The sequence below is a fragment of the Marmota monax genome, unplaced genomic scaffold (genome assembly GCF_021218885.2).
Source record: "Marmota monax isolate L192 unplaced genomic scaffold, Marmota_monax_Labrador192_F-V1.1 WCK01_AAM20220418_F8-fsc00284, whole genome shotgun sequence".
Classification (NCBI taxonomy): Eukaryota; Metazoa; Chordata; class Mammalia; order Rodentia; family Sciuridae; genus Marmota; species Marmota monax.
The window spans coordinates 454167-521478 of record NW_026694275.1 but is presented as its reverse complement, the minus strand read 5'-3'; the positions used below and the strand labels follow the sequence as shown (position 1 = coordinate 521478).

General features: G+C 47.8%; 4 protein-coding genes across 21 annotated transcripts in view; 2 read left to right on the top strand and 2 right to left on the bottom strand.

Moving 5' to 3' along the window:
* The window catches only part of CUNHXorf65 (chromosome unknown CXorf65 homolog), a 2336-nt gene extending 1491 nt beyond the window's left edge, over positions 1-845 (bottom strand). For 2 of the 5 annotated variants that reach the window (XM_046467096.2, XM_046467098.2), the window contains exons 1-3: positions 416-845; positions 209-295; positions 1-6 (exon numbers count right to left, since the gene is read on the bottom strand). The exon at positions 1-6 is cut by the window's left edge and continues 129 nt beyond it. In XM_046467096.2, the coding sequence (XP_046323052.1) occupies positions 1-6; positions 209-295; positions 416-440 (118 nt within the window). In that variant the 5' untranslated portion in view covers positions 441-845. Of the gene's footprint in view, positions 38-208 lie in introns of all 5 variants that reach the window. The other 3 variants (XM_058586293.1, XM_058586294.1, XM_046467095.2) reach the window with 2 other exon arrangements.
* A 130-nt stretch (positions 846-975) lies between these two features.
* Il2rg (interleukin 2 receptor subunit gamma) lies at positions 976-4620 on the bottom strand. Its single transcript, XM_046467094.2, has 8 exons — positions 4424-4620; positions 4074-4227; positions 3670-3854; positions 3316-3455; positions 2693-2855; positions 2121-2217; positions 1813-1882; positions 976-1462 (listed from the first exon to the last, which is right to left on the bottom strand). The coding sequence occupies exons 1-8, from the start codon at positions 4557-4559 to the stop codon at positions 1268-1270; spliced, it is 1140 nt and encodes a 379-aa protein (XP_046323050.1). The 5' UTR covers positions 4560-4620; the 3' UTR covers positions 976-1267.
* Positions 4621-8681: 4061 nt separating this feature from the next.
* On the top strand, positions 8682-32257 carry Med12 (mediator complex subunit 12). Of its 12 annotated transcripts, none has more exons than XM_058586291.1 (46): positions 8682-8924; positions 9428-9532; positions 9737-9928; positions 10063-10219; positions 11023-11204; positions 11394-11504; positions 11621-11875; positions 12230-12376; positions 12525-12624; positions 12763-12899; positions 14064-14195; positions 14773-14899; positions 15188-15417; positions 15963-16043; positions 16171-16341; positions 16544-16688; positions 16855-16905; positions 17217-17335; positions 17527-17670; positions 18104-18267; positions 18495-18626; positions 18966-19235; positions 19411-19555; positions 19725-19845; positions 20331-20432; positions 20519-20644; positions 20890-21065; positions 21247-21426; positions 22792-22863; positions 23320-23453; positions 23623-23784; positions 24206-24317; positions 24483-24572; positions 25471-25580; positions 25827-25962; positions 26323-26484; positions 27461-27835; positions 28057-28207; positions 28346-28551; positions 28707-28784; positions 28874-28928; positions 29004-29091; positions 30741-30969; positions 31332-31481; positions 31682-31763; positions 31979-32257. In XM_058586291.1, exons 1-46 carry the CDS (start codon positions 8826-8828, stop codon positions 32020-32022), a joined length of 6537 nt encoding a protein of 2178 aa, XP_058442274.1. In that variant the 5' UTR covers positions 8682-8825; the 3' UTR covers positions 32023-32257. The 12 variants fall into 12 exon arrangements, with proteins under 12 accessions (XP_058442274.1, XP_058442267.1, XP_058442266.1 ...); XM_058586292.1 differs by having other exon boundaries at positions 8683-8924; positions 19008-19235; positions 20531-20644; positions 31338-31481; XM_058586284.1 differs by having other exon boundaries at positions 28346-28542; positions 28874-29091.
* Positions 32258-34106: 1849 nt separating this feature from the next.
* On the top strand, positions 34107-60773 carry Nlgn3 (neuroligin 3). Of its 3 annotated transcripts, XM_046467046.2 has the most exons (8): positions 34107-34243; positions 36784-37438; positions 38080-38139; positions 41982-42041; positions 43692-43841; positions 50332-50517; positions 52939-53728; positions 54755-60773. In XM_046467046.2, the coding sequence occupies exons 2-8, from the start codon at positions 36982-36984 to the stop codon at positions 55596-55598; spliced, it is 2547 nt and encodes an 848-aa protein (XP_046323002.1). In that variant the 5' UTR covers positions 34107-34243; positions 36784-36981; the 3' UTR covers positions 55599-60773. The 3 variants fall into 3 exon arrangements, with proteins under 3 accessions (XP_046323002.1, XP_046323000.1, XP_046323001.1); XM_046467044.2 differs by lacking the exon at positions 38080-38139; XM_046467045.2 differs by lacking the exons at positions 38080-38139; positions 41982-42041.
* The last annotated feature ends 6539 nt before the right edge of the window (positions 60774-67312 follow it).

The following is a 67312-nucleotide window of genomic DNA, read 5'->3' as shown; positions in this document are numbered from 1 at the left end:
TGGTGTCTGGAGGGAGGCCACAGAGTAATCGGGACAGCTAAGGACAGAAGGTGGAAGCAAAAGGGGCCAGTGATCCTACACAGAATGAGTTGGAGGAAGCTGTAGGGATATGAGGAAACCCCTTCTTATCAGAATGAGGATTTAGGGGCTACAGATACTCCTACTGCTTCTGACCCTTGGCCCTTAGTCCCCTCCCGAATCTCCTCACCTGTTTTACGCAACCCCACTTTACTGCGAGTGTATTGTAGCAACGGGAAAACAGAGCAATTGGTATTGACCAGAAACTGCTGATTATCTGAGAAGAAATGGGATGGGGCATGCGGGCTCTTCTTTAGTTATACAATCTCTGTGATCTCCACTGCTTTCAACCCTACCCACGCCCATACCCAGATTCCAGCTTTGTGTGACCCCTCACCTCCATGTTTGATGAAGATGAACATGCTTTCAAGGTCATCTCATTCTTCAGAGAATACCCTGATGAGTCATGCAGAACGAGAGTGTTCTAGAGGCCCTGGGGGGCCAAGTGGGCCCATAGGGTTGGGGGACCAGAGGGACAGATGGACCTCATAGGCTGAGGAGGCCCAGGCTGGGCAGACTCTGGAGAGAGAACTATTGGCAGATGTGGATAGTCAGTATCCCTAGGGGTGGGGCCTGAGGCTGTAGTTGAGGGATTATGAGGTCAGAAACAGAAGGTAGAGTAGGTGTGAAGAGAGAATTTAGGTGGGTCTATAAAAGATTTGTGGGGAATGGGAGCAACATGACAAATCTAACTCTAAACTAGACTCTGGAATGAGTGCCAAAACTAAATGGAGAAAAATAAGTGTTCAGAACAGCACTCCTTTTTAGTAAATTAGTAGCACTACCACTTGCCCAACTTGACTCAACTATTCCTTTTTCCTAATCCGGCACCATGCCTCCCACATTCCTTGTATCCCGTGTTTCCCCTGCTCCCCACCCCCATGACAGACTTCTTGATGATTGTCAACAGAAACTTTATTTCTCATTGATTCAGAAACAATAGAAGGGTAGGTGGAAAAGGGGAGGGAATGGACAAAGGGATGGAGAGAAGGAGAAAGTGTCCTATAAAAAGGAAGGGCCAGATGGGGGAGATAAGAAACACTTACAGAATAAGGGGGCAATTCAAAAGTAGGGGATAGTGAGTGAAGGGACAGTTAAGTTACATGAGGAACAGAATTCAAAATTAGCCACAGGAAGTGGTAGTGAACATTGTTAGTATCATTTGAGGCTACAGGACCTTGGGGTTCTGTCAGGGCATTGGGGCTTCAGGCTTCAGGGTATAACATGGGGGTGCCCAATAAGGGCTATGCTGGCTGGCTGGGGAGCCCCCAGGTCCCTCTCCTAAGGCCCCTCCTTTTGGGGGAATCTCACTGACGAGGCAGAGTCGTTCACTGTAATCTGGCTGCAGACTCTCAGCCAGTCCCTTAGACACACCACTCCAGGCCTAGAGACAAATATTTCCAGGTCAGAGGTCAGTTAGGGTCAGGAAGCAAAAGACCCAGGCCCTGTGCCAAAAGGAGCTCTCATGATGTCTGAAATCACTATGATTTACAGAAGGGGCACCCAGACTCCTGAGCCCCCAATACCACTGTTTCCATCTGTCTCGCACACACCATAATCTATTCTTCAGTGTGTCTCTCTCTGTTTAGCCCATCCCCCATTTGGTCGGCCACATCCTGACAGTTAGTGCAGGTTCCCCTTCCCCTTCACTCTGTCCAACCCCACCACCACCCATCTTGCTGGCAGGCAGTTGGCAGTTGACAGACTACAGTATGTTTATGACAGCATTCTCACCGAGAAGTTCCCGTGGTACTCAGTGACCAGATCCTCTAGGTTCTTAAGGGTGGGAATTCGAGGCATTGTCCTGAGTGGGAAAGCAAGCCAGAATAAGAACGCATAGGTTAATTCTCTTTCGTTACCCTTTTCCCAGTTGTCCTATACGGATGGAAGGGATTTCATGTTTTTTGTGCCTGTAGCTTCCTCCCATCACCATGCCCTCTTGGGTGATCTCTCATTCCTTACTATCCTGTTCTGTACTCCTGAAGACCCTGAAATAACCTTTTCTACTACTCCCAGTTATCCCCATCTTCCTGAAATCTCACCGTTCCAGCCAGCAATACACACAGAGGAGGCTAATAATCAACCCCATGGAGCCAATGGGGATAAGCACAGCCTCCAATGCAAACGATGAAGGATTCCCTAAGAAAAAAAGAAAGGAAAATGGACCTTACATTTGTGGCACCTCGATGATGTGGGTGCCAGGCACTGTGCTAAACACACTCCCTGAACTTAATCTCACAACAGCCCCTAAGAGGGAGAAACAATCGCTATCTGTATTTTACAGATGAGGAAACAGAATCAAAGGGATCAGTCTGGTTCCAAGGCCATCTTCACCATGCAGGCTCTCTGGAATGCTGTAGGGAAATCCTACACATTCCATGTCCCCCTTGAGCACCCTTTGGCCTCCTTCTCAATCCACTCCCCTACTCTGGTGATACATTGACCCAACCCTACACAGAAAAAAAAAACTTGCTTCCTAGGGGTTGAGGTTGAACAGTGAGGGGAGGAGGGGCATCAAGTTGGGGGCTTAGGAATAAGAAGCATAAGACAGTCGTGCTAGAAAGACTAGGGTGCCAGGCTCATGTATTGAGGTCATGTATTGGGCCCATTTTACCCTTTGAAGTATTGCTCCCCCAGTGGATTGGATGGCTCCATTCACTCCATTGCTGAGCACTTCCACAGAGTGGGTTAAAGCGGCTTCGAACCCGGAATGTGTACAGTTTCTGCCCATCCACACTAGGCAGGGAGAAGCTGTTTCTGTGATATACTGGTTGTTCCTTGGAAAGAAAGAGAGTGAGGGAAAGGTGAAGTGAGAATCAAAATAAAATTCTACCTGCAATTCAGTGTCATCTTCTGGTTCTTCCAAGTTCTGGTTCTTCCCCGTTCTAAAGAAACCCTGATCTGGTTCTTCCCAGTTCTACTTCTTTCCTCCTCTCTTGACTATTCAAGCCCCATTGCTTCCTTTACTGACCTAAATCTAATGCCTCCCCTCCAGATCCCCTGAATGGCTTCCTTTTGTTTACTTGTCTATCCAGTATTAGGAAGCCTACAGGTAGTAGAACCTGAATGAAAACTCACTGGTGACGATAGGGAAAGCAGTCCAAGGGGGTGGTAGGCAGAGAAGCTGGGAGGCAAAGAACAGGAGCTTGATATTAGGGGCTCCTATTTGGCTGATTGAATCCTTAATCCCATACTTGCTTGACCTTAGCTGTTGCATTCATGTCCCCAGTCACTCACAGTCCAGCTGCGATCCCGGTTACTTCGGTACTGCACCAAATGCTCCAAACAGTGGTCCAAGTAGCTGCTGTTCCAGTTCAATTCTAGCTGGGATTCACTCAGGTTCTGAAGTGTTAGATTCTCTGGAGCCCAGGGGATCACTGGAGATATGTGTGCATGTGTGGTCATTCCCCTGGCCTAGACAAGTCAGGATCTTGAAGATAGTGCCCCTTATCCCTCCTCCTAGCCCCATCCCTATTCCCTCCCTACCTCTTCCTTCCTGCCCATGTACGACAATGGGGGAAAGAACACCACTCCACATACTCCAATGTCCAATAGTACCCGTGGCCCCTTGACCACTTCTTTCCAAATTACCCAGATTCTGCAGTTTTAGCTTCCACTCAGTCTGCCTCTTGGGTTCCCTGGGGTCCTGAAGCTGGACAACAAATGTTTGATAGAGATGGATCTCCTCTTTTTGAAACCAACAGCCTGAAGTGATCTCTTCTGAGAATATATAGTGACCACACTCCTGGACTTTATTATTATCAGAGTTCTTGTACCTAGAGAAAGGTTGGAAGGAAGAGGAATGGTGGGGCAAATTTAGGTGCTGCAGTTGACTGCAGCCTACCCTCACCTAGTCTGAACTGACTTAAATTCCATGAGAAAATAGTGGGCTGTCTGGGAGACTGGCTACCCTCTTTCTAGGTCCCCATGCAGTCCTTCTCATCCAACCCGCCTCCTCTTTCTCCCCTGTTAAACCCCCTCTTCCCTTCTCATACCAATAGTGCAGAGTCAGGTTAGTAGGCCAGGGCTCAGAGCTGCTGTTCCAAGTGCAATTCATGTACTCGACATTAAACACAAAGCACTGAATCTCTGGTAAGGGCAGGGAGGTAACATTAAGGGACCTGGGGTTCATAGAGGCCAGGAAGAGATCTAGGTGGGGGAGAAAAGGGAGTAGGGGAGGGAAAGAGAAGAAATGATGGTTAGAAGAAGGAGTAGTGTAAGGTGGAGTACCCTTCCCTTGCCCTCCCCACTCCACTCTTCAATGCTGCCCACATTGTTGTAAAAGCCACTGGTCAGGTTCCAGATTTCTGTGTGGCCCCTTCCCATAACCCCCTTCTCCACCAACCTCCTCTAGTCCCAGATTTCCCACCAGCTGTGGTGTCTTCATTCCCACTGGGTGTGAGAACCGGGTTCAGCCCCACCCCCAGCAGAAGCAGCTGCAGGAATAAGAAGGATCTGAGTGGCAATGATGGCTTCAACATGGTGCTTGCTCTTCGTTTCCCGGGTGTAGTCTGTGTCGGGAACCTGGGCCCTTCACCGGCTACCCCTCCCCACCCACACATTTCCTTCTATCATGGCTTCCGGTGGAAAGAACCTTAGAAACCAGGGCTTTTCAGAGGGTGTGGCAAATGTGTTCAGTGACAAGGCTAAGTCTTCTGGGAGGTCAGGTGCTGCTATAAAAGGTGGTGACTAAGGCTGGGTGTCACAGACTCAGTATTCTCAGATCATCTAATCCTGGGAAGGATCTGTTCACCCCACTGCCACTGTTCCCAGCCACCTTTCTTCTAATTTTCTTTTATAGTGGAGGGTCTGAACTGCCCCCCCATCATCATATGCTACAGTCCTTTCTTGGTTTAGTTGCCCCTAAATCTCTATCAAAGCTCTACTGTCTTGCGAGGATGGAAAATACTGTCTTGGCTCCCGCGGGCACATATATAGCTGTCTTTCCTCTGACCTAATCTGAACCAGAATACCCACCCTTAGCTGCTGCCTGAGCTGGGTCCCTGTGGAGACTGGTGAGCAGGTCTGACTTTAGAAATAGAGAATCAACAACACTAGCTTCAGACTCCCCATCTTCCTCCAAATCTGCTTCTCTTCCTGTCTTCCCTCTGAGTTAACAATACCATCACCCTCTCAGTCACCCAGACTTAAAACCTCAGGATCCTCTTCAACTCCCCCCACCCGACCCTGAGAATCCAATCAGCCCTGCTTCTGTGGTGTTTCTCCCAGCAGTTTCCTCCTTTCCATTACCACAGCCACTGTGCTAAATCAGCCTTTCATTACCTCTAGTCATGATTATTACTGGAACCCACTAGCTGGTCTTCCTTTCTAAAGGCTCTCTGCTTTCTAATCCATTCTCTATTCTGTGGCCAGATTTACCTTCCTCACAAACAGAGCTGAGTGGAGAAGCTATTTACAGAAATTGTTTATCCGGCAACCATTTATTGAGTCTTTAATATGTGCCAGGCACAGTGCTTATATTCTGAGAATATACGGACAAAAAAACATCCTCATCATCCTAGAAGCACATAGATAAGCAGAAAGGACATAAACAACACAATATAGCATAATAAGTTCAATAACATAGATGTGCATTTACTCCAAAGTATGTGAGCACAGAAGAGGAAGTAACTAAATTTACCAAGATGGAGGGGGAGGGGGAGTTCAGGAAAGCTCTGCTCAAGAGGTGTTCTTTGAGTAGAACCTGAAAGAATGAGTGTGATTTTACCAGATAGAAAAGGGGGTAGGACATCAGGTGGAAGAAAAGAGCACTTGACTGGGTGTCTCAAGAAAACTGGATTATATGGTCCAGGATATATTAGTTCGCTAAGGCTTCCATAGCAAATTACCCCAAACTGGGTAGCTTAAAACAACTGAAATTTACTTTCTCACAATCGGGGGGCCAGAAGTCTAAAATCAAAGCATTTTGAGAATTTGTCCTTCTGGAGGCTCTGAGGAAGAATAGGTTTCATGCCCCTCTTTTAGCTTCTGGTGGTTGCTGGCAAATTTTAGCATTGTTTGGTTTGTAGACACATTACTCAAATCTCCTTTGTCTTCACATAACCTCTTCTCCCCTATATCCCCTTTACCCTTCTCTTCTCTTTTAAGGATACTTGTCTTTGGATTTAGGGTCCACCTTAATCCAGGATGTTCTCATCTGGATCCTTACCTTAATTACCTTTTGTCAAAGAAGGTCACATTCACAGGTTCTGAGTGGACAATATCTTTTCGGAGGTTGCCATTCAACCCACTACAGAGGGCATTATCCAGCTCAAAAGACTTCAATAGCTACTCATGGCTGGGCATGGTGGTGCACACCTGTAATCCCAGCTACTTGGGAGGCTGAGGCAGAAGGATCACAAGTTCAAGTCCAGCCTCAACAACTAAGCGAGACCCTGTTTCAAAAGTAAAACAGGACTGGGTATGTAGCTCAGCAGTAGAGTTCTTGCCTAGCATACACAAGGTTCAGTCCCCAGTACTGCAAAAACAAACAAACAAACAAATTAAAAATTACTCATGGCCTTCAGGATAAAGTGCAAGCTGCTATCACCTCCAGTCACACTGGATATACCTCATTATGCATTTACTCTCTGCTGGGTCTGACTGGGTTTAACCTCCTAAGTTTCTGTGAGTTAAAATCCTGCATACTTATTAGAATGGTAAAAATCCAGAATACTGGCAACACCAAAGCTAGCAAGGATGTGGAGCAACAGGAACTCTCATTCATTGCTATGGAAATGGAAATGGAAAGACTCTGGATTCATCCCAAGCAGACAAAAAAAAAAAATCCAGGCTTTTGGTGATAATGCTGTGTCAATGTAAGTTCATCACTTGTTACAAATGCACCACATGCACCACTCTAGGGCAGGGATGTTGATAATGGGGGAGATTATGCATAGGGGGAGGTGTAGGGGAATTCTCTGAACTTCTGCTCAATATTGCTGTGAACCTAAAACTGGTCTAAATTAATTCTTTTTTTAAATCCTTCAGAGTTAGGTCAAATGTTGCCACCTCCAATATATTTTCCTCTTCCCAGTCAGATTAACATTTCTCCCCACCGTGATTCAATAGTATTTTGTTATTGCTATTTTTTACTTTTACTATGGTACCCTAGCTGTCTTTTCTGTAAAAGATAATGCCATCGCTGGTTGGGGTGGTGCACACCTATAATCCCAGCAGCTGGGAAGGCTGAGGCAGGAGGCTAGCAAGTTCAAAGTCAGCCTCAGCAACAGCAAGACACTAAGCGACTCAGTGAGACCCTGTCTCTAAATAAGATACAAAATAGGTCTGGGGATGTGGCTCAGTGGTTGAGTGTCCCTGAGTTCAATCTGCCCTACTAGAAAGAATATTGTCTCTGGAATCAAGAAAAGATCCTAGCTTCAACTCTGTTACTTAATAGATGTGAAGTGAAGCATTGGACAAGAAAAATTTCACTCTGAAAATCAGCTTCCTAGGGCTGTGTTGTGGCTCAGTGGCAGAGCACTTGCCTAGCATGTGTGAGGCACTGGGTTAGATTCTCAGCGCATATAAATAAATGAAATAAAGGTCCATTGACAACTAAAAAAAATTTTTTTTAAATCAACTTTCCTGCCTGTAATCCCAGTAGCTGGGGAGGCAGAGGCTGAAGCTGTGGCAGGAGCCTGAGGCAGGAGAATTGCAAATTCAAAGCCAGCCTCAGCAACTTGGGGAGATCCTGTGTAAAATAACAACAACAAAAAAAAATTAAAGGGGCTGCAGAATGTAGCTCAGTGGTTATGCACCTATGGGTGCCCCCCCTTCCAAAAAAGAAAAAAAAATAGCTTCCTTATCCACAAAATGGAGACAATAACAATCTCTAGATCATAGGGCTATTTGTGAATTAAAGGTGATAAAATGTGAAAAGCATGTCACACAGGTGCCTTTTTAACTCAAGCAAGGATTCTTAACCTGGTGTTCACCGACACATTGAGGATACAAGGATGCACTTCAGGGTCTAAGACTACCCTGAATCTAACATTTTTTAAAAATATTTATTGTTTTTAGTTGTAGTTGGACATAATACCTCTATGCACTCTACCTCTGAGCTATAGCCCCAGCCCCAGTATGTAATATTTTGTATTTAAATTTTTCTGGGAAGAAAGTTTACAGCTTTCATTCTTATTTTATAAGGTTAGTGAACCAAAAAAGGTTGGGAACCTTCAGGTGTTTTCTTGTGCATACTTAGTTAGTTTCTAACCTGAACAAGAGTCCTCTGAAGGAAGTATTAGCATACCCATTGTCCAGATGCAGGAATTCTAAATGGTTTGAAAGAGTTCTAACCAATGCAAACATTATTGAAAAACCATTCCAGGACAAAAGCAGAGATAGGCGATAGGAACCCAATTTCCAGTCAGAGCTCGGTACCACATATGTCAAGAGCTTCGCAGGTCTGCACTTTCAACAAGATACACAGCTCACTAAACGTTTCGCAGATTTTTGCCTAGTGAAATTGACTTTCTGCCTCTCAGGCCAAAAAAGCTCGCGGGGCGCGGAGCTCCGCCCCGTGCCGGGACAGGCCCCGCCCCTCTGCGGTCGGTATTGTCCGATGGTTCTCGGCGTCCCTCGGCTACCCTCGGTAGTTTCCGGCAATCATCGAGAGTTTCTAACGTGCCCCCTTGTTGTCTCTCGGCCGCCGTCCTCTCAACCGCCGCCCCCCTTTTCGGCTCCTTCCCTCCTCCCGCCTCCCGGCCCGGCCCTGCTGGCGCCTCTGGCGCTACGGGCTGGGCAAGATGGCGGCCTTCGGGATCTTGAGCTACGAACACCGGCCCCTGAAGCGGCCGCGCCTGGGGCCTCCGGATGTGTACCCTCAAGATCCCAAACAGAAGGAGGTGAGTTCCAAAATTCGAGCTCCCTAGGGTCTTGGGCAGATGATTAGAATAAGAGGCGGCATTGACAGTTTAGGGAAGGGGGGGCGGGGCGATTAGGTGGGAGCAAAAGTCCCGAAAGGGGGAAGAGTAAAGTGGGCCGGTGTCAGAGAGCAGGGACTGAGCTGCGAGGTTCCAAGGCATGAATTGGAAATGATGTAGGGGCCGCCGCGCCACAGTCACCCCTCTCTACACGCACACGTCTCAGAAAGTTGTCTGAGGTAGCTTGATGAGGCTACTCTCCAGGGAAGAGTGATGTTGAGGGAGCTCCTGGTGGTTGGGAATCTTAGTTGTCCTATGGGTGAGGGTGGGGTCCAAACGAAGGTAAAGGCCTAGCTTTAAATAACAATATGTTCTATTCAGAACCAATCCTCATCCCTTTCTCCCTTGTTCCTTTCATTTCTGCTTTTCTCTCCCACAATCACCTCCCAAGGAAAAAAATGCTAAAATGCTTTTTCCTGTCTCAGGATGAACTGACGGCCTTGAATGTAAAACAAGGTTTCAATAACCAGCCTGCTGTATCTGGGGATGAACATGGCAGTGCCAAGAACGTCAACTTTAATCCTGCCAAGGTGAGACAACACTGCCAGGCTGAAGGAAAAGGCTGGAAGAATCTGAGGATCAAAGGCCCTGGGTTGGGAAGATGTAAAGGGACAATCTAAGTGGCTGAGTTTGCCTTCATTATCCAAAGCTACCACACTGGCATTTTCCCATTAAAGGCACCATCACCTGTCTTCCCCTTCTTCCCACCCTAAAGTGTAGTTTTCTTCCTTCAGATCAGTTCCAACTTCAGCAGCATTATTGCAGAGAAGTTACGTTGTAACACCCTACCTGACACTGGTCGCAGGAAGCCTCAAGTGAACCAGAAGGACAACTTCTGGCTGGTGACTGGGCGATCCCAGAATGCCATTAACACCTGGTTCACTGATCTGGCTGGCACTAAACCGCTCACACAATTAGCCAAAAAGGTGAGGCACTGTTTCCTATTTTTCAAACTAAGAGGGGAGTGTGGGTACCAAGTGCTCTCCTATTTCCTGTATTAAGCTGCTTGGGTGTCAGCTCATGGGGAATAGAGACCTCACTAATTGTGATGTCCATCCAGGTCCCCATTTTCAGTAAGAAGGAAGAAGTGTTTGGATACTTAGCCAAATACACAGTGCCTGTGATGAGGGCCGCCTGGCTCATTAAGATGACCTCTGCCTACTATGCAGCAATCACTGAAACCAAGGTTAAGAAGAGACATGTTGACCCCTTCATTGGTGAGTAATTCCTAACACCAGGCATACTATTGATGGCTTCAAGGAGTGATAGAGAAACCCTTGGAATCATTCTTCCTAATCTATATTCCTTGCTTCTACTTATATATTGCATCCATTCAATTAGTAAACATCAAGTAATTTGATTACCTGTTTTTGTGTTTTGGGCTGAAAAGATGACCAGTAGATTATCTCCTTAGGATACTTACAGTCTATTAGGGATGCTTAGGCAAATTTATATTTATGTTTTCTTTTTGTGTGTGTGTGGTGCTAGGGATTGAACTCAAGGCCTTGTAGATGCAAGGCAAGTGCTCTACCAACTGAGCTATATCCCCAGCCCTATATTTATGTTTAAATAGCATAAATATAGAATGTGGTGAATGTCAAAAGAGGAGACAGGTCAGACATGGTGGTTACATGCCTGTAATCCCAGCGACTTTTGAGAAGCTGAGAAAGAAGGATGGCAATTTCAAGGCCAGCCTGGGCAACTTTAGTGAGACCCTGTTTCAAAATTTAAAAATTAGAAAAAGTTCTGGGGATGTAGCTCAGTGACAAAGCACCCCTGGGTTCAATTCCCAGTACCAAAAAAGAGGATACAGAACACAGATGGTTCTCTGCAACTTCAGTAGACAGAAAGATTACTTTCTTTGGGGGATAGTTGGGAAGCTTTGAGAAGGTAGAATTTAACTAGAGGCTAAGAGGAAGAGTATAATTTAGAATTATGGTGATTGGGGGTAGGAAGGGAACAGAAGGTAGTCTAAGCAGAAGGATAGTGTCAAATTGTCCCTTTTCCATCTTGCCTCTAGAATGGACTCAGATCATCACCAAGTACTTATGGGAGCAGCTACAGAAGATGGCTGAATACTACCGGCCAGGGCCTGCAGGAAGTGGGGGCTGTGGTTCTACAATAGGGCCCTTGCCCCATGATGTGGAGGTGGCAATCAGGCAGTGGGACTACAATGAGAAGCTAGCCATGTTCATGTTTCAGGTACGGAGGAGGCCATGTTGTGTGGAGCATTGAATTGAGCCTAACTTTGGACTCTGCCACTATAGAACAGAATGTGCTTCTCCCTTTGCCCTGGTTATGGTTCTCCTTATCCTTTCATTTACTTTATCTGCCTGATTTTTAATAGTCCCTGGATTGAACTAATACGCATCCCATCCCTGTAACCCATAGGATGGAATGCTGGACAGACATGATTTCCTGACCTGGGTTCTAGAATGTTTTGAGAAAATCCGCCCTGGAGAGGATGAATTGCTTAAACTGCTGCTGCCCCTACTGCTTCGAGTAAGGCCTAGCATCTGGGGGGCGGGGGTAGTCTAGGGATGATTTGGGTAAGACTAAGACATTACAACAGCGTCCCTTGGAGAGAATCAGGGACCCTGATGATCTTGTTTTCACAGTACTCTGGGGAATTCGTTCAGTCTGCATACCTGTCCCGCCGTCTTGCCTACTTTTGTACCCGGAGACTGGCCCTGCAACTGGATGGCATGAGTAGCCACTCATCTCATGTTATATCTGCTCAGTCGACAAGCACACTACCTACCACTCCTGCCCCTCAGCCTCCAACTAGCAGCACACCCTCCACTCCCTTTAGTGACCTGCTTATGTGCCCTCAGCACCGGCCCCTGGTTTTTGGTCTCAGCTGTATACTACAGGTAGGTACTAGGTGGACCCAAGGAAGTGTTAAGATATAGCTTGAGAAGAACTGGGAGCCCATGCTGGAGAACAGGGGTGATTCCAAATTGGAGGTGGGAGTAGGCACTGAGTACTTTCTTAGGAGATTGTTTGCTTCTCGGTAATGGGGTGTTAGTTTCACTTTGGGTGTTTTGTCCAGCCTCTCCCAGGGCTAAAAGGCTTTCCAGAAGGTGGGTGAAGGGAGGGGATCAAAGATGGATTGGTGCCTACCTCTGGGACTCAGAGTAACATTGTGTAACTTAGGGTTGGGTCTTACAATGGAATTCCATGTAGTCATGGTAACTGAGATTGACTTAGCTGTTTCTGTCTGGCAGACCATCCTCCTATGTTGTCCTAGTGCCCTGGTTTGGCATTATTCACTAACTGATAGCCGAATTAAGACGGGTTCACCACTTGACCACCTGCCTATTGCCCCTTCCAACCTGCCCATGCCAGAGGGCAACAGTGCCTTCACTCAGCAAGTAAGTCTGACCACTAGCCTGGTACTCCCAGATTGGAATATGAGTCTGAATTACTCTTCTAGAAATAGTAATTTGGAGTCTGGTACTGTTTTTTTAGCCTTTTGTATGCCTGAGTACATCCTTAAAGCCTTCCTTTTTGATATTGCAGGTCCGTGCAAAGTTGCGGGAGATTGAGCAGCAGATCAAGGAGAGAGGACAGGCAGTTGAGGTTCGCTGGTCTTTTGATAAGTGCCAGGAAGCCACTGCAGGTGGGTGTCAGAGGACAAATAGTAGGAAGTATCTTTGAGGAAAGGATGGTATGGTAAGGATGTAGAGATCATAGAGATCTGAGAGTCAGAATGCTTTGGACCTCTGGTTAAGTCCCCTTTACTGCTTGTCTTCCTTAGGCTTTACCATTGGACGGGTGCTCCATACTTTGGAAGTTCTGGACAGTCATAGTTTTGAGCGCTCCGACTTCAGCAACTCTCTTGACTCTCTTTGTAACCGAATCTTTGGATTGGGGCCTAGCAAGGATGGGCACGAGGTGAGCAAGAAGGGGAATAGAGGGGCAGGGGATATAGCTCAGTCGGTAGAATGCTTGCCTTGCATGCACAAGGCCCTGGGTTCAATCCCCAGCACCACAAAAAAAAGGGGCAGGGGATAGAAAGAACAAATAATGTAGTAAAAGTAGATGTATGTACAAGGATGGCAGGGTGAGGCATCTTCCTGGGCCCATTTTGGCTTCATTTTGTTTTGATACCAAGGATTGAATCTAGGGGTGCTTAACCACTAAGTGACATCCCCAGCCATTTTTATTTTATATTTTGAGACAGGGCCTTGCTAAGTTACTTAGCCTTGCTCGCTAAGTTGCTGAGGTTGGCTTTGAATTTACAAACCTCCTGCCTCAGCCTCCCAGCAGCTGGGATTATAGGCATGTACCACTGCTCTGGGCTCAGGATATTTTCAGATGGGTCTAGTCTTTTAAAAAATTCAACTCAGCATACCCAGATTTCTTGTTTCTTTCTTTCTTTCTTTTTTTTTTTTTTCTATAACTGGGAATTGCACCCTGGAGCACTTTAACACTGAGCTACATCTGCATTCCTTTTTATTTTGAGACAGGGTCTGACTAAGTTGCTTAGGGCCTCACTGAGTTGGTGAGGATGGCCTCAAATTTGTAATACTGCTGTCTAAGCTTCCAGAGGTGCCGAATTACAGGCATGTGCCACCATGCCCAGCAGCATACCCAGATTCCTACCAAAATTATGATTTGATGAAAGATTTTGAGGAGATGAAGAGGGCTGGTAACTTTCAGAGTGCAAAGTGATTTTGGAATATCAAGAATCTCTTTGGATTGGGCTGGGGTTGTGGCCCAGTGGTAGAGCACTTGCCTAGTATACATGAGGTCCTGGGTTCGATCCTCAACACCACATAAAAATAAGTAAATAAAATAAAGGTATTGTTTCTAACTACAAATAAAAAATATTTTTTTTAAAAAAGAATCTCTTTGGATTGAGTTCCATAGAAGTTTGTTGTTGACTTGTGTTCCTGAACTGTTAAACATGAATGTGTGGGCTAAGGAATAGTTTCTCTTGGTAAATAAATAATTAACAAATGCTGTGTATAATTTTTTAAAAAAAGAAAAAAAATTAGAATTCAGTTCTTTGTCCCCAGCCTACCTTACTCACCCTTATCTTCCTTTGATTTCTAGATCTCTTCTGATGATGATGCTGTGGTTTCATTATTATGTGAATGGGCTGTCAGCTGCAAGCGTTCTGGTCGGCATCGTGCCATGGTGGTAGCCAAGCTTCTGGAGAAGAGACAGGCAGAGATTGAGGCTGAGGTTGGCCAATGGGAGGGAATTTCACCAGGGTTGGAGATCCTAGAGAATGCAAAGTGGGACCAAAGTTGAAGGTGTGAAAACAGAATAAAGAAACGAGGGCAGGGGCTGGGGCTGGGGCTCAGAGGCAGAGCACTCGCCTGACATGCATGAGGCACTGGGTTTGAACCTCAGCACCACACAAAATAAAATAAAGTTATTGTGTCCATCTATAATTTAAAAATAAATATTAAAAACAAAGAAACGGTAGAGTCAGGTGTGGTGGCACATGGTTGTATTCCAGTTGACTCAGGAGGCCAAGACAAGAGATTGCAAGTTCAAGGCCAGCCTTAGCAATTTAGAGAGACCCTCAGCCACTTAGCAAGACCCTGTCTCAAAATTAGGGTGATGTTCAGTGGTAAAGCATCCCTGGGTTTAATCCCCAGTAGAGATCCTATAGGAAATGTTAAGGACATGGAGCATGAGTAGAAAGGAGCATTTGATAACTAGTTAGAGAAGAGATCAAGGCTATAGCTGGGAGGTGGCAAAAAGTGAAGAAACAGGGAAAAGTCAACCCTCAGTTTGTTCTCTCATCTTGCAGCGTTGTGGAGAATCCGAAGCAGCAGATGAGAAGGGTTCCATTGCTTCTGGTTCCCTTTCTGCTCCTAGTGCTCCCATTTTCCAGGATGTCCTCCTGCAGTTTCTGGATACACAGGCTCCCATGCTGAGTATGGACCCCTGCCACCCTCTGGTTGTTCTAGACTCAGTCAGCCATTACTGTTACCAGAAAGCATAATAAGGGCCTTCTGGTCTGTATTTGTCTTGGGTTCTGTACAGAATTACTTTTAGACATAATACTTTGTGTCCTTCAACAGTTTTTGGATGGGAGGCTTCATTCCTATGATTGCATCAGGGGTATTCCTCTCTGACCTACTCCTGCCTTAGGTGCCTCCTTCTCTTTCTGACCCCTTCTTCTGTGCTCTGCTAACTCATCTCTTCTCGTTCCCTCCTTCCAGCGGATCCCCGAAGTGAGAGCGAGCGGGTGGAATTCTTTAACTTGGTGCTGCTTTTCTGTGAACTGATTCGACATGATGTTTTCTCCCACAACATGTATACTTGCACTCTAATCTCCCGAGGGGACCTTGCCTTTGGAGCCCCTGGTCCCCGGCCTCCCTCTCCCTTTGATGATCCTGTCGATGACCCAGAGCGCAAGGAGGCTGAAGGCAGCAGCAGTAGCAAGCTGGAGGTGAGTGGCTTTTCCTTACCCTCAATTGTTTCCTCTGACATTCCCATCAACTTTGCACAGTTCTGAGGCCTCATTTGTCTAAGAAGGGTAGTATTTTCTTAGTACTTTGGGATTTACCAAGCACTCTCATGTCAGTTTGTTGTTTTTTGTTTTTGTTTTTGTTTTTAAATTCGGTCTTGGGGCTGGGGATGTGGCTCAAGCGGTAGCGCGCTCACCTGGCATGCGCACGGCCCGGGTTCGATCCTCAGCACCACATACAAACAAAGATGTTGTGTCCGCTGATAACTAAAAAATAAATATTAAAATTCTCAAAAAAATAGAAAATAAAATTTGATCTTCACAACAGCCCTGGGAGGTACATTTATCTCCCATTTAAAGCTCATGGAAACTGAAGCCCATACTTAGTGACTGGACAGGGCTTGAATCTGGAACCTGTGCTTTCCCCAATATGGTCTTTTTTCTCTAGTTCTCACATGAAATCTTCTAGGCAGTGGGGAGCATTTTCCTAGGGCTAAAGCAGCTTTGCTTATGTTCTGTGCCCTCAGGATCCAGCACTCTCAGAATCTATGGACATTGACCCTAGTTCCAGTGTGCTGTTTGAGGATATGGAAAAGCCTGACTTCTCAGTAAGTGTGATCCTGAGCATGGTAAAATCTAGCTCTTTAGTTCCTCCCATTTTGCCTCTTCTTGGAATTTCTTTATACTCCCTCATCCCCTTTTCTCTTCAATGTTCCACCCTTTTACTTTTCTTAGTTGTTTTCCCCTACTATGCCCTGTGAGGGGAAGGGCAGCCCATCTCCTGAGAAACCAGATGTAGAGAAGGAGGTGAAGCCACCACCCAAGGAGAAGATTGAAGGAACCCTTGGGGTTCTTTATGACCAGCCACGACATGTGCAGTACGCCACACACTTTCCTATCCCCCAGGTACTGTTCCCCAACACCTTGCAGTGATCTGTTTTGCCCAGATTTCTATCCAAGGAATTTGCCGAGGGGATGGAGCTGTTCCTGAGGGCTTGGGTGTTCTGGGAAGGGATTCAAGCATGGGGGAGCTGATGGGTACAGAGCATGCAACTAAGAGGAGGGAAGGAGATCCATGCTGAAGTCTGATGGTGCTGCTGGGATGCAGGAGGAGTCATGCAGCCATGAGTGCAACCAGCGGTTGGTTGTACTATTTGGGGTGGGAAAGCAACGAGATGATGCCCGCCATGCCATCAAGAAAATCACCAAGGATATCCTGAAGGTTCTGAACCGCAAGGGGACAGCAGAAACTGGTGGGTTTGAGGCTTCTTAAACAGATCTCCCCCAAAGAATGCCCTAGTCAGTCTTCCCATCCCCAGCATAGGGAACTCCCCAGTCATGTCCCAATGTCCTGTCTCTTGGAGTCTCTGAGAGCTCTAGTCCTTTTGAAACTTCCCCCCTCATTCCCCCCCTCTGCAGACCAGCTTGCTCCTATTGTGCCTCTGAATCCTGGAGACCTGACATTCTTAGGTACCTCACAGTAAGCCCCATACTGCCCTCCCTCCCTCCTCCTTCCCTCCCTCAACCTAGTACCTCCCTGTACATATTCCTCTAAGGTCCACATAGTCTGTGGTCCTCTAAACCTTTGTTTCACAGTCCCATTCATCCTTCCCTTCATCCCTCCCCAGCCCTTCCTTGACCCTCCCTTCCCTTTTTCCCTTTCCTTCCTACCCTCCCTTCCACCCCTCCCTTTCATAGCCTCCTCTCCATATCCCTCTCCCCTCCCCAGTCAACTAGTTGTTTTGTCTGTCCTGACTCATCCTTTTCAACTGTCCCTTCAGGTGGGGAGGATGGGCAGAAGCGGCGCCGCAACCGACCTGAAGCCTTCCCCACTGCTGAAGATATCTTTGCTAAGTTCCAACATCTTTCACATTATGACCAACACCAGGTCACTGCTCAGGTGTGGGCCTAAGCCCAGCCCCCTTCCCACATTCTGGCCTCCTGTCCTGTTTCTCCTTCCCTTTTATCTTTTTCCCCTTCCTAAGCAGGCTAAGCCTGTTGGTATCATCCCCTTCCACCATCATCCTTTCCTGATTCCCTGGGTCTTCTTCCCTCTCTCCACTCCCTCCTCACTCTCACTGCCCTTATCAGGTCTCCCGGAATGTTCTGGAGCAGATCACGAGCTTTGCCCTTGGCATGTCATACCACTTGCCTCTGGTGCAGCATGTGCAGTTCATCTTCGACCTCATGGAATATTCACTCAGCATCAGTGGCCTCATCGACTTTGCCATTCAGGTAGGGAAGATAAGGGTGGAGGAAAGAATTCGTGCTATATAGGGTCATGAAGGCAGGGATAGAAGCGTCAGCCAGTTTTGCAGGCTATTAGGATGGGGCAGGAAGACTAGCACAGGGGGGAGTGGAACATGAGCTAAGACTGCAGGAATAGAGACTTAAGTGCTCCCCTGGGAGGCCCAGGAGACAGATTAGAGCATTGGGCACAGACTGTCCTGCCACTGTGGAATTCATAGAAGTGTGTCCTGGAGACTGGTGAGAGGTGTCATTTATGGAGTAAAGGACAGTCTGGCACTTGGTAACAGGACCTTTCTATGCTGAGGCGGCTCCAGCATGAAGGGGCTCCAGCCTGGCGTATCAGCTTCCTCACAGGAAGCAGGATTATGAATGACACGAGGGGCCCTTTCTCACCTCTCACCTTCGTTCTCTCTGCTAGCTGCTGAATGAACTGAGTGTGGTTGAAGCCGAGCTGCTTCTCAAATCCTCGGATCTGGTGGGCAGCTACACTACCAGCCTATGCCTGTGCATTGTGGCTGTCCTGCGGCACTACCATGCCTGTCTCATCCTCAACCAGGACCAGATGGCGCAGGTCTTTGAGGGGTAAGCAGGGCTTGCTTCCAAAAAACTTGAAAACACACAGGGCTCTGGTGGATGCCAGTGAAAGTGGCCTGGGAAGAACATGTGAGCTCACACTGTGGGGAGGGGCCTACAATTCAGATGGATAAGGAATGGTGTTACCAGGAGACTTGAATCTGTTTCAAGGGGCATTTGTGCCCCAGGCCCTGTACACCTCCTGCTAATCCTCCCAACCCTGCCTCTTATGACAGGCTGTGTGGTGTAGTGAAGCATGGGATGAACCGATCAGATGGCTCCTCTGCAGAACGCTGTATCCTTGCTTATCTCTATGATCTGTACACCTCCTGTAGCCATTTAAAGAGCAAATTTGGGGAGCTCTTCAGGTAAGAGAGGTGGGAGGTAAAGGGTAGAGAGTGGGACCTAGTCTCATCTCCTTCCCATTACCACCCACCTCAGGAGCAGAGCACAGCCCAGGGCCCTGCTGTCTACAGAGGGTCACTATGGACTGTGTCCTCCATGTGTTGTTACATTACCAAGAGTGGGCCTTCTTCTTCTCTGCCTCCAGAGGCCCCTGTTTCTTATTCTCATGTGGTTCCTTTCCTGCCCAGTCTGCCAGACCCCATCTCCTTTTTTCTTGTCCCAAGTTCCCTTGTCCCTCACTCCCTCCTTTTTTTTTCCTTTTCTCCCCTCTCCTGACCATCCCTGTACCACACCTCCACCAGACCTTCTTCAACACAGCTATCTCCTTTCCCCGACCCCTGCAGCGACTTTTGCTCAAAGGTGAAGAATACCATCTACTGTAATGTGGAGCCATCAGAATCTAATATGCGCTGGGCACCCGAGTTTATGATCGACACCCTGGAGAACCCTGCTGCTCATACCTTCACCTACACAGGGCTAGGCAAGAGTCTTAGTGAGAACCCTGCTAACCGCTACAGCTTTGTCTGCAATGCCCTTATGCACGTCTGTGTAGGGCACCATGATCCCGATAGGTATGGGGCGTACTGAATGAGGAATGGGCATTACACCCCTACCTGATATTGGGAGGGGTGACATACCTGGGAGGTTCTACACCCTGATTATTACTGGGGTAGAGATGAAAAGTTAAAGAATCTGAGGTTTTTGTATAGCAAGGCTTTTCCTGAGGGCATCTGTACTTTTCCCTAGGGTGAATGACATTGCAATCCTGTGTGCCGAGCTGACCGGGTACTGCAAGTCACTAAGTGCTGAGTGGCTAGGAGTACTTAAGGCCTTGTGCTGCTCCTCTAACAATGGCACTTGCGGTTTCAATGATCTCCTCTGCAATGTAGATGTAAGACTTGGGGTAGCTTCTTGGTGGAGAATGGGGAAGTTAGTGGGGCAGGGGGCTAGGCATGATTATCAAGGTCTTAGTGGGTCAGAGTTCTGCAGAAGGGAAGCACACGGCTTTCCTTGGGTGCCTTCTCTCCACCCTGACCCATCATGTCTGCTTTTTCCTCTAGGTCAGTGACCTGTCCTTTCATGACTCATTGGCTACTTTTGTTGCCATCCTCATTGCTCGCCAGTGTTTGCTCCTAGAAGATCTGATCCGCTGTGCTGCCATCCCGTCACTCCTGAATGCTGGTGAACTACCAATCCATAATTTTTAGAATTTCTGTATCCCACATTTCAATACACATTTGATGGCCATCCTCCCATCGTTCAGTGTGGGACACCCTGCTTTGGTTCCCAGGTCCTTACCCCAAGGCCAGAGCTTTTGTGCACCCCAGGCTAGACGCAGCCTGTTTTATAAACCTGGATTTGTACTTTTCCATTTGTGTGTGTGTGTGTAAGAGAGAGAGAGAAAGAGAGAGAAAGAGAGAGAGAGAGCGCAAGCGCACACAGTGTTGGAAATCAAACCTAGGGCCTTATGCATACTAAACATGTGCTCTGATGCTGAGCTACACCCCCAGCCCAACAACCTTTCCATTTTTTTGACCATTCGACTGCATAATAGTTCTCTGCTCTAACTTCCCTTCAGTGTTCTTTTTCTCTATTCATTCTCCCCTTTACCCCCCAACCACAGTTCAGCTTCAATCTTTTCTAGATCTGCTTTGTTTTCCTCTTAGCTTGTAGTGAGCAGGACTCAGAGCCTGGGGCCCGGCTTACTTGCCGCATCCTTCTCCACCTTTTCAAGACACCACAACTCAATCCTTGCCAGTCTGATGGAAGTAAGTGACCCTGATCAGAGTCAGGCAGCAGTAGAAAGTGCCCCCTGAACCCCTGTGGTCTCTACTCTTGCTTCCCCTGACTTCAGCTCCCTCCCCAGACAAGCCTACAGTCGGAATCCGCTCCTCCTGTGACCGCCACCTGCTGGCTGCCTCCCAGAACCGCATCGTGGATGGAGCTGTGTTTGCTGTTCTCAAGGCTGTGTTTGTACTTGGTACGGGGTAGGAAGGGAGTGGTGCCAGAAGTGTGTATAGGGTGGAGTGCCAGCTAAACTACAAGAGACAGTCTTTCTCCCTCCTGAAGGTGGTCTCTCTGACCTGAGGAGAGGAGGGAGAGAAGTATATTTCTGTCCCATAGGACAACATTAGGGGAGTTTCTGCCTCTGTGGGCCTGGGGCGGGTCTCCACACAGTGTTCTGATCTTTCTCTGCCCTCCCTATCTCCCACCCGTGAACCACAGGGGATGCGGAACTGAAGGGTTCAGGCTTCACTGTGACAGGAGGAACAGAAGAACTTCCAGAAGAGGAGGGAGGAGGTGGCAGTGGCGGTCGGAGGCAGGGTGGCCGCAACATCTCTGTGGAGACAGCCAGTCTGGATGTCTATGCCAAGTACGTGCTGCGCAGCATCTGCCAACAGGTCAGTCTCACCTTCCCCCCACACCTCCTAAATGCCACTGTATAATATAGTCCCGTTTCCAGCTTGTGATCACACTACTTCCTTACTATACGTAGGGTCCCTTACCTATCCCCAGCACATCACCCCTATTCGTAACCCCGTCACTGGTTGCCCCCAGTCCCCTGATTATTAGCTTCCTCAGGAATGGGTAGGAGAACGTTGCCTTAAGTCGCTATGTGAGGACAGCAATGACCTACAGGACCCAGTGTTGAGTAGCGCCCAGGCCCAGCGCCTCATGCAGCTCATCTGCTACCCACATCGACTTCTGGACAATGAGGATGGGGAAAACCCCCAGAGGCAGCGCATTAAGCGTATTCTCCAGGTAGGCCAAGGTGATGGGGGTCTTGGAGGAAGCAGTGGGACCCAACCTAAGGAGAAACAGTGGGAACCAAGAAAAAGAGCACGAAGACGAACAGGGATGTAGGAGAAAGGGGGTGAGAGAAACAGCACCAGCGTGGGTTTAGGAGTAAATCCAGTATGGACTAGACTTGAGAGTAAGACTGTTAGGTGCATGCACGGCTGTCTGGAGTGAGAATGGCTCATCAGTGGGAGGCATAGCATCTGGGAGGCCTGGTTTTTGGCTTTGTATATTTGGCACATTGGTTGTGATGCAGTAACTGAATAGTAATAGCTATTCTTTATTGAGTACATACTTTATGCCCAGGTATTATACACAGCACTGTGTGTAGCGTTGTGTAAATATTTTCTCCCTTAATCTTTGTAATCCTATGAGGTGGGCGTGAGTATCCTTGTTTAACCAATGAGGAAACTGAGGCTTGAAGAGGTTAAGTAATTTCTACAAAGTCACACAACTAGTAAGCTTGGAGTCACTATGTGAGCCTAGGTAGGCTTGTGCCCTTTCCACTGCTTCAGATGTTTAGGGGACTGAAGGGTGGAAAAATAAGGCCATGGAGGACAAGCTAAAGGAATGAGGTCTCTTCAGTTCAGAGGAGATAATGCCAAAAGGAAATTAGCTAACAGTGGCCTCCCAGTCTCTGTAGGACTTTGAGAGATTGTCCTGTAAAGGTCCTGTCAGGGACATTGAGCAGCTGATCTAAAACAGCAGAGGCAGATTTCAATTTTAACATCAAGGATTTAAAAATTAAGCATTGGGCTGAGGTTGTAGCTCAGTGGCAGGGCACTTGCCTAGCATGTGCGAGGCACTGGGTTCATTTCTCAGCACTGCATACAAATAAAAATAAAGGCAGTCTGTCCATCTACAACCACAAAAATATTAAAAATAAATAAATGAAAGTTAAGCATTAAGCAGGACTTTTTGATGAAAAGGATATGAGGTTCTGGAACAGGAATCTGGAGAAAGACTTCTTTCCTGAACTACATTTAAAATAGGATATGGGCTGGGGATGTGGCTCAAGCGGTAGTGCGCTTGCCTGGCATGCGTGCAGCCCGAGTTCGATCCTCAGCACCACATACAAACAAAGATGTTGTGCCTGCCAAAAACTTAAAAATAAATAAATAAATAAATATTAAAAAAAAATAAAATAGGATAGATTTTCAACCATTTTGGATTTTTAAAACTTAATCTTTCCTAAAGAGAGGGACATAGAGGTCCTTTCAGACCTCTATTAGTCTGTGATTTGAGGTATGGGAGATCAGGAATTGGCCACAGAATGGTGGGGGTGTGACAACAATGATGACTAGCTTGGGGGTGGGGCCTCTACCGCAGAACTTGGACCAGTGGACCATGCGCCAGTCTTCCTTGGAGCTGCAGCTCATGATCAAGCAGACCCCTAACAATGTGAGTAGTGCCCACCCAGGCCCTCCCTTTCCCATGACCACTTCTAGCTCCACATGTCAAGAGGTGAGCCACTATAGAAGAACCTAGGTCCTACCCTTGGGCTCTTGAACTGAGAGAGATAAGAGGGTATGGGAAAATAGCAGACGTGTGAAGCTGATGATAAGGAAAATGAGTTCAGAGTATTAGAGCACTGAGTGGTGGGGAAGCTTGGCAGCACTGGCAGTGGAACCTGTTTCTGTGGCCACAGATGTAAAGAGGTGTTCAAAGGAAAAGACAGTGAGAATTGGAGAAACATGGAGGTGCTGGAGGTTACAACTCCCGACAGAGTTTTGTCCCTGCCTTCCTCTCAACCCCCACATATGCTCTCCTTTACCTCATCTCCCATTTCTACTATCATCTTTTCTCTTTACTCCTATCTACCTGGTTTTGCATCTTTATGCCTTTCACCTTTCACAGGAGATGAACTCCCTCTTGGAGAACATCGCCAAGGCCACAATCGAGGTTTTCCAACAGTCAGCAGAGACAGGGTCATCTTCAGGAAGCACTGCGAACAACATGCCCAGCAGCAGCAAGACCAAACCTGTGCTCAGGTTGGGTGGAACCATGTCAGGACTCATCCCCTTACAAGTTCCTCTCTACTGGTAGCATGAGTGATGGCTGCTGCATGGAGATACCATCCATGTCCAGGGAAAGGAGAGGATGGATGGGCAACCTTGCCCTGCTCCTCTGTAATCCCGTGTCCTCTCTTCTGTCTTCCAGCTCTCTAGAGCGCTCTGGTGTATGGCTGGTGGCCCCCCTCATTGCCAAGCTGCCCACCTCAGTCCAAGGGCATGTATTAAAGGCTGCTGGAGAGGAACTGGAGAAGGGTCAGCACTTGGGCTCTTCTTCTCGCAAAGAACGTGATCGACAAAAGCAGAAGAGGTAAAGGGGCTGTGGAGGGGGCCAGTATTGAGGGGAAATAGGGAGAGGAGGCAGGCCCAGGGAATAAAAATTGGGGCTGAGGGCTGAAAACAAACATCACAGGGAAGTGGCCCATCAGGGGATAAAAGTGGTATGGCTGAGCAAGAGGCTAGATCTTTTTTTTAATATTTATTTTTTTTTAGTTGTAGCTGGACACAACACCTTTATTTATTTATTTTTATGTGGTACTGAGGATAGAACCCAGGGCCTCACATGTGCTAGGCGAGCACTCTACTTCTGAGCCACAACCCTAGGCCAAGAGGCTAGATCTTGAGAAAGCAAAGTCTGGGATTTGGAGGAATAAGGTTGGAAGTTGCCTTATCCCCAGCCCATGGCTTTCTCGTCTTGTCTCTTTTTCCTTTTATTTCCCTTCTGTCTCTAGCATGTCCCTGTTGAGCCAGCAGCCCTTCTTATCTCTGGTGCTGACATGTCTGAAAGGACAGGATGAGCAACGTGAGGGACTCCTTACCTCCCTCTACAACCAAGTGAACCAGGTACAGGTCTCTGAGCTATGGAGGTGGGCAGGAGGGTAGTAAAGGATATACCTAAGAGGCCACTATGGACTTGGAACCTTCGTTACTTTCAGATAAACAGATTGGGTGATTTGGAATAGAAACAAGAAGATCCCTGAGCTGCATGTTAAACTTGTTTTATCCTAGATTGTGAATAATTGGCGAGAGGACCAGTACTTAGATGATTGCAAACCAAAGCAGCTAATGCATGAGGCACTCAAACTGCGGCTCAACCTGGTGAGGGGGGAGCTGGGGAAAAGAAGGAAGGGTGTGGGGCTGGAAATGCAGTAAAGAAGTCCCAGCCCAGCCAGGCATGATAGCACATGTCTGTTGTCCTAACACTTGGGAGGCTGAGGTGGGAGGATCACTTGAGTCTATGAGTTTGAGACCTGCCTGAGCAACATAGCAAGGCCCTGTCTCAAACAAACAAAATTAGAAGCCCCCTGGGCATGGTGGCACATGCCTGTGATCCCTGCAGCTCAGGAGGCTGAGACAGGAATATCACAAGTTCAAAAGCCAGCCTCAGCAATGGTAAGGTGCTAAGGAACTCAGTGAGACCCTGCTCTAAATAAAATATAAAATAGAGCTGGGGATGTGGCTCAGTGGTTGAGTGCCCCTGAGTTCAATTCCCGGTACCCTCCCCCCCAATAAAAAGAGAAGCCCCAGGTTGTTGGGAGAATAAGGATGAGGATGGAGACCACAGGTTTTGGGGGGTCTTCAAGTATTAATCCTGCTCTCCTAAAGGATGCAGGGCCTGAAATGGTTAAAGGAACTGGATCACTGCAGTCAGGGTCCAGTAGGTTGCATAACCCAGATCCTTATAGGGACTCTGCCTCTGTATCCTAGATTCTAGCTGGACCTGAGAAATACTAGAAACCCATTGTAGAATGTTGAATGGAATCCTGGCAATCATTTAGTCCAACTCTTATAATTTTATAAGTATTGAAACAGAAGCTGAGAGATATCAAGAATTCAGTCATCAGCCCAAAATCCTATAACAAATCACAGATAAATGGAACATGACCTCAGGGGTCCTAACTCCCACCCAACCTATTTCCTTACTAAACTTTCTTTAAATGCTGGTCATCACCCCTGCACCCCTGAGAGCCATCTGACTGACTTGTGGTCGTGGCAGGTGGGGGGCATGTTTGACACAGTGCAACGCAGCACCCAGCAGACCACAGAGTGGGCCATGCTCCTCCTGGAAATCATCATCAGTGGCACTGTCGACATGCAGTCCAACAAGTAAGCATCCCTGTCCCCTCCCTGCTGTTCTGTATTGCAAGGGAGCCCCCTACCCTTGTGCCAGCTACCCTACCTACTGTGATCAGTGTGGATGTAACTGTGGACTCCCTGGCCCTGGATTTTCCACTGTCTCATTGCCCTTGGCATGACATATCAAGCACCTCTCCCTGCTCCAATTCTCCCCTCAGGCCTTTTTCTTTCTTAACCTCTTTGTTCTATGGTTTTCTCCCTTTGCACCTGCCACAGTGAGCTCTTTACTACTGTGTTGGACATGCTGAGTGTACTCATCAATGGAACCTTGGCTGCAGACATGTCTAGCATCTCGCAAGGCAGCATGGAGGAAAACAAACGTGCATATATGAACCTAGTGAAGAAGCTGCAGGTGAGCAGAGGAGGTGCCTGGGTACTAGGACCTCAGTTTTGTTCACCCTGACCGAGTTTGTTGTCCAGCCAGCTTCAGGGACTTTGTTCTGGCCTGAGCCCTCTGCCCTTCACTTTTTTTTTTTTTTTGGTGGTGCTGGGGATTGAACCCAGGGCATTGTGCATATGAGGCAAGCACTACCAACTAAGCTATATCCCCAGCCCCTCTCCCCTCCACTTTCACATCTGTTTTTACTTTGTTATTCATGCAAGGAGAATTTTCTGAATGTCATCTTTATATCAGGTTCTGGGCTACCCCAAGACTTCCCATCGCTCTTTTTCTGTGTCTTTGAACTCTTGTCCCATCTTCCTGTGCCTGCAGAAGGAATTGGGAGAGCATCAATCAGACAGTCTGGAAAAGGTTCGCCAGTTGCTACCACTGCCCAAGCAGACTAGAGATGTCATCACGTGTGAACCACAGGGCTCCCTCATTGACACCAAAGGCAACAAGATTGCTGGCTTCGATTCCATCTTCAAGAAGGAGGCATGTTCCACTGTCTTCCCATACCTGCTGCCCCTTTGGGGAAGAGCCTTCCCTACATTAACCTGGAAGCCCCAGAAGACTCAGATCCAAGAGTTTGTCGGGCTCTGCCTATAAAAACCATCTCTGGGGTTCTGAGTGAATCACTTAGCTTTCCTTATATTTCATCTCTCCTTCTTTGGAGTCCTGCCCTATTTTCTTGGTCTCTCCCTCCACCTCCACCCACCTTGTCACATACCACCCCTATCTCAGCACCGCACCCTCCTCTTTCCTTTGCCCCACCTGCCTCCTCTATGGCCCCACCCATCTATCTGGTTGATAGCTCTATATCTCTTATCCCTGCATTTCTCTCCCCTACCCACCCATCTGGGCACAGTTTTCTCTCTTCCCTCTATGTCAGTTGCAGTATTTGTTCAAAAATCATAATTGCGGTGTATAGTAGACAGTGAGAGGGAAAAGAGGATGCTGACTTTAAAATTCAAATCCTTTCATATATACATTATCTTAATTTCTCATCCGTCTCATTTTCTTTTTCTCTTTCTGCCTTTCTCTTTGCTTTTTTCTGTCTCTCGCCACCTGCCCCCCCCCCCGCTTTCCTGTTTCTTTCTCTGTCTTCCTCTGAATGTTGTTCTTCCTTCCCCACTTTTTTTCTCTCTCCTCACCCACTTCTCTGTCTCCCTGCCTCTGTGTCTGCTTCTTGCCCCAGCTCTGCCTCCGCTGCATCTTTCATGACTTCATCCTTTGCCTTTACGCCTCTCCCTGCCACCCATCCCTCTCTCCCTTCATGACTCTTCCACATGGGTGTGTGTGTTCCTATGTATCCAAGTCTGTTTTTCCTCCTTTCACCATCTCTACCAAATCTAAGCATAACTTTTTTTTTAAATGCCAACAGATATTTTACCCCTTTCTCCAAGTTCTCAAGGTCTAGCTTCTATTTTCCATGTCTCAACAGCTCATTGTGTCTCATTTTCTGGAGCAGGGTCTACAGGTTTCCACAAAACAGAAGATATCTCCCTGGGATCTCTTCGAGGGCTTGAAGCTCTCTGCACCACTCTCCTGGGGCTGGTTTGGGACAGTCCGAGTTGACCGGCGAGTGGCTCGAGGGGAGGAGCAGCAGCGCTTGTTACTCTACCACACACACCTGAGGCCCCGGCCCCGTGCCTATTACCTAGAGCCACTGCCACTGCCACCAGAAGATGAGGAGCCACCAGCTCCCACCCTTCTAGAACCTGAGAAAAAGGCTCCTGAGCCCCCCAAAACTGACAAACCGGGGGCTGCTCCACCCAGCACTGAGGAACGCAAGAAGAAGTCCACCAAGGGCAAGAAACGCAGCCAGCCAGCCACCAAGACAGAGGCCAGTGCCTCCCCTGCTGCAGTTCTCCCCCAGCCCATCTTCATGACTTTGTGTATAATCGAGTTTATGGTTTATGGGGATGTGGCACATGGGAAAGGATGCCATTAGAGTTGAAATAAAAATTAGCCATATAAATGCAGCTTTTCTTTACCCCATCTTCCCTCACCTAATCTCCCTATATTCCGCTACAACCCACTCACCTTCCTCTGCTACCTACACAGGACTATGGCATGGGCCCAGGCCGAAGTGGTCCCTATGGTGTGACAGTGCCTCCAGACCTCCTGCATCACCCCAACCCTGGATCCATATCTCACCTGAGCTACAGGCAGGGCCCCATAGGCCTGTACACCCAGAACCAGCCACTACCTGCAGGTGAGGGCTAGCCACTGGGAATGGTGAGATCCCCTGGACTTTGCTTCCACTCCCCTGGGGTGCCATGGATGACTGGGACTCTGAGCAAGGGCTGGAGGGATGAGGAGCCTAGAGAGGTCAGTCCACTCTTTTTTCCAGGTGGCCCTCGTGTGGACCCATATCGCCCTGTGAGGTTACCAATGCAGAAGCTGCCAACCCGACCAGCTTACCCTGGAGTGCTACCCACAACTGTGACTGGTGTCATGAGCCTAGAACCTTCATCTTACAAGACTTCCGTGTACCGACAGCAGCAACCTGCAGTGCCCCAGGGACAGCGCCTTCGCCAACAGCTCCAGGCAAAGATAGTGAGAGGGGCAGTAGGGAGGGCTGTCAGGGAGAGGGGCTTTTGTGGGTCACAGGACTGAGGAGACATTTGGCATCTTCACAGGGTGGGATATACAAGAGAGGATGTAATAGAAAACATTTCCTGAGTTTGAGTTTTTCTCCTTTTACCCTTTAGCAGAGTCAGGGGATGTTGGGACAATCGTCTGTCCATCAGATGACTCCCAGCTCTTCCTACGGCTTGCAGACTTCCCAGGTAAGGGCTTGGGATTGGGAGCATCAGGGAGAGGAAGGTAAACTGCTGCACTCACTCTTGGCCCTGACTCCCTCTCTCCTCCTCTGCAGGGCTATACTCCTTATGTTTCTCATGTGGGATTGCAGCAACACACAGGCCCTGCAGGTACCATGGTGCCCCCCAGCTACTCCAGCCAGCCTTATCAGAGCACCCACCCCTCTACCAATCCTACTCTTGTAGATCCTACCCGTCACCTGCAACAGCGGCCCAGTGGCTATGTACACCAGCAGGCCCCAACCTATGGACATGGACTGACCTCCACTCAAAGGTACCCAAAGTAGTGAGAAGGGAAGGGACACTGAGGTATGAGGGAGCATTTGATTTGGGAAAACCAGTGCCTGAAGGTAATGGGACTGGTCTGAACTTTTGGAGACATTGAGAACATTTACCTGGTCATGTAACTCATAACCACAGAAGACTGAAGTAGGAAGGGAATATGGAGACCAGTAGTCTTACATCAACTTTCAGAATTTCTTAGAGGCTCTGAGAGGAGAAACCATTTACCTGACTCTGATAAGGAAAGTTCTGGGGTTTGTAGACATAGTGTAGGGTAAGGAGTCATAAATCCTGTGTTGAACAGTTGAACTTCAGGATGGACTAAAAAGTGAATACCTGAGTTAATGTTATTCAAGTTGTAGTTAAGACCTGGTAATTGTGTCATGAGGCTCTGCAGCTTAGGTTTAAAGCACTGAGTTAGAGGACTTATGAACTATGGCTGTATGACCCACACTATGCTAGGACTGAGTGAGATGAAGAAAGATAGCCCCCTTGCCAAAATACATAGTCCTTTACCACTTAGAATTTTTACTCTAGCTGAGGAGCAAAAATATTACATAGAGCCATGTGCAGTGGCACACACCTATAATCCCAGTGTCTCAGGAGGCCGAGACAGGAGGATTGTGAGTTCAAAGCCAGCCTCAGCAATGGCAAGGTGCTAATAAGCAACTCAATGAGACCCTGTCTATAAATAAAATACAAAAAAATAGGGCTGGGGATGTGGCTCAGTGGTTGAGTGCCCCTGAGTTCAATCTCTGGTACCCCCCAAAAAAATTACATCGAAAACTATATGAAGACTACCGTGAGTAAAGATAGAATCAGGTGTGCATAATGGGTGCTGTGAAGTAAAATAAGGATTCACAAGAAGTGGGATACTATCAGTGTGGACCTGAGCCATCAGAGAATTTTCATGAAGGAGGTTAGGCCTTTGAATTAGTTAGGATTGGGGTTTATGAAGAAGAGGAGAAGAAAGGGCATTCTAGGTAGAGATTGTAGCATGAACAAAGACATAGGGGCTGGAGTGAATAAGGTGTCTAGATGACAGAAGCAGAGTTAGGATGGAGTGTACAATTTTGCTGGGGGAAGGTTGATAGATGTCCTTGAATGCTGAGCTGCAGCATTGAGACAGAATCGCAGAAAGGGTTCTTTTGATCAGGAAAATGATGGGAGGAGTTGAGCAGGTTGAGAGTGTGGAATGAGTGAATTGAAGGCAGGAGAAGATGAGACAGGGATTCCAGCCACTGACTGTCTCCTGGATATGCAATTCAGGTGGAGAGGGCATAAAGAGCAGTAGAACAACTTGAAGTGTTACCCAGGCACAAAAACAGCAACAACAAAAAACCTCAGTGAGTGCTTATAGAATAAGTCGTGTTATAAGACTATTTTTCATTTTCATATGAAAAAAATAAAACACCTGAAAAATTCCTAACCACTAAGGCTATGAGACAATAAAATGGAGCATTGTCTTTACACCTTATTCTCTGACCAAAAAGTCAGAATTCAAAAGGGCTCCTTTGGTTAGTGCCAAGAGGAATGAATGCAATGACCTGTTAAAGTTTCTTGCAGGTCAGGGACCCAGGGTTTAAAATGCCACTCTGTCCTAACCCCATGCCTTGACCTCTGGTCTCCTTGTCTTTGGAGGTTTTCACACCAGACACTGCAGCAGACCACCATGCTAGGTACCATGACTCCGCTGAATACCCAGGGCGTCCAGGCAGGCATCCGCTCAACTTCCATCCTACCTGAGCAGCAGCAGCAGCAACAACAGCAACAGCAGCAGCAGCAGCAGCAGCAACAGCAGCAGCAGCAGCAGCAGCAACAGCAGCAGCAGTACCACATCCGGCAGCAACAGCAGCAACAGATCCTGCGGGTAAGGCCCTGAGAGGGTAAGGCCCTGAGATTCCATCCAGCACTTGGGAGCCCTAGGAGGGAAGAGAAGCTCAAGTTCCTCCCGCACTATCACCAAGATTAAATGGGGTGGTGTGCTAAGCACCCAGCAGAGCAACTGGCTGCGCTGGGGTTTAGGTTGGTTGTCTCCCCTCTCCTTTTTTGCCTATTGAGGATCATAGTGGGACAGAGTTGAATACTGACTGATGGGTCCTCCAAGTTTGGTTTCATTTATGCATTGGTCTGAGAAAGGAAGAGCAGACCCAATGCTCTCCCTGCCCCCATCCCTCAAATACTAAGTTGTAGCTGCCTTGATGGCCTCAGAAATATCTTGTGTCTTCACAGCAGCAGCAGCAGCAACAACAGCAGCAGCAGCAGCAGCAGCAGCAGCAGCAACAGCAGCAACAACAGCAGCAGCAGCAACAACAACAACAACACCAGCAGCAGCAGCAACAGGCAGCTCCTCCCCAACCCCAGCCCCAGTCCCAGCCCCAGGTAGCTGCTGGACTCCAACCCCAGGCTCAGGGACAGCTGCCCAGGTTGGGCACATAGCCAGTGATCTGGGTTGGGAATGGTGTGTAGGGTAGCAGTTGGAGGCCAAGGCATGGCACTCTACAAAGGGATTGAGAAATGAGGCTGAAGAAGGAGGCCCGGGGGGTTAGAGTTCTATTTTCCGATTTCCCCTCCCACCTCAGTTCCAGCGCCAGGGGCTTCAGCAGACACAACAGCAGCAACAGACAGCAGCTTTGGTCCGGCAACTCCAACAACAGCTCTCCAGTAAGCTTGCCTGCCTTCCTGAGGAGAACCCCTTGGAATAAGTGGGGGACAGGGTGGGAAAATATAGCTAGGTGATTGCTTTAGGCCCAGGTTTCCTTCCCTACCTTTCTATGCCTTTCCCTTTCCCTTCCCTTCCCTTCCCTGACTAGCTTTCTTCCTACATACCCATAACCTTTCTGGGTCTCCCATCCCTGACAATCTCTGGTTTTTCACAGATACCCAGCCACAACCCAGTACCAACATATTCGGACGCTACTGAGCCATGTGGAGGAACTGCTTGTGCACTGGATGTGGCCCCACACTTTCCTCTTAATTCCTAGCCCCTCTTCCTGGGCTAGCACCAGTAGTGGTTGGGGCCCTTCCCTCAGGCTCCATTTTTAATGAGTTTTTAGTATTTTTGTTAATGTGAAGCATTGAGCTGTTGGGTTTTGTATATTATTTATATAGAGAGACCCCAGAGCTGTTGCACCCAATACACAGAGCTTCTTTGCAAAGGGAGTGTGTGAGTTCTGTGTGTCGGGGAAGGGTGGTCTCTTGGGAGAGTGCTGGGGGTTGGACAAACAAGTCAGAAGCCTTCATGCCATTCAGATCATCGTCCCCCTTTACCTTCAACTCCCTGTTCCTTTTTTTCTGAGCAGGGAATATTTTTTATTGGTACATTATAATTATACATGATAGTGGGATTCATTATGCCATATTCATACATGCACATAGCCATAATCTGATCAGTCTGATTCTCTCCGTACATTTCTTGATTCTGATTGGAGTATTACTCTCTCTTCCCTGCTCCAAGGCAACATATCGAGGTACAGGCCCCCAGTCTCTTAAAAGGGGTAGCTTCTTTACAGCTTTCCTTCATGGAGGCCATGCCTCTGGGATTGAGGGGGACAGTTACATCAGGGGAAAAAAATCAATGGAACTGGATTCTCTTTCTACAGCATCCTAGAAACTGGACCTCAAACAAGGGGGTGGGAGGGGTCAAGATGATGGACATTGCCTACCCTTTTTGCCATCTCGTGGTCCCTATCATGCACCAAGTGACATTCTTTTCATAGGCTAAAAATCTTCTCTCAGAGTCACATTTTTGAGATGAAAAACTGCCTTCCATTGGCAAGAGCCATCATAGAATAGGTGGCAGAAGGACAGTGTGGCTCTAAGAGGAAGAGAGGCCAGTAAGAAATAGCACACATTTCTCGCTGCCGTGCTCCTGGAACTGCTTGTGTTCACATGACCCACCTTGGCAGTTACCCAGAATGACTGATGCTCACTCCCATTTTACAGTAGAGAAAACTCAGAACTTGCTCAGAAGTCACATTTGGAGCTGTGGCGGGCCATTCTCGGCCCCCTTGCTTTCTGCTTTGGGCCCTAGATCCAAGGCTGTGCAAAAGAACCAACTGCCTTACAACAATGAAGTCTTCTGGTCTGCCTAGCCAGGGTTGGAAGAGGACCAGTTCCAGCCTGGTGGGTGGGTGCTACAGGAAGATTTGACAACTTAAGGGCAATGTTCCATGTTCGTTGAAGCCATAGTTGCACCTTATCACTGGGAAATGTCAAGTATGTTGGTAATACTGGGAGTACCAATCAATACCCAAGTCATAAAAAATAAAATCCCTCTTTGAGGTCCATCCACAAAGCCCTTATGCATATGGGATTTACAAAGTTTGAGATTCGGTGAGTGCAAGGAATGGAACTCCCTGCCAGGATAAAGACAAACATGACTGAAGTTCTCTCTGACTTCTATCCTGACATAAACACACTGGAGCCCCAGGTGTTGACAGAAGCTTGGCTGGGATAAGGAGCCTTCAGAGGGGCCTGGGTGTGTCAGGCCCACTGGACAGGTGCACTACATACAGAAACACACCATATCTGGGGCGGCGGGTAGAGGCTGAAACAGACAATTGGCATGCTGACAGAATCAAACCTGCCCCAACCAAAGCAGCAAAAGGGAACAGTGTTGACCTTTGGGAGAGTGACAGGATGAGAGCAAAGTGGTCCCACTGGTGGTTGCTGCTGGTGCTGAGGAGAGGTGAGGGATGCTGAGTGAGGTGGCAGCATATCTTTGTGGAATATGACTGGAGCCTCCTGCGCGCAGTGCCTCAGTTTCTCCCTTTGTTCCAAGGTCTCAAGCTTTGCAGGTAAAGTTTGGAATAGCTGTCCCTGGAGATCACCTGTCAGCTTGTGATTTGAGGTGTGCGTGTGAGAAAGGGAGAGTGTGTGAGCAGAACATGCTTGAGCATGGGGGTGGGGGGAATTGGGCCATGCCCCAGGACTTGAGCCATCTCTGGCACAAAAGGAGTTAATGGCAGGGACCGCGCCCCCCCCGTGTCCGGGCACGCGCAGCGCGCCCCCTCGGTGCGCGGGCACAGCAGCCAGGCTGCCGGAGAGCTGATCTCGGGGATTCGGGTGCCGAGCCCTTGGCCTGGAGGCGATATGGGTGGTCCGTGGCCCGGTTCAGTCCCTCGCAGCAGCCCGGGGAACAGGTGAGGCCGCCTGCCCCGGTCTCTCATCTCATCCTCTAGCTGCCCATACCTTGCTCCCATCCTATCCCCTCCCAATCTCGGGTTCCTCCACTCCCCAGCCAATGGCCCCATCCCTCTCAACCCCATGTTCTTCATCGGCACCCCTGACCCCCCAATCCTCCCCCACTTCGCTTCTCTCCTCCACCTCCTCCCTAAATCCCGCATCCCTATCATCCTCCCGCCCATGGTCCCTCTATTTCCACAGCCCAATCCGCATGCTCACCAAAATACCCCTATCCAGGGCCCCCAGCCCCATTCCTGTATTGCACATTGCCAGTTCCCCCCTCCCCTGCAGTGCAGCCCCATCCCCCTTCCATCATAGCATCTCATAGCCAGTCTCCCTCCCCCACTCTCTGCAGCCCCCCCACCCAATGGAGGCCTTTATTCTATCCTACCCATTCCAGTGCAACTCCATCCCCCAATACCATTCCAAAGCCGCGTAGCCCCCAATACTGCAGTTCTCAATACTGGTCCATTCCTGCACAATGCCCCTCGCCCAATACCGCTCCAGCCCCCAAAGTGCCCTCAGATGCCATTCTCATCCCTGGCATTGCTGCCTCCCCTTCCCTTTTCCCAAATTGCAAGTTGGACCAGGATGGAGATCTTGGCCTTGGGAACTCACAGTGGGTTCTAGGGTACAGAGGGCATTTGGGGGTCGGTTGGTTTGTCTAGGTGTTCACGGGGGAGGGGCTGCAGGAAATTGACTCAAAGGGGAATTTGGCATTTGGCGCCGAAGGGTTACTGGAGAGGAGGCATCCTGAAAGGGTTAATGGATTTCATGAGGTGGGGGCAGCACCGAGGGGGTTAATGGGGGGGTTGCTGGCGGGGAAGCCGTGTGAATGAGCGGTCTGTGCCCCGGAGTTGCCATGGAGACGGTGAATGGGGGGATTGTGTGAACTCAGCTGCGGACTATTCCCCCCCCCCATATACACACCCACCCACTCCCTCCTGCCCCACCTCCCTACTCCTACCCCTTCCTTCCCCTTCCCCTCCTCCTCTCCACCAGGGTGCATTCTGGGCAGTGTCTGGGATTTCCCCCCCATACTTTGCTCCCCATTTCTTCTGAGCCCCCACCCTTCAGTCACTTTAACCGCCCTCCCTCCTCCTTTTTCCTCTCTCTCTTTCTCTCTCTCTCTCTCTCTCTCTCTCACACACACACACACACACACACACACACACACACACATTCTCATTCCCCTCTCGTGGTGGCAGCCGATTGCCGGGCGTTCCCAATCTCCCTCCCCCACCCCTTCAGCCACTTCTTAAAGGAGCAGGCCTGCAATCTCGGAAGGCGGGAGAATGGGGAAAAACTAAATGTGCCTGTGGTGTGTGTGGGTGCATGAGCATGTGCGTGGGTGCGTGTGTGCCCATGCTGGAGCATCTGTGTGTGCCTGTGTATATGTGTTGACTGTGTAACTGTGTCAGAAGGCCTGTGTCTGAGCGGGTTGTTATTTCTGTTTCTGTCTCCACCTATGTGTCACCATTATGCTGCATGTGTCTGGATATTTACCTATGCGGGTATGTGTGATTATATTTCAGTAGGTCTCTGTGTGTGTCTCTGAATGTATCACTATGTGAGGCTCTGGCTGTGTGAAGCACAACTGTCTCGGAATGTGGAACTATATGAGGGGATCTCTGTGGGCTTTGGAATGTATGTCTCTGTGAGTGAATATCGCAGTGTCTGTGATCCTGGCTTGGCTTCTCTTACTCCCTCTTTGAGTCTTTGTGGGTTTATTTCTATGAATCTCTGAGTGTGTGTCCCCACACTCTGTTGTTTATTTTACACTGGACTAGTATTGACAATGCCTAGCATGCTAGGCAGACAGGTTCCTGCCCTGGATTCTGGCATTCAGTGTGAATTAAGAGATAGCCAACAGAAAAGACCAAGGCTTAAGGATTTGGGAGCAGTGATGGGTATGGTAGGGTCTGGGGTCCCAGGTGAATGGCCATCAGTGCCCTCTGCCCTGCCTGAGGGTTTGGGGATCTCTCTGTGGGACTCTGCCTATCTTCTGCTTTTCAGTTTTCTGCCTTATTGACCTGGAGTGAGATGAACAATCCTACCCTGTCCTAATGGGGAGGTTCCTGTGTGGGATTACTGGGTCCCAGGGGCTAGACAGCTCCATATTCACACAGCATGCCCAGAGATCCAAGATCTATTTCCAGCTCTTCCCACCCCCTGCCACCACCTGCTACTTTGACTCCAGCTGACCTCAATGATCTCCATTGGCTGTGGAGTTGAAGTTGGGGACTATGAACTTATAGTGGCAACAATTGTCACTCTGACAACAATTGTCACCCTTTGGATTTCCCAATCATGGCCCGGCACATAAAATGGTTTTGACCGGCAATGGATCACCTACTGATCCACTGGAAACCTGAGTTCCTGGAAACCTGGGCATGTGAAACCCCTCTTAACTGTAGGAGAATAGGCCAAGCCCAGCAGGACCCCTCCGTAGCCCTCCCAGGCATCTTGGATGACATGTGCTTCCCTCTTTCCACAGGCCTGTCTGGCCCTGAGGGAGTCCCCTTTCTGAAGCCGTGGTGCTTGGACGACCAGCTCTCCACGTTGCCGGGCACCTGTAGGTGTCCCTCGAGAGCAGTTTTGAGGTTCAAGTCAGTGTGGCCATGAAGGGGCTGCCTATTGGGCTGATGCTGTGACCCTGGAGTCTGCCTCTCCTGCCAGTCCCCCTGCCCGGAACATGTGGCTGCGGCTTGGCCTGCCCTCGCTGCCCCTGAGCCCCACGCCCGCAGTTGGCCGGAGCCTGTGCCTCACTCTGTGGTTCCTCAGTTTGGTGCTGAGGGCCAGTACCCAGGCCCCAGCACCCACAGTCAATACTCACTTTGGGAAGCTAAGGGGTGCCCGGGTGCCATTGCCCAGTGAGATCCTGGGGCCTGTGGACCAATACCTGGGGGTGCCCTACGCAGCTCCCCCAATCGGCGAGAAACGTTTCCTGCCCCCTGAACCACCCCCGTCCTGGTCGGGCATCCGGAACGCCACACACTTTCCCCCAGTGTGCCCCCAGAACATCCATACAGCTGTGCCTGAAGTCATGCTGCCCGTCTGGTTCACTGCCAACTTGGATATCGTTGCTACTTACATCCAGGAGCCCAACGAAGACTGCCTATATCTGAACATCTATGTGCCCACGGAGGATGGTGAGTGCTGTGGCCAGGCACTGTGCCCTCCCTGCCTCCCGCCTGCCCTATTGTGTTTGTGGCTTGCATGTGATTGTGTGCCCTGCAGCATGCGTCTGTCTGTCTGTGAAAATGCTTCTAACTATCATTCTGCTTGGCCTCCCCCTTCCCCCTCCCTGTTCTTCCCTCCCCAGCATTGTCCGAGCTCCCATGTGTGAGTGACACTGTTGCCAGGAGGGGCCTGGCCAGGCCTGAGAGCTTTGACAGGTCTAGGTCCAGTGCTGGATGGGGGTTCCCTGGGGGAGTATGGGTCATTGCTGGCAGCTGCCCGCGGGAGGATGCTGGCTCCACCAGGCCCCCCTGCTGCCATTCCACCTGCTTCTAAAGGTGGTAGGTGTGTGTGGCCAAGGGAGCTGGGTGTGTGTGGGGGGCGGGGGGCAAGCCTGGTGGGCAATGCTTAGGTGCCTCCTCTTTCACTAGCTGATGCCTCCTCCCGCGGGGGTCACACTAAGGTAAGTGACAGAAACAAGGAGATGGTGGGACAGGCTCTCTGCCATGTGCCGCCTGCAGAGCAGCTCAGCTCTTGGGGCCTGGGGGGTGGGGGGTGCATGCCCCTGGGCAGAGGCCTCCTGTTATTTTTTAGTTTTTTATTCATTTTACAGTAAAGCGGATTTCCAAGGAATGCGCCCGAAAGCCCAACAAGAAAATATGTAGGAAAGGAGGTAGGTAGCGAGCCGGCGGGGAGGGAGAGAGAGAGAGAGGGAGGGCTGCCTGCCCACCTGCCCTTGCCCCTGAGGACCCTGCCTTCTTTCAAGTAGCCCAGGCTCAGGGGGTGGTGAGCAGGCATAAGGTCCACCTCATCCGAGGGTCCTGGCTGCTTTGCAGGGAGGATTTGGTGGCCTTAGACAGGTTCAGAGCAGAAGAAGTGACCCCATTGCTTCCAGTCTTCCCAGCTCCAAATTCCAGTATAAAGTGTGTGCCAAAGACAGAGCTAGTGGCTCTCTTGGTGACACCTCAAGAGAAACTCTAGGCAGCCAAGATGGAGCCAGAGGATTCCCCATCCTCAGGGAGTGGAGCCACAAGAATATCCCTCCAGTGCTTTGTTCTGGGTTGAAAGTCTGGGCTCAACTCTTCCCACCTGAAGCTTAGACCAAACATGTATACTTAGATTTAGTTATTCCTTCCACACACACCCCAGGCCCCTGCCTTACCACTCCAGTCAGAACCTAGTTGAGAGACCCAGGCTGCTGTGGTGGCAGAACTTGGGGGGTGTCTGGGCACTATGGATTGTAAGGGAGGCAGACTGTAAATTTACCCTCTTGCTCAGAGAAATTTCTCTCTGCCTATTCAAATACCACTTTATGTTTTCCACAAAGTGCTCTCATGTTTAATCTCATAAAATTCTCCCTACATATTAGGAAGCAAAGAAGGCAGGAATTAGTATTCCAATTTTCCAGATGAGGAAACAGGCCCAGGGGAGTGACTTGCTTCTGCTGAAGGCCCCTGTTGCTGGTCTGTGGCAGAGCTGGGACCAAAACTTGGGTCTCTGACCCTCAGGGCGTGTTCTTTCCACTGTAGTTCAAGGAGGCAACTCGCATCTGGTCCTTCCCACCTCCCCAACTCTGAAAAAAAAAAAAGAGATGTGGCCTGATTTGGGCCAATTCAGAAACAGTAAAGCCAAAGGAACAGGAGGACAATCACAACCTCATCCCTATATCCCTTTGGCAAGCTTGGAGTTCATTTTCTTTTGATATCATAGAGCAGGGTTTCTCAGAATGAAATCATCAAGATTTCTGGGGTGGGATGTTCCCTACTGCATAAGAATTTCTGGGAATCTACACGTTGAACATGTGCCCTGAGTGCTTCTGATGCACACTGGAGCATGGAGTGAGACACAATACCTAAAGGATAGTGTTTTCCCACATCTCCACATCTAACCCAGGACCTCACACATAGTAGGTAATACATCAGTATTTTTCACACAAATGCAGAAGCATTATGGTGCTATAGAAAAGGTCTGGGAAGCACAAAACCTGACTGAGTCCCAGCTCTGCTGCCAACTCACCGTAAGACCACAGGCAAGTCTTTTCCTCTAAGAACCTCTGTTCTTCAGAACCACAGCTGAAGGTGAAAGGAGACCATTCTGACCTTAACATTCCATCAGTCTCTAAATGAATTCAGGAAGAGGGTCTCTTGAACCTGCTCCTATAAATTACATGGTGGGGTCTGGTGAGGAGAAGAGATGACATTAACATGGACCGTTTCTTAGGAAGAATGATCTCCAGGACTCCAGTAAGCACCCAGGGTTTTTCAGTCTAGCCCTGAGACTGGCCAGAGAGCTGACTAGAAATCCCCACTCAATACATTTACCAGTGGCCATTGTGGATGAGAGGCAAGGCCATGTGCTACGTGCTGTTAGGGTATGGAGTGATGTGAGGTAGAGGAGAGATTTTGAAGACTAAAGACCTAATTACTGCCCTGAAGAAGTTCCTAGCCTGATACAGAAAACTCAGCGGGTTTCCCCAAGCCCCATAGGCTAGACTGGGAAGTGGGCAATTTGGTCATTTAGCTGTTCAAATGAGACTTCTCTAGGGCCTGTTGGCCATTTGGAACAGTTCCAAGCCTTGCCTCTTCAGGGAGACCCATACCCAGAGGTCATCATGATGTGCATAGGTTAGGTGAAGCAGCCTGGGTGGGATCCTGCAGCTGTACAGCATCTGGGGATAGTGCCTGGTGAGGACCGTGGCAGCAAGGAATTTTTCAGCAAGGGCCAAGTTGAAGGAGCAAAAGTGTCTGTGTGAAGGAGACTGGGACAATGCAGCAACACAGAAGTGTGAAGAAGGGACAGCATCTTTTAAACCAGGGACAATGGATGAGAAGGGAAGGGTTTCCTGGGGAAGACATGCCCCACTCACCTACCCCATCAAGTTGCAGGGAATTGATGTCTAGGGATAAGTGATCCCTTTTAGTTTGATGGGCTGTCTTCTGTGTGGGTGATGATTGATGACCATGTCCCATCAGGTTTCTAAGGGCAGCACTGGCAGCTGCTGAGTTAACATAAGACCATAGGTGCCATTGGAAGTTTAGGAAGCTGGAGGCAGTTTATACCCTAGGGCTGGGCTCTTGCCCTAGTTGAAAAGCCATTTTGTAGTATGAGGGCAGTTCCTGTTTTGATTAATAGCCATAAGGAAATCCAGTCACCAGAGTCCAGAGCAGCTGAGAAAGAGGGCTATTCGCTTCCTCTAGGCTGAGAGTATCTGTTGTAAGATATGCAAGAGGGTAAACCCTAGGATGCCAGCAGAATTAGCTCGATTTCCACACACTGATCAGCATCCAGGCAGGATATCTCTCTCTCCATAGCCATTCTGAGATTCACTTCTAGTCTCCTTAGAACAGGAAGAATTGGTACCAGCTTACCCCCAGGTCCTAAATGTCTGCCCTCTACTCTCTTCTTTTCTCCCTTCTTCTCCCCTTCCCTCCATGCTCCACCTCTTTTCTCATCTGTTTCTTCCCTTCACTTTACCCCATCCCCTAAAGGTGGCATGGTGCAGTGGAAAGACCATGGGCTTTGGAGTCAAGCAGACTTTGGTTTGAATTTCACCTCTAGCACTTCCTAGCTGTGTGATCTTGAGCAAGTCACTTTACCTCTCTGAACCTCAGTTTCCCCATCAGTGAAACAGGAGTAAGGAATAGTACCTACCTCATTGGGGAGTAAGGATCAAACAATGTGGCAGAAGTAGAGTGTCTGGCACATGGTAAATATTTAGTAGATGGTAGGAATTACCATTATTCCTATCTCTTTGTTTCTCTTCTCTCTCTCATCATCTTTTTCTGCTTTTCCCCATTTCTTCCTTCCCTCCCTGCCCTCTGGCTCTCTCTACATCTCAGAGCAATGCTTGCTGCTCTCAAGACTGGTTCCTGTGGGCAGGCACCCCACTTGCCATTAACCATAGCAGGAGGCCCCAGTGAACAAGGCCAGAGGGAAAGTTCCATCTCCCATTTTCTCCTGTGGGAATCAGGGTCAGCTGAGGCCCAGTTTGATCCTGCCCACTGGGTCCCAGAAGCTCAGGCCTGGGGTTCCTGGAACATGTCTCTGCCCTAAATACCTCCCATGGATATTCACACGTGCTGGCAGTGTCACCCTTCATCTTCAATACCTGCCCCTGCTCTCCAGCTCCACCTGCCTGTGTACACATGCACAGCCCCTTCCACCCAGAATGAATCCTTCTCCTGAGTGGGTCTCTGGCTTTGTGCCCTGGCCCACCTGCTGCTACCTCCTTCCAAACTGGGAAGGGGTTGGTTGAGAGGGGCTGTTGGGGACAGGGAGGTGGGGCAGGGAGGTGCAGGGAGGCCAGCACAGCAGAGGCCTGCAACACCATCATCCTAATAAAGGTCTGGGCCTCAGCCCACCCATTCCCTCAGTTCTTGCCATCCCTCCTGCCTGTCCTGGGCCCAGGCCCAGAGCTGGCTTGCTGGGCCACACTGCAGTCATGCTGTTTTTGAATTCTCTCTCTGTTTTGTTCTCTGTTCTGTGCTGTTGTGTCTCCCCGTGTCTGGTCCCCAGGATCCGGCGCTAAGAAACAGGGCGAGGACTTAGCGGATAATGACGGGGATGAAGATGAAGGTATTTGGGGGCTGCAGGGCGTGGCGGCTGGTGCATGGCACAGAGCCCCTCCCCTTCTCAATGGGGAGAAGCCCCGTCTGTCTGTCTGTCCGTCTGTTGGTGTGTTTCTGTTCCTGTATGAGGCCTTCAGGCTGTTCCTCCGTCTTTGGCCTCGTGGGCCACTGGGAGTTCCGGGGTGATGGGCATGGCTGGCAGGAGCAGGGGACCACAGGCAGAGCCATGGGGAGGGCATCTTCCTCACCCCAGCCCCATACCCTCCCCTATCTTCTATAGTTCATGGGCACCTGCCCCTACTGAGCAGCAGGGAGAGTGGAGAACAGTGGGACCTGGGGAGGGTGGTGAGAGGGAACCAAGGAAAATGAATGCTGAGGAACTGATGTTTCGTGGAGGAGACCCCTGTACCTTAGAGGGAGCCTGGTTCCCGGGACAGGGGCCCAGCCAGTCAGCACTCTGAGAAGTAAGATAGTGACAAGCAAATGGGCTAGAACCTCCTCAGTATTGTCCCAGAAAGAGAGAGATGATGATCACAGGGTTACGGGCTGCAGTAGGTTCAGGACAGAACAAAAAAGATGTGGACTAACATGCCAGGCTAAGGCCAGGACACCACAGCTGTCAGTAGATGGCACAAGCTCCTTGGCTGATGATCGGCACAACCTGCCTCCTTGGGGTAACAGATTCGTTCGTTTTGCAGCAGAGCATTCCCCTCTACCTCCATGCCCTCGTCCTGCCCCTTCACCCCTGGCGGGGCCAGACAGCTCAGGGGGGCCCACTGGTGATGGGTAGGGCTATGTTTGTGTGGCAGAGCGTTGGTCCAGCTCACCGACTGACAGGTTTCAGGCAAAGGTGATCAGGCCTGGAAACTTCTCTTGACTGCCCCAGCCCCAACGCCATGTTGCCTGGGATTGGGAGCAGCCACTTGCTCGGCCCTCATTGAATGGCCTCTGGGGAGGCTTCATCTTCATCTTATTGCTGACTGGGAGCAGGCTCTCTCAGTTCTGCCCCAAACCCAGTATTTCTGGTTAAGTCTGCCTGGGAAGAATGGGGTAAATGGGCACGTGGCTGAGAAACCATGTCAATAAGGTTCCCCCAACCCTATCTCTGCTATTCACTCCCCTTTCCCCACATCCTTCCTTGTTCTCTCCCTGTGCCACCCCTTATTCCCACCCCTCTTGTCTCTGTCTGCACTGGGGGGCCAGCTGCTGCCAATGGCCGTTTTTCCATGTAAATGGTCTAGTCTTGGGGGTTTCAGGGCTCCCCAGCCCCTGCTCTCTAAAGCCATGTCAGGTCCCAGGACTCCTGGGTGCCCAGGGCAGGGACTCACCTAATGCAGCAAAGAGACCAGTCCTCCCTCTTCCTGCTGCCTCCCCACCCCCAGAGCCCAACCATGGCTGACCTAGGCCTAGAAGTATCTGGCTATCTTTAGTTGGGAGGCACTTGAAATCCAAGTCTCCCAAACATCTCTGAAGTTCAAATATCTCTGACCAATTCTTGAGGTCCGGGATGAGCAGCCCCCATGAGTCCTGCCCTCAAGGATGGCAGTGGTGTCCTGGCACCTGGGATAGCTTTGCTGCCCGCACCCCCCCAGGGCTGGCGGGGGTGGGGGAGGAAGGGCAACCTACCCAGCCTGTGTCTCACCCCTTCTCCTTGCAGATATTCGGGACAGTGGTGCTAAGCCCGTCATGGTCTACATCCACGGAGGCTCTTACATGGAAGGGACTGGCAACATGATTGATGGCAGCGTCCTTGCCAGTTATGGCAACGTCATCGTCATCACCCTCAACTATCGAGTTGGGGTACTAGGTATGTTCCCTGCCAGGTGCCTAGAAGGAAGACTGGCATCTCAGGGAGGGAGGGAAGAATGCCAGAGAACTCAAAACAGGCTGCCTTGATTCTCTAGCTGGCGTAATGATCATAGTCAAAATGTTGTTATCCCATAACCCCTATCTAAGTTCTGGGGGCTTCCACATATCCCCAGGCCCTTTCTTGGAATATTTAGAAGCCACTGGTATTGCAGTTCAAACTCATCCCTTCTCTTAGATTCCAAGCCAGGTCTCTGCACCCAGACTTTAACTTGGCTATTTTGTAGGGTCTATTTATTCGCTAGTGTCCTGTTCCTTACCCACCCAGCCCTATGTTCCTAAAGATCCTATATATAGAGAGATATTCCTTCTATTCTACCCCATGTCCATAGAGTCATATACCACCCTCCACCTACCCCCATGCATACAGTTATTTCTCACCCACAAAGCACACATGCATATAGCTCCATGTCCACATCATAGACTCCCTCACCTATCGACATATTCTCCTGCCACTCCACATATATACTCCAAGTGTAGTCTTTTCCATACACATATACACATACCCACACATTCTATATGCTCCACACCCACACAGGTTTCTCTCACATTCCATATACACACACAAACATACACATTCTCCTAATACTTCTCCCTATATCTTATCACATCTACACCTATCCACACTCACACTTTCCTCTACCCCATATTTACACAAAGACCTACAACCTGCACATTTTTATCAACACCCAAACCCCACATACATTAAATGTTCATAAATAGTCCTTCCACCCACCCACACACATACATACACACTCATATCCTCCTGCACATCCCACTTTATCTACTCCACACACCCACGTACTGCACATACACACACATCTGTCCCTCACTTTCTCCATGTAAACACAAACTAATATTCTCCCTCCCAATATGCATATAAAATCCTTACCTGTGTGTCCAAACTGCCCAACCCCACATATTCACAAATACTACACACACTCTCTCTCTGCCCCCATATATATCCTATTCCCACAACTTACACACATACCATAAGCTACATTCATATATTCCCCCATATATACACACACCCATAGACCCCCTACACATATATACACACACACACATATGTATGCATGCACACATATACATACTCTTCCCACACATGTCCTACATATATATATATACCCAATATATACATGTGTATTTATTCCTTCACCCCACACACATCCATGTACCTAAAGCTGCATCTATACACACACACACACACACACACACACACACACACACACACATGTCTACCTGCAAACACATTCATGCTTCCTCCTACACTTACATGCCCCACATATACATTTCTTCTACCCTCTACCCAGCATCACCCTTGGTGACCACCAATGCCTACCTGTGGCCAAGGTCTTAAGGGAAACAAGTGCCTCAGAGAGGCCAATGACACACACAGGGCCTTTCTCCCTTTAAGATGCTCACCCAGGCCCCATGTCCTTGTAGTGGCATGAAGAAGCCAACTTCTTACCTGGAGGATTTGTGTTTTCAGAAGTTCCATTAGGGCCTAGGCTGATGGAGACTGAACCACCAGTTAGGCCTGGCTTATTCCATGGCCAGCTGGGGAAGAGGACCTTATTTTAATTTGCTCTTGACTTTATTGCTTTGCCAGTTCCAACCCCAGAGGTCCTGGTGCTGCATTTCGCTTCTTGGTGTGGTTGTGTGCATAGAAAGGCAATCTCCTGTTGACTTACCTGTGTGCAATAGTAGGATACCTATTTTCAGCTCAGAGTGGAGAAATTATATTCTCTGAAAAAAAGCAGTCTGTTTCCCCCTTCAGCAGCTCCTGAGACCAGGTGGAGCATGCAGGGCATGCTCCTGGTCTCCACACAGCCTGGTGAACTTGGATCTCATAGTTCTGCCCATGCTCCTCTATCTTTCTGCATTGCCTCAGACACCATAGCAGGGCTCTTGTAAGTTCTTCTATCCTGTAAAGAAAGGAGATCTGAATGTCATAATACTTTAAAGGTGACTGTACACTAGGACTGCACAGTTCCTAAAGTGTAATGAATGCACAAACATAATCACATGCAGATATATAGACATGCATACAGGGTAGTTGATAGCTAAAAGTAATTTTTCTTAGAGTAATAGAAAATATCATTTCAGCTGCTTTTAAAAATTATAAAACACAAAGCTACATTCTATAAGATTTATTGGAATGTACTGAGAATACTAAGAATATACTTCAGTTGTAAATTATCAGGCCAACGAGGAATGGAGGGAAAGAGTGTGGAAGAGAGGGAAAGAGGGACAAGTGAGGTAGAGAAGAAGAGGACTGGGGAGACAAAAAAGAATGATGGTGACATGGGGAAACAACACAAAGAAGAGGCAGAGGAGAGGCTCATAAGATTTAAGAAGAGACAGAATTTTAATAGGATATGAGGTCTCCACAGTGTCAATTGGGAGCTGTGGGCTGCACAGAAGGTTGTCATTGGTGAGCACTCTGTATGATGTCCTGATTTGCTGATTACTTCATCACCCTTCAGCTGCTCTAATCCTTAAGTTTCTATATCAAAAGTTCTTAAACTTCTGGGGAATCTTGGGCTCTTCTGAGATTCTGATGAAAGCTATGGACTCCCCAAAATGAAACACACGCATTTACAAAAACAATTTCACAGATCCCCTTAAAGCTCATCCGTGAAACTCAGGCTGAGAACCCCTACTTTACAACCTCCTCTCCTTGGGATAATCAGAGCAGCACATCTGGGGGAGCAGGAATATTATTACTTGGGCTTAAGCAGTTGATGATCCAAATAATATTACCCCACACTCATAAGTAGTTATAACTGAGATTTGGTCAGAAGTTCCCTCACTACTTCCTGTGTACCCTTTAGTTCCTGTTCTGGAACACAAATATAATCAATAAGCCACTGATTTCATTCTGGGTACATACAAGATGTTTTTGTCTCTTGGCACCAGATGTAGTACATGGGTTTGTCCCTGACACATGGGGATTTTGCTGTGTAGCTGAGGCTTTGTTGCTTTGTTTCCCAAAGCACCACAGAACAGGTGGCCAGTTTTGGACCCCAATTATATGCATTCATTCACCCTCCCTCCCATCAGCTTCTCCTGAGCACTGAGCCCAAACAGACAGTTCACTCTAAGGTGGTTCTCTAGACATCTTGGCTGATTCATGTATGTTGACAATGTCACAGTCTAGTCCCTGGATTCCCTCCAGCACAGAAGGGTAGCTATTATTTGAGAAGCCCCAACTGGGCTTGGGGCCAACAAAAGAAAAGAACTCCAGCAGGTTATAGGATGCGGGTTCTCCTGGGATTGAGAAAATAGGGGCTTGCCAAGTTTTATTCTGGGTTCCAGAATTAATTTAATTCTATATCCTTACTCAGGTACCCTCCAGGCAAACTGAGAACCTAGTACACACCAAGCCTTGAATGACACAGATATCTAGCTTTGACACAGTCTGCCAGATTCCCCCATCTTCTGTTGACAAGCTTACCATGTACTGCAGTATCAACTTGGGCCCAGGGAGACTGGCTCAGATTTATTCTGACAGTGCATAGAGTTGGCTGCTTCAGCCTCCATTCTCTTGGTTTCTATAGATGGGATAGATCCTGGAGAAGTAGCCGTATGTGACTGCTCTTCCAGATCACCAGGTTTTGTGTGCTCCGGGTCAGTCATGTTCACCATATCAACTGCCTGAGCCTGTTGGATATAGTACCTGAAGCAGGATTCTTCTTGTAGTAAGGATCATTGGCATGGCACCATCTACATACTTCAATGCCCCTTATCCAGAGGCTCATGGGATTTAAGGGAGCAGAGAGGGGTTGTCAAACTATCCACCTAGGCTTTCAAACCTTTGTTCCTAACCCAGAAAATCAGTCCATATTAAAGAAATTTACTACATTCAACTGCAGGCTTTTTCCTGCTGATTGGGACAGACATTCTTGACACATTTTGTTAGATGATGGCTTGGTGAGGGCTGAAGCCAAATCTGCTATTGCCTAAGTGAGAGAAAAGGAAAAATGAATGTGGGGGAGGGAGATAAGGGGAAAGGGAGATGAACAGAAGCACATCAGAGGGTCTCAGGGCTCGGGCACCTGAGTTGGGTCTTGGTAAGCATAGATTTTAAGGGGTGCGGGAGCAGCATCAGTTTCTTCATGGGCCAGCCCAAGAAGCTGGTTCCCTTGTCTGGAGGAACAAGGACTCCTCAAGTTCATCCTTGTTCAACCTTCCCCTAATTCTTTCTCCTTTCCTCATCTGAACCCTGGGGCTGAAAACAGGATGTGTGACTAGGTCCTTGAAGGAATAACTAAGTGCTTTATGTACTTAATCGTACCAAATATAAATTAATAACACACTTGAAGAGGGTAAGATGAGCTCTTTCGTAGAAGTTAGGCACAGAAGGATTTGAGAGAGACAGTGATGAGGTCTTATGCCTGCTTGAGTCCATTTGAAATTACCCTCTTCCCGTGGACTGCCAGACTGCCAGAGAGCTCTCTGAGAGCTCTGGAAGCCTTCTCCAATATGGCCTTACACCAAGTTGATTCCAGGAGCTGTGAATGAGCTTTTAACTGCGGAGTCAAAAAAAAAAAAAAAAATACTGATCCAAGTATGGGTTTCTATGTGGAGGACCACTGTAATTATCCACCTGGAAAGGAACCTTCCAAAAGCCTAGGGCAGGAGAAGCTAGGACCTTCCCAGGGACCTGGGAATCATGGAAAAGAGATGAAACAAGGCAGCAGGATCAGTCTAAAATGGAAGCAGGATGGGGGGGCGGAATATAGGACATCCTCTGTGGGATAGCCAGCAGGTGGGCGGGAAGGTAATCTCCATGGCAACAAGTCTCTGAGGCAGCAAATCCCAGCAGGTGGGTGGGAAGGTAGTCTCCATGGTGACATGTCTCCTCAGCAGCAAATCCCAGTGGGTGGGCGGGAAGACCTGTTTCTGTGGTAACGCAGAGCACTGACTTCCCCATTTCTCCACTAGATGAAAAAGATGGTCTAAGCCACTGGCTTCGCAACTTTAGAAGGCATTAGCATCACCTGGAGCTAGTTAAAAACACAGATTGCTGGCCAGGAGCGGTGGGTGTAATTCCAGTGACTCAGGAGGCTGAGGCAGGAGGATGGCAAGTTCAAGGCCAGTCTCCTCAAATTAGTAAGACCCTGTCTCAAAAAAGACTGGGGATGTAGTTCAGTGGTTTACCACCCCTAGATTCAATCCTGAGTACTGCAGAAGAAAAGAAAAACACAGATAGCTGAGCCCCACCCCCAAGGTTTCCAATTCACTAGATCTTAGAGGAAGGGAAATAAGGATGTGTCCTGAGAATAAGGGGAAGAGGGGCATCCAAGGCCCTGGAAAGAAGTGGAAATGGACTGATTTGTACAGGAAGGGCAAGGAGAGCTTAGGAATTGTTGCCTTTTGGGATCTTCCCTTCCTTCAGAGAGAGCGGAAAGGAGAAAGAAATAACTGTAGCTCTACCATGTGCTGGGCTTATGCTCATTTTAATCATTGTTACAGCCCCATAAGGTATTTTAGTCCCATTTTGCAGAAAGGGAAACTATGGCCCAGAGATTTTAAATAACTTGCCCAAGACCACATGGCTAGGATGTGATAGAGTCAGGATTCAAACCAAGGACTATCTGACTTTAAAACCCCCTTCACTCATATATATATATATATATATATATATATATATATATATGTTCAAGGCCAGCCTCCTCAAATTAGTAAGACCCTGTCTCAAAATAAAAAGGACTGCAGATGTATATATTTCTACATCCCCAGTCCTTTTTATTCTTATATTTCCTTTTTTTTCTGGTACCGAGGATTAAACCAGGGGTGCTTAAACACTGAGCAATATCCCCAGCTCTATTTTTATTTATTTATTATTTATTTATTTTTATGTGGTGCTGAGTATCAAACTCAGGGTCTCGCATGTGCAAAGTGAGCGCTCTACCACTGAGCCACAACCCCAGCCCTATTTTTTTTTTATTTTGAGACAGAGTCTCACTATCTTGCTGAGGGCCTTGCCAAGTTGCTGAGGCTAGCCTCAAACTTGTGATCCTCCTGCTTCAGCCTCTGGAGTCACTGGGATTACAGGCCTGCACCACCACGCCTAGCTCCCTATATCTTAACAGATGTTAGAATCATGTCTCCAGATAGTATATCTGGTGGAGGATGCTGAATTCTGGCCTTTTACAGTTCTTGCAGTAGAGCTACATGGAGGAGGCAGCCATTTTAAATGGCCCAACCCTTTGTTCCACACTGTATAATGGATGGGAAGCAGAGAGCCCACCTTTCCTGTATTGATGATGGTGGACCTTGCAGAAAGGAGTGATGGTTTGTTAGCAAGATAGAAAGAGCTATGTAGCTGCAGGTTGATCTTTTGTCTAACTTCTGCTTTCCATCATAATCCAAATTCTCCATCCCTCTGCCTTCACTGTCCTCATGCCCTTTGTTGAATCTAGGTTTCCTGAGCACTGGAGATCAGGCTGCCAAGGGCAACTATGGGCTCCTTGACCAAATCCAGGCCCTCCGCTGGGTGAGCGAGAATATTGCTTTCTTTGGAGGAGATCCCCGCCGTATTACCGTCTTTGGCTCGGGCATCGGTGCATCCTGTGTCAGCCTCCTCACACTGTCACATCACTCTGAGGGTGAGTAGCTCTTGGGGCAAAACATGGACTAGCCAAATGTTGGCTAAGTATCCTGAGTCCCAGGCTTTGCAGGCTTCAGATTGCCCAACTCCATGCCCCAGGAGCACTCAGAGGAAGCAGCCAGCCCTCTTCCACAAGCTCCAGATCCCTTTGAGGAGATGTGGAAGAGAGAAACATCTTTCTCTAGGGGAAGAAGTATTTCTCCTAATGTGAGGGAGGGCAGGAGAGAATCCCATTTACACCCTGAGTGAGCAAGATGTTCCTTCTGATGTGGGAAAGTGGGGATACAATACCTCTCTCTGAAAGGCAATAGTTCTTTGGGGCAGGGGAAGTTTTTCAGTATGGTAAAGACACACTACTTCAGAATCAAGATCTAGGGTGGAAATTAGTTTCTAGGTGTAAGAAACACTCATTTCTGTTTTTCTCTCTGAAGAACAAGTCTGTACAAGAGGGAAAATGTTCTTGAGCAGGGGGAGGAGGGTTCAAAGTGAGAATCCTGCTGGGTATTGTGGCACATGCCTGTAATTCCTGGCATACAAGACCCTGGGTTCCATCCTCAGCACCATCCAGAGATTCAGGGGTCTGAGGAAGGAAAATCACAAGTTCAAGACCAGCTTGGGCAAATTAAAGAGACCCTGTCTCAAAATAAAAAATTAAAATGGCTAGGGTTGTAGTTCCATGGTAGAGCTCCCTGGGGTTCAGTCCACAGTAACTGCAAAAATAAATAAACAAACAAAATTAACATCCCTGACCTGCAAGATTGGCTTCTTCTGAGGGAAGACAGTATATAATTGGACTGTAGACCTCCTCCTAGGTTGTACAACCCACCTAAAAGAGACATTCATTTTTACCCTCTGTCCTGGTGGTGGGTCCCTCTGCCAGTAACCCTTCCAAGGGGTTGAATAGGCCCTTTTTCACTCTGCAGGGAATGTTCTCTCCAACATTAGACTATAGAGAATATCCTGCCTCTGAGAGGTGTCATCCCATCTACTTAGAAGGCTGAGGCAGAAGAATCGCAAGTTGGAAGCCAGCATCAGCAGTTTAGCAAGACCCTGTCTCAAAATTTAAAAAAAAATTAATTAAAAAGGGCTGGGGATGTAGCTCAGTGGTAGATCTCCCTGGCCTCAATCCCCACTACCACATTCTCTCTCTCTCTCTCTCTCTCTCTCTCTCTCTCTCTCTCTCTCTCTCTCTCTCACACACACACACACACACACACACACACACACACACACTCCCTTCTCTGAAGTAGGGAAATCTGTGAGAGGGGACACTTTTTTTTGTTGTTGTTCATTGAAATTGACCCCATGAGTTAGTGGTATTCTCACAGGAAGATTTGCAGGCTCTCTTTGAGGAAAGCCCATCTCTGAGACAGAAGAATCACCTTCTCTGTCCTAGAACAGTCTGTCTGTGTCCCTCCAGAGACTACCTGGTAAGGGAAGACTAAAGTATAATCTGCATCTCTAAAGACAGGGAATGGGAGGCAGGGATGTAGCCCCTTTGTAAACCACCTGCCTGGCATACAAGACCCTGGGTTCCATCCTCAGCACCAAAGGAAGGAAGAAAGGGAGGGAGGAAGGGAGGGAAGAAGAAAGAAATAATCTTGGAAAAATGAGGTTCTCTATTTAAGTGGTAGTTTATATTCTCTCCCTCTTTTTTCTGACCTTGCAAACTGCTTTTCTCTTAGAGCAATGGAATTTTGTGCCCGAGAGCCAAATTCTCCCTTGGGAATGTTGGGGACAGGGGAGAATGATAACTTTTTTTTTTCCTAGAGGGGAAAGGATCATCTTGTTTTTGAGTTTGGGGGGACTGGTTCCTTCTCAGCTTGGGGAAAATCTGGAGGTGAAGCATCAGTAGCTTCAGTGAAAGGAAAGTCTCTGTGGATACCACAGACTGGCAGAATGCATGCCTGGGAGACTTTGAGACCTCAAGCGAGGCCTTTGCCCTTGGGATCCTTCCCCAAACCCCCAGAATGTGGGGATCACTCCTCCCTGCATTTCTCATCTCTCTTGAAAAAGACCCCTTTGTGGTGCAAGTGCCAGCTCCCTGGTGGTGCGCTGGCACAGAGCTGGGCCCAGCTGGGCAGGAAGCAAGAGGGAGAGACAAGGAGCAATAAAGAGAGGGAGCATAAGGAGACTGATGCTTGGGATCCAAGGGGTTAATTTTTCCTGGCATTTCCTTAACCCCCAAATTACCAACATCTCACCAGGGCCGGGAAGCAATGAAACAACCAGACAGGACCCATTAAGGAAGGGACTCAGTAATCCCTTGTCTGGTTCTAATGCTTTATCCCCTACTAAGAGAGTTATTCCCCTTCTAGCCCATGCAAACCATAGGGTGTCTTCGGTGATAAAGGAATAAGGTGTTTCATGGCCATGTGTGACACTGTAGATCTAACCTAGTGCCACCTATCTTCTGTAGGGCTTTTCCAGAGGGCCATCATCCAAAGTGGCTCTGCTCTGTCCAGCTGGGCTGTGAACTACCAACCAGTGAAGTATACCAGCCTGCTGGCAGACAAAGTGGGTTGTAATGTACTGGACACTGTGGATATGGTGGACTGTCTTCGGCAAAAGAGCGCCAAGGAACTGGTAGAGCAGGACATCCAGCCCGCCCGCTACCACGTGGCCTTTGGCCCTGTAATTGATGGTGATGTCATTCCTGATGACCCTGAAATCCTCATGGAACAGGGCGAGTTCCTCAACTATGACATCATGCTAGGTGTCAACCAGGGTGAGGGTCTCAAGTTTGTAGAAGGGGTGGTAGACCCTGAGGATGGTGTCTCTGGCACTGACTTTGACTATTCTGTCTCCAACTTTGTGGACAATCTGTATGGTTACCCTGAGGGTAAGGACACCCTGCGGGAGACCATCAAGTTCATGTACACAGACTGGGCAGACCGTGACAACCCTGAGACCCGTCGTAAAACACTGGTGGCACTCTTCACTGACCACCAGTGGGTGGAGCCCTCTGTGGTGACAGCTGATCTGCATGCCCGATATGGCTCACCTACCTATTTCTACGCCTTCTACCATCACTGCCAGAGCCTCATGAAGCCTGCTTGGTCAGATGCAGCACATGGGGATGAAGTACCCTACGTTTTTGGTGTCCCTATGGTAGGCCCCACTGACCTTTTCCCCTGCAACTTCTCCAAGAATGACGTTATGCTCAGTGCTGTCGTCATGACCTATTGGACCAACTTTGCCAAGACTGGGTAAGGAGAAAAATTTTTTCCCTTTGGAATCTCAGCATGCACTCCCTTCTGCTCCGCTATCTAACTTCTTTCATCATCTCCCTTCCTTCAGTATTCCCAAAGTCTTGCTTGTTAACCCTTTCACTTCCCCTTCCCTCCTCCCTTTTTGAGATTTTGTAGCCATTTTCCTTCCTTCAAAAATTTTATTGAAGGGATCAGGGGTGTAGCTCAGTGATAGAGCACCAGCTTCGCATGTCCAAGGCCCTGGGTTCAATCTCCAGAACCAATAAAGGAAAAATTGTATTGAGACTCACAACTCTGTTAGCATCACAACTGAGCAGAAGTGCAACTTACTGGCAGAATTGTGGGAATCAAGGTTAACCAGTCAGAGGCTGTATGAAATGACCATAATTTTTTTTTTTACTTTTTATACATTCATAAAGAACCTGTAAAAGCCAGGCACAGTGTCATGTGCCAGTAATCCCAGGTACTCAGGAGGCTGAAGCAGGAGAATCACAAAGTTTGAGGCCAGCCTTGGCAACTTAGTGAGTCTCTGTCTCAAGAGAGAGGTGGAAGGGCTGGGGATATAGCTCAGTTGGTAGAGTGCTTGTCTCACATGCACAAGGCCATGGGTTCGATCCCTAGTACCACCAAAAAAAAAAAAAAAAAATAGAGAGAGGTGGAGGGGAGAGAGAGGGAATGAGAGAGAGAATTAACAGCCTGTAGAGGGCTCTTCACAAAAGTGGGTAGCTGAAAAGATTAATAAATGCTGAATAGTATGAGAGAAGACAAAATATCTACAGCTTGATCTTAGCAGATAAGCACAGGGAAGAGTGAGATAGTTTCTCTGAAGCCCATTTTGGGCACAAGGAGTTCAAGCCCTGGAGCAAAGGGGGAGTGGACAGAGGGAGGGACCCTGAAAAAGATGGAAATGGTGGTAAATTTTGGACTGGGGAAGAGGTTTAGGGGTAGGTGTGAGAAGAAGGAAACTGAACCCTTCCTTATCCAGGTAGAGTGGTGACCCCAGATTTCCATGTGGTGTTTCAGGGATCCCAACAAGCCGGTCCCCCAGGACACCAAGTTCATTCACACCAAGGCCAACCGATTTGAGGAAGTGGCCTGGTCCAAATACAATCCCCGAGACCAGCTCTACCTTCACATCGGGCTGAAACCAAGGGTCCGTGATCATTACCGAGCCACTAAGGTTGCCTTTTGGAAACACCTGGTGCCCCACCTGTACAACCTGCATGACATGTTCCACTATACATCCACAACCACCAAAGTGCCGCCCCCGGATACCACCCACAGCTCCCACATCACCCGCAGGCCCAACGGCAAGACCTGGAGCACCAAGCGGCCAGCCATCTCTCCTGCCTACAGCAATGAGAATGCCCAAGGGTCCTGGAACGGGGACCAGGATGCCGGGCCTCTCCTGGTGGAGAACCCTCGAGACTACTCCACTGAATTAAGTGTGACCATCGCTGTGGGGGCCTCCCTCCTGTTCCTCAATGTTTTGGCTTTTGCTGCCCTCTACTACCGGAAGGACAAACGGCGCCAGGAGCCTCTGAGGCAGCCTAGCCCCCAGAGGGGAGCTGGAGCCCCTGAATTGGGAGCTGCTCCTGAGGAGGAGCTGGCAGCATTACAGCTCGGACCCACTCACCATGAGTGTGAGGCTGGTCCCCCCCATGACACACTGCGCCTCACTGCATTGCCCGACTATACCCTGACCCTGCGGCGCTCCCCCGATGACATCCCACTCATGACCCCCAACACCATCACTATGATTCCCAACTCCCTGGTAGGGCTGCAGACATTGCACCCCTATAACACCTTTGCTGCAGGGTTTAACAGTACCGGGCTGCCCCACTCACATTCCACTACCCGGGTATAGCTCCAACCCAGAGCACAGCTCATCTCCCAGCTCCCTCCCTTCCAGATCCACAAACACATGCACATGTGCATGTGCGCACGCACACACACACACAGACACACACACACACACACACACACACATATACATATGTATACGCACGCACCCACACCCTACAGCAGACCCATCTGCACAAACATAGACAGATGTGGACATGCACCCGCATGTACAAAAACACAAATACTGAAGTAAACCTGGACAAACCCTGCAAATGGGGACACAAATGAGTCCTTGGTAAACCAAGGATCCATGAAACAGCAGCTGAAGCCAGCTCCCTGAGCCTGACCACAGACACTCCTGGGGGGCCTGAAAGCAACAGCTGGACACCCCCTTGGTGCTCGCCTTTGGCCTCTCTTGGAACTGCACCAACGACCAACTCCAGACTTGGGAGCTTTAAAGAGCAGAGTAGCTCTTCCTCCCCCAGACTTGGTCTTTTTTCTGGGTCTTGTTTTTGTTGATTTTTTTTAAATTTTTGGAACAAATGCTTTTCCAACCCATGAGTGCTAAGAGGCTCTGGAAGGGAGGGTTCCAGGCTCAGCTCTTTCTGGTTTTGGAACCCCCCCGTGCTCACACAATCAGACCAAGGAACAGGACTCCCAAGAAACAGATTTGAGCACAACCATGGGGTGAATGGAGGAAGGGGCTAATGATGGATGGGGCTGGAGGGCCATTGAAGAGAGATCTCCAACCTTTTCTGTGTTCCTGTGGAGGGATGCAGATCCCCTGAAGGCAAACAGCATTGACTTGGCTAGACCAGGGGACCCTAGGTTTGACAAACAAGGTACTGTGGAGGCCATGTCATTATTACCCCCTCCCCACCCCACCCCCCAGGTATATAATCTGGGTTCTGCCTCTGCCCTTGGGGAAATGCTATCAGAAATTCACCCCATTTTCTTTACAGTCTTTTGTGTCTGTCATTTCTCTTTCAAAAAGGCGGTGTTTTTTGTTGTTGTTGGCTTTTTTTTTTTAAAGAAAAGTTCTTAAAACACTAACGGAAACCCATGGAGTTTGTCCTTTGTAAAAATTTTAAACACAGTGTCTTGATATAAAAATAAAAAATCCAGTTAGCACTCCCAACCTGCCTCCCTTGCACAGGCCTTGCCCCAACAGACCTCGGAGCAGGGTGCCCCTGCGGGCTAGAAATCAGGCAATCAGGCAGCCTCCATCAGCCTCCCCTACCTTAAGCTGATACAAGTCTGGGCTGCACTCTGCTGGCCCCCTGCACAAAGACCTCTCTGATCTTAATCAGGTTGCTGTCCCCATTCCCCTGCCCCCCAGCACTCTGGGTTCTTGCAGCTGAAGCCTCCTCTCAGCACCTTGGGCCTCCTAATGAAACAGCAAAAATAATACTTCCTTCCTTCTCTGTGCCACCACCACTGCTGCTGCTGCTTCACCGCCTCCTCCTCCTGTTCTTCCGCCTCCTTCTCTGCTGCCATCACCACCAACGCTACCACCCTGCCCTCATCTTGGACTGGGGGCTAGGAGGAGGTTTGACCTCTAAGATGCTAAAGTTTTCTTGTATCCAAATCCAGTGCGGCATCAGCTATGTGGACTCCCTGGCCTTGGGTGACGTCAGAGCAGGTCCCTTCTCCTTCCCTAGGGATACTTGTTTCCTGTTCTGTGAAGTAGAATTAGAGAAGTCATTGGGTCCTGAGAATTTTTCTCTACAGGATTGTGATCAGTGAGCCCCCTGACCACTCCAGGGGACAGATTCAGTGAGGCACCACAGGGTTAGCATTATGGGATTTCACATGATTCTCAGTGACTTGAAGAACTGAATGGGGAGTCTGCTCATCAAGTTTGACATTGTGCAGGGTTGCCAATAGCTCAGAAATCAGGAATAGAATTCTTAAAATTGACCCTGACAAAATGAGGGAGATGAACCATCACAGCCAGAATGATGTTCAGAGGGGATGAACACAAGTTAGCATGCACAGAGATCAAAACCCAGAACTAATATACTAATATGGCACATGGTACAAAAGAGATTGGCAATGATTAACTTGACAGATGTATAGTTTTTAAAAAAAGAACAATGGGAAAGAGGGTGTACAAGTTGAATGAGTCCACAGTTGTAGAACTGGTTTTCTCCCTTTTTCACCCCTTCTTCCCTCCCTTCTTTCCTTTCTTTTTTTTTTCCAAAACTAATGGGGAATACTAGTATATAGTAACAAAAATAGAGCATGGAGGAGCTGGAAGGTAGTCAGAGTGTATCAGAACTAGAAGTAACCCCAGAGTTATCTAGTCCAATCCACCTATTTTATAATTGGGCAAATGGGTCCCAAAAAAACCCCATCTTAGTTAGTGATAGAAACAGAGCTGGAAGGCAACCCAATAACAGATGACCTTCCCTACAGTCCTGCTCCACTTGTTCCTTTCTACCAGCCATTGGTTATATCTTCCAAAGCATTAATGTATCTGCCCTTGGTTAGTACATTTTTAACATATGTGGAAAAGTAGAGAGGATTTGGAGAAGAACAAAAGCAATGTGCCAAAGAACTTTTTTTTTTCTTTTTTAAGCTAGAAAAAAAAGAAAGGTAACATCCAACGAGCACAACTAGACTACTAAGTGACACGTGTACTATGGTCATCTTCAATGACAGGATAGAGATGTGTTCTCTCATGACCTGTGTTCCCCATTTCTTCTGAGAGTGATAGAGAAGAAAATTAGATTAAGTAAACCCAAGGAAAGACTTTGCTATGCATAGGAAGTAATTATGGGCACCCAGTAAATTCCCAATAACAGTTGACAAATGGAATGAATGGCTACTGAGGGAAAGCATTGGTATCCTTCATCTTTCTGAGAGTATAGGGCTGGAGTACATCACCTTTTGAGATAAATTCAGAGTATTTATTTTTTGCTCCATTTCAGATACTTCCAAATAGGGCCTCCCATTTTGGTGTGTGTACGCGCACACACACACGCACGTGCACAAGTGCCTCCAGGTAGGAGGCTATATATTTTGGGGTGATTTAGACATTGCTTCTCTTCTCACCACCTCAAGGTGCCATAGCAAACCCAGCTCCAATTCTATTAGGGACCTTTCAGCGAGAGATTGTAGTTGGTCTTCACACCTTTGAAAGGCCTGAAAAAAGGAGGTAACCTTCAGGACAGGCAGGAGATTTCAAGCTCATTGACAGTCAGTTCTGTGCTCATGTAGCTTGAGATTCTTGGCCCCATTGCTGACCAACAGCATTGCCCAACCAAAAAAAAACTCAGATCTTTGAAGAGAAGATTAGGATATACTTGGATTTTATTCCACATTGCAAAGATCATTAGTGCCTAGATTAGATCCAGCCCACATCTCTAGGTTTATCTGATTTCTATTTTAGTCCTTTAGGGAACTGGACACAGCTATCTTGGGATATGAATTCGTAGTGTATGTGAAGGATCAGAAGTTGGTCACTGTGGAAATCTCCACAGAAGTATGGTAACCAGGACTGTAGGCCTGGCCCTGTGCTGGTTTATATATACTGTGAGGCATGGAAGATACCCACTGTGGGGTGCATACATAGGAAGACAAAGCTGAACCATGATAAAATGAATGAAATGTATAATTTAGTATGTGACTTCAATTGTACAGTAAAGATTAAAAGGACTGGAGAAAATGTATGAAATGCTATGGTGGGATATAAGTGGGTAGAGTAGCAGGCATTCCAAATTGAGAAAAAAAAACCTCAACCAGAGCATGGAGATGAGATGGTCTGGGCACACTTGAGGAACAGTGAGGGGACTGACCTGACCAAAGCAGAGGTTTGAGTTTAATGATAGGAATCAGATTGGCAAGTCATGTTGTGGAAGTCTTCATAACAGAGGAGAGTTTGGGTGTTACTGAATAGCAATGGGATGCCCTGACTGGATGCTTTTGCTAATGGTTTTATAGTGAGAAAATAAAGCCTTCTCAGCCCCACTTTGCTCTTTCTGTTCTCCAAGGAGAAGGATTTTCAGAATAGAAAGGACAAGATGAACACCAGAGACAAGCTCCTGAAGACAGTCTCATCCCAGGGTGCCATGAGCTTCCCTGGGAAACTCCAGCTCAGAGTCTAGGTCAATAACTGCCCTGACCATTTTGAGGACTCACAGCTCAACTGCAGGACAAATGGTGGTGGCTTTACAAACCCCAGGGAGAATGGAAATGATGCATGCTGCTGCCTAGAGATGAACAAACATGGCCCCCACCATTTTGCAGGTAGGAAAAGGTAAATTCCACAAATTTATAGATCAATAAGTGTGATATTAATCAAGGGCAAGATTCTGAGACAAATGATTAAAAGAATGGTTGGTGAGCACTTAGAAAAGAAAGTGAAGATCACTCAGCTCCTGGACTTAGGGGAAAAAATTCCCACTCAATTCATTTCCTTTGATAGGGAGATTGGACAGGTAGAGGAGTGGAAAGCTATACCCACAATGTATTTGGAATTCAACAAAACATTCTCTCAATACTCTTGGGACAATATAGACAAAATGCAGGGTGGGTAGAAGTAAAAATTGGTGGACTTTTAACTGGTTAAGTGACTACATGCAAAAGAATTCTGTTTGGGGCTAGGGATATAGCTCAGCTTGTAGAGTGCCTGCCTTGCATGCACAAGGCCCTGGGTTCAATCCCCAGCACCACACAAAACAAAATGAAACAAAAGGTTCTGTTTTAATGTCACCAGATCAGACTTATAAATTACACAAAACTGGTAAAGTCCCTTATTTGAATTTCAAAATGTAACAGTACGAGTATAGGATGTGGCCTAAAGGAATTTTTAGAGAAAATGAAAGCTCATCATGAGTTGAGTCAAATGGATGGTTTGGTTGCTACAAAAAGTATTATGACCTTGGACTATATTAATAAGTCAGGATAAAGGAGGTGATCACCTGTGCTACTCTGTACTGGTCAGGCCACACCTGATGCCCCCTGTTCATTCAGTTATGAGCACCAGACTTCATGGGGGATATTACCAAAAACATACTCAGAATAGTGGTGATGATAGTGAGGGGCTGGAGAATCCCAGGGAAAATTTGTCTACTGTTGGCAAATCGTTTCTGGGTTCATGGGGAAGAGGAAGCTGTAGTTTTGTTCTGTGTGACTCCAAAGGCTCTGAGATCTAATAGATGGAAGTTATAGGAAAGCAGATTTGGATCAACATAAATTGCTCTTTTTCTTTTCTTTTTTATAATGAGAAATTGTAATAAAAGTTTCAACTCATGATTCCAGCCTCTTGAAGTCCTTTAAAATTTACCAACAGTTCCAAAAGCAGAAGAAAAAAATGTCCTATGGCGGGGTGCAGCTCAGTGATGGAGTGCTTGCTTGCCTAGCATGTGTGAGACCCTGGGTTCCAACCCCAGCACTGCAGAAAACAACAAAAACGTCCTTACCCCAACCCTAACATAAAACCACTTGTTGGGTTTAGAAGGGACTTTTTAAAGATTAGTAGTACTTTGAAATTGGAGTGAAATGACCCAAATGGTAAGCAGATGCCTATCACCAGAGATAGTCAAGCAGTGACTGGACAACCACTCCAGGTAGATGATGCAAAGATGATAGAAGTGTCTGATAAAAAACTGAACCAGATGACCTTTAGGATTACTGAGATTCTATGACATTTGAGCTGGAAGGTCTCATGGTAAAGTATTCAGGAAAATATTTCTGGGGCATAGGTGTAAGGAGGACTGGAGGAGGGGAGATTGGAAGTAGAGATAGTAACTAGTTAAGAGGCACCCGCTCTGAGGGCTCCAACTATTTCACCTCCAGGCCCCTTACCACCTGAATTTCAAAATTATGGTATCCAAAGCTGCTTTACTGGTTGCCTAGTTCCCTACCCTTATGTTCCAAAACTTGATTGCCTTGTGCAACCTCTTTGCCAAGTAGTTATCTTGCTTCTGCTTAAATAACTCCAATGATGGGAAAATCTCATCTTTTCAGGGTAGACCATTGCATGCTGGATCATCTCAAACCATTATGAAGTTCTTCCTTAGGTTGAGTCCAAGTCCATTTTCCCGTAGCGCCCACCCTTTGCACCTAATCACCAAAGCAAAACAAAGGAAATCCCTCTTCTATATGTCTGAAAACTGAATCCTGAACCACCACCATCAACCTGGTGATTCCTTCACCAGGTTAAACAGCTCCAAGAGTTCGTTCACAATTTTTAAGTCCTGTCACACTCCTGGTCTCTCTCTTCAGTACTTGCTCCAGGCTGCTAATGTCTCTGTTTGTGTCTAGTATCAAAGGCTAAAGACAATCCTCTGCTGTGGTCTAATGAGCAGAGCATAAAGCAGAACTGTAATTTCCCTCCATTCTAGACCCGAACATATTAGCATTTGTGCAGCTGCTATCAAAATTAATGAGCTCGTAGTCACCTCAAACACCTGAAACCTTTTCGTACAGATTGTTAGGAAGTTAAGCATTTGGTTTCTACGAACTTGGCTCTGAAACTTTACATTTCATCTTCCTGGTTCATTATGGCTTCTTGGGATTTTCTGAGACCAGGCTCAGATCCTTTACAAATTTGATCAGCATGCCATCAATGTCCTAGTCCAAGTCAATAATTACATTATTGGACAGGCCAGTGACCACCCTCCAGGCTGACAAAGATCCATTTGTTACCAGCTGTGAATACACCTCACTGTCCTGTCTTTACCCCATATTTTCTTCTCTTATCCACAAGGACATCTCACACCAGACATACTTAAAAAAAAAAAATAAGATGGTGTTCTGAAATCCTCATTGGAAACAGCAGTGAGGAGAAGAAGGGAACAGGAATGAAAGGAGGGGAGTTTGGTCTTTAGATCTTCTCCTCCCTCCTTCCCAGTACCAGGATGAGCCTTCCTGGCTTCCATCTTCAAGAAGGAACATCCAGACAAACAGCTCAGGTACAGAAAGTTGAAAGAACTGGATTTAGGGACAGAAAAACCTGCATTCGGATCCTTCTCTGCCTCTTCCTAGCTATAGGAGCCTGACAAGTTGCTTAACTTGTCAGTCTGTTCATCTGTAAAACAGAGATATAAGACCTAGCTAATAGGATTGCTGTGAGGATTAAATGAGAAAAAGTATGAGAATGTCTTTGCAAATTATTAAGTGCTATGCAAATGTAAGGTATTATGATAATGATTTATTGGGCACCTACTGTGTTCATCAAATATGATATAAAAAGATAAATAAGGCACAGTCCTTGCCCTCCCTTGGGCTCACAATTTTGTAGGGAAGATAGATTTACAAATAACCATAATATAAAGTAGAAGAACAGGATGAATGGCACACATTGTAATGGACATTTAGAAGAGGAGGGTGGTTCCTCAGATTGGAGGATGCTAAAAATGGCTTCCCGGCATTTTATCTATGCCCCCCAAAATGGGACAGATCTGAAGAAAGAAATGGCTGCGAGAACATAGCATTCCAGGTGGAAGAGTCTAGCAATGTGGATTTATGAAGCATGTCTGAGCCACCAGAAGCAGTCATGTTTGACTGGAAGAGGCAATGAGGCTGGTCAGCCACACCACTTTTAGACAAGGTCATTCTTAGCATGCCTATGAATTTGGGCAGAACCTCCTAGGTCTCATATCTGGGTTTATTCAACTGACTGCTTTGAAGGAAAACAACTCTTATGGTGGGTGAAGGCATCTGGAAAGACTCCAGGAAAATACCTTTTTTCTTATCTGAAGCTAAGAAATAGGTCTCTGGGAAGGGCAGGAATGAAGGCCATATTTAAATCCTAGCAATCTTCAGCTGGAAGAGGCTCTCTAGTTTAAAGATTCCAGCGTTTTCACTGAAGGAGGGTTATCCACCATATCTGAAAGGCTCCTTATTCTTCAGTTCCGTGCAGGGAGCAGGGAGGGGTTGGAAAATAGTTCAAGGGCTCTCAAGGTCCATTTCTAGATGGCTTCTTTGGAGCTATGGTTATGATTTGGTGCCACCTGGTGACCGTGACAGAATATAGCAGTCTCCTTCCCATCCTTCCTAAATTTGGAACACCATACTGCATCCCTGCACTTAGGGAGGGGAGTAGCTGCCTTCCAATAGGGTAGAATTCAGAGACCCTCTGGGGTCTGTGTAATGGAAACAAAAAGGGAGAAAAGAAAAGCGCTACTCCAGGACTCTAGGCCATCCTTTTCTGGGTTGCTAAATTTTCCATTTTCTGCAGGGTACGCTCTGGGAAAGTGTTTTTTTCTCCAGGTATAATAGGATTAGGGTTGTCACATCCCCCTCCCTCCATCCACTCTCCACTCATACATACTCTCTTACTATGGCTTGACTATCTGTAACAGATGATACAAGATCTTTCTCTCAGATTTGACCAGAGAATTTGTGAGCCTCTAAATTGTGGCCAAGGGACTAATAGTTAAAGGGTCTGGTTCTCCCATGAGCTCAGGTTTAGCATTATTTTCTCCGGCATGAGTTCACACTGTTCTAGAATGGCTGAGCTAGAGTGACTCCTCCATGAAAAGCCTATTCCTGTGAGGCTACAGTAGTGTGCCTCAGAGAATAGAACAGATAGGCATCCCCTTTTCCTTCAAACCCCATTCCTGAATCAATTCAAAGTGATCAATAAAGCTAAAACTAGAGAAGCTGGGCATAGTGATGCATGCCTACAATCCCGGCTACCCAGGAAACCAAGGCAGGAGGATTGTAAATTCCAGACCAGCCTGGGCAATTTAGCGAGTATCCCTGTCTCAAAACACACACAAACAAAAACAAAAAAACAAAACTAAAACTGCAGTGGCCTGATGATGCTTCATAATGGGGTATTACTACATAGTAGATTGAGGAGTCAGCTTAAACTGGGATGGCCAGAGCTGAGTAAAACAAGATTGAGCTAGTGAAAAGGTTAATCTCTCTGCCACTGCCTCCATTCCCAGGTACCCTTGAAGTCTGAGTTTCTATTGTGCCCCATCCTCCCAGTCAGTCTTTTCAGGCTCTTCTGGGTGTTTGTGAATTGAGACAGCTCTCAGTTTGGAGTGCTGCTTGCAGCAGGAAGGGAGGGCATGAAAATGGTCTAAGTGCAAAAGAAAGAAATTATCAACTAGATTAGGCTGTTTCAGTCCATGGATCAGTACTTTTATATGTCCCAGGCTCGCCCCTGGTCCCTATAATACACAGCTGCATGAGTGGATGTTCCCTAACAGTACTGCCAAGGAGTGAATAAATCCCTTTTCATCCTTTAGTTAATACAAGGAGAAATTTTTCAAAAGTACCATTTGCAAGAACACCAATGGATAAAATATTAACAAAATAACATTTGAACAAAAGAGTTTATGAAGCTCACATTTCTTATCCTGAATCAACCAAAGTTGATTATCTGGTACAGTGTAAGAGGGCACCTAATCAAATCCTTTTTTGCCAGGATCAAACTTTCCAAACAGGTGAGAGGTCAAACATTAGACCACCCTGAACAGAAGTGAGCCTGACAGATCTTCTGAAATGCACAATGCCTGCAAGAAATCAACTTTCCTTGTTGCTTTTGGGTGCTGAGACCCTAGTGGGTGATTTCTTTCCTGGCACCTGCTGCTTTCTGGTTCTACAGTCACCCTGGCCCCTGGGCTTCCCCCACCCCTTTCAGGCTCCCTGAAGGAGCAGAGCTCCAGAGAAACTCCACCCTTTCCCACAGTCTGATGACATGTATGTAAGACAAGAATTCTGACAAATCACAAATGTGCTTATGAGTCTAATTAGAAAAAAAAAATTGGAGATTGAGACAGCGAGTGTTCCTCGCAAAGATTTTGAAAATCTGGTTCCTTGTGGCCATCCCTATTGTTCTCAGCTAGTATTTCGTTTTAGTCCCCTAAAGTAGCCATGTGACCTTGATGGCAAACGCCATCTTCCTCCCAGGCCTGCCTGAGCTGCCTCAGATTCCTCTGACGGCTCGCTCGCGCTCTGTCTTTTCCGATTTCAAAGGCTTTAGACCGCCTCCCAAGACCCTTTTTCCGGTCTGAGAGGTCTGGGAGGCTCTCAGGTCATTTGCCGAGCAGACGTGATTGACAAGATCTGTGTCTAATGAATGCTCGTCTCTTTCCCAGCTCAGATTACTAGTTCCGCTCCCTTTCCCAGCTTCTTTTTGATGACTCATCCCTCAAATTCTTCACACGGAAAAAAAAAAAAAATTCTTCACACGGTCGCCTTTCTTAGCCCCGCCCCGCCTCGCCTCGCCTGTCCTTTTCTCCCAGCGCTCCTAGTTGCCCCCGGCCCCCGCCTTAGGGGGAATGTATTTTTGTGAATCCTATCCGGTATAGTTTTTACGAGGTACTTTAAACGTACAGAAGAAGAAGAAAAAAAAAAAAAAGCACAATTTCCGCACAGGAAAGAGGAGGTTCATTTCCTTATAAGGAGCTTAACCCCTCGCTGTTTGAGCTTTCCCTTACACATGGTGGGGGTGGGTGAGACCGAAACGGCAGCGGGGCTTCTGATTCTTGTTTCCAGTTCAACTCTGAACTGAAGGCAGCTCTGAGTTCCTAGCAAAGGTCACGCTGTTCTGCAGCAACAGCCTGCCTCATTGAGCGAGGAGCCCAGGGAGGTAGAGTTAGGGTTGGAAGTTTACAAACATTTCCCTGGGTCTCTTGGGCATCTGCTTCATACACACATACACATATCACAGTTTTGCCCGGAGACTACAGCTCTAAAAAGGAAAGTGCCTTCAGTCTTAATTTGGAGGTTGAGGAAGGGTGCAAGTAAAGTGGAGAGTTGAGACAACTTTGAAGCTGTCCTGGATCCAGACCACTTAAATAGGTGAAAGAATGAACTTTCACCTGGGCAAGGAACCGTAGCCTCTTGAATGTCCTCACAGCATGTTTTTCTGGATTGGATCAAGTAAAGCAAAAAGATCCATGATAAGAAATCAGCAAGGAATTGGCTAAATTTGCCCTCTTTGGCCTGCTTCTTGTACTCTCGGTTGTTCTTTTATGCTCACACAATCATCACTAACCTGTGTCCCTTATGTCTCAGCTAAAGAAAGTCATAGAAGGCTTCCAGTTTGACCTAGGTTTAATACTGCCTTGTATATGGCTTTAGTGCATAGAAGGTGCTCAATAAATTTCTCCAAGTCTGAGTATCATATCAAAGGCCACCATATCAGTCAGGGGTCACCCAATCTGCAGAGTGTTCTCAGACTCAGACATTTATTATGAGGAAAATTCTGCACCTTGTTATTGATTATGTCTCTGGAAAAGGAGAGTCGTTATGCAGCTTGGGGAAACAAAGAAGGCACTAAAAAATAGTAGGCACTTTCCTTTTCTATTTCCTCCTAGCCAGCCCTGCTGTTCTCCCTTTAGAGGCCCCTTGGTCAAGTCCCATCCACAGCTCAATTGTATTGTCTAGGCTTGCCCCTCTGGCCTCTGAGAGGAACATAGCCAATGAACAGGAAATAGGCAGCATGCTTTCTGCCCCTACTGGGGTGAAAAGTAAGTGGAGACACAAATCCCACCCCTTCCCCAGCTTCTGCTTCCAGATTCTCGCCTTCATCTTCATCACAAAACATTACTGAAGCATCTCTCTCTCTTCATTAGTTTAAACATAGTTCTTGACTTGATAAGAGTCAAGAGATAGCAAGTGCTGAGTGACACCAAAAATGTAGAAAGCACACACGTGGCAGGGAGCTGGGGAGTGGGTTAATGTGTAAAATATGCAATCCAAAAATTTCATACTAGCCATATATCTTGGAGTCCGTGCAATTGGTGGCTAAGTAATCTGAGTAAATGA

Excerpts from the sequence above, each read along its gene's own strand:
- Nlgn3 (XM_046467046.2), top strand. The coding sequence starts at position 36,982 with ATGTGGCTGCGGCTTGGCCTGCCCTCGCTGCCCCTGAGCCCCACGCCC. Across the intron at positions 42,042-43,691 it reads TGACGGGGATGAAGATGAAG|ATATTCGGGACAGTGGTGCT; the intron begins GTATTTGGGGGC and ends TTCTCCTTGCAG. Across the intron at positions 53,729-54,754 it reads ACCAACTTTGCCAAGACTGG|GGATCCCAACAAGCCGGTCC; the intron begins GTAAGGAGAAAA and ends GTGGTGTTTCAG.
- Il2rg (XM_046467094.2), bottom strand. The coding sequence starts at position 4,559 with ATGTTGAAGCCATCATTGCCACTCAGATCCTTCTTATTCCTGCAGCTG. Across the intron at positions 3,456-3,669 it reads GCTAAAACTGCAGAATCTGG|TGATCCCCTGGGCTCCAGAG; the intron begins GTAATTTGGAAA and ends ACATATCTCCAG. Across the intron at positions 1,463-1,812 it reads AGTACCACGGGAACTTCTCG|GCCTGGAGTGGTGTGTCTAA; the intron begins GTGAGAATGCTG and ends ATTTGTCTCTAG.
- Med12 (XM_058586281.1), top strand. The coding sequence starts at position 8,826 with ATGGCGGCCTTCGGGATCTTGAGCTACGAACACCGGCCCCTGAAGCGG. Across the intron at positions 11,876-12,229 it reads GTCTCAGCTGTATACTACAG|ACCATCCTCCTATGTTGTCC; the intron begins GTAGGTACTAGG and ends TCTGTCTGGCAG. Across the intron at positions 18,268-18,494 it reads ATGGCGCAGGTCTTTGAGGG|GCTGTGTGGTGTAGTGAAGC; the intron begins GTAAGCAGGGCT and ends CTCTTATGACAG.